The 72,089-nt window shown below is 45.0% G+C and overlaps 4 protein-coding genes across 4 annotated transcripts; all 4 read right to left on the bottom strand.

Annotated features, from left to right (window-relative positions):
• Positions 1 to 18,344: 18,344 nt before the first annotated feature.
• Positions 18,345 to 20,537, bottom strand: LOC124680670 (protein NRT1/ PTR FAMILY 5.6-like). Its single transcript, XM_047215733.1, has 2 exons — positions 20,229 to 20,537; positions 18,345 to 20,149 (listed from the first exon to the last, which is right to left on the bottom strand). Exons 1-2 carry the CDS (start codon positions 20,383 to 20,385, stop codon positions 18,543 to 18,545), a joined length of 1,764 nt encoding a protein of 587 aa, XP_047071689.1. The 5' UTR covers positions 20,386 to 20,537; the 3' UTR covers positions 18,345 to 18,542.
• Positions 20,538 to 31,171: 10,634 nt separating this feature from the next.
• Positions 31,172 to 34,952, bottom strand: LOC124680666 (ras-related protein Rab11C). The gene is made up of 3 exons (XM_047215729.1): positions 34,852 to 34,952; positions 34,532 to 34,720; positions 31,172 to 31,903 (listed from the first exon to the last, which is right to left on the bottom strand). Exons 2-3 carry the CDS (start codon positions 34,694 to 34,696, stop codon positions 31,421 to 31,423), a joined length of 648 nt encoding a protein of 215 aa, XP_047071685.1. The 5' UTR covers positions 34,697 to 34,720; positions 34,852 to 34,952; the 3' UTR covers positions 31,172 to 31,420.
• A 6,278-nt stretch (positions 34,953 to 41,230) lies between these two features.
• On the bottom strand, positions 41,231 to 41,605 carry LOC124680669 (AP2/ERF and B3 domain-containing transcription factor ARF14-like; the record flags this gene model as incomplete). The annotated part of the gene is made up of 1 exon (XM_047215732.1): positions 41,231 to 41,605. A coding segment is annotated over exon 1 (375 nt), but the record flags the coding sequence as incomplete, so codon positions are not given.
• A 4,807-nt stretch (positions 41,606 to 46,412) lies between these two features.
• Positions 46,413 to 53,401, bottom strand: LOC124680664. The gene is made up of 3 exons (XM_047215727.1): positions 53,277 to 53,401; positions 49,406 to 49,776; positions 46,413 to 46,677 (listed from the first exon to the last, which is right to left on the bottom strand). Exons 1-3 carry the CDS (start codon positions 53,399 to 53,401, stop codon positions 46,586 to 46,588), a joined length of 588 nt encoding a protein of 195 aa, XP_047071683.1. The 3' UTR covers positions 46,413 to 46,585.
• Between the last annotated feature and the right edge of the window lie 18,688 nt (positions 53,402 to 72,089).

Below are 72,089 nucleotides of genomic sequence, written 5' to 3'. Positions count from 1 at the left end.
TAAAACTAGTCTCTTCTGAGGAAGTTCCTAGTCAGTTTATATCGATAGGTTGTGTCTATGGTTGGAAACAAGCACACTGTACGCTATGTGGACTCGGAGAAACAAAACTGACACACTATGATAAACTAGATGATAGAGAAAACACAAACCCTAACAATTCTACTAGATGAAAGATAAACATACGCAAAAACAACTACGAAAAGCAACTAAAACTCGAAATTAGTGCAATCTAAAGCTATGGCAAACCCTAACCCTAATTTTTTTTTGGCTTTTTCTGGATAGGAAAACACTCACAACTCAACTATGGGGTGGATTGTGGATGGCTTACCGAGGAAAACTGGAAATCTGATACCAAGATGATAAGGGGTGGCCCGATCTTCTCGATAAGCAACGGTGGTGATGATGATCACGGGGTGATGGCAGCGGAGAAATACGACGATGAAGTGGATGATAACTTGTATGACGCAACGAGATCTCTCGATTGGTCCCCGTCGCTAATGCAACAGCTCTCAACCCCGCAAGATATTCGCAACTCCACACACTTGCGCACGTAGCCGCCGACCACGAAGCGGTAAGTTGCAACCGTCTAATTTCCAATGGAACAACGAGATCACACAAGACTTTTTCGGGATCTACACAATATCAAGCAATATGGTGTAGGGATTCACTAGTTTTGCTAGAGCAAACAACTAAGAACTAGGGTTTATCTTAAACATGGTCTAAAGCAGCTAGGGGGGCGTCCCGGGCACTTATATAGGTGTCCGGGACGAGTTCGGTCGAAAAGATACAAGAATAACCGACCCGGAATAGATCTGGTCGAGACGGACTCGGACCGGTCCGGTCCGGAATCCGGTCAACCGGGCTGTGGACCGGGCGGGCCGGTCTGTGGTCCGGTCAACCGGGCGGCAACCGGGAAACTGCGAAGTTTCCGGTTTCTGCCCGGTACGATGCACTCCCTCCGGTTGGCGGCCGGTTGACCGGGCCAGGGACCGGGCGTGGGGGCCGGTCTGACCGGGCGCTGGACCGGCCTGGACTTCTTCTTCTCCTCTCGCGCATTCCTCCCGCTCCTCCCTCGCGCGTCCATGAGATATCTTCATGTCCAGCTCCTTGTCCAGCTTCACGTCCATCTTCACGTCCAGCTGCTCCTCTCCTCCTCGTGCGATGCTTGTCTCCTCTTCATACCCTATGATACATAAGTAATAGGATTTAGGTAGTATAAAGTTCTCATCAATCAAGGTATCGTTTAGGAACAAGTTCACCTGTTGTTTAAGTAGCTTCGCACGAGCTCGTGTCATTGGTCCAATCCTGACTTCATTGGACTTGAGCTTCACAGCAGGTTCATCTTCAGTTGGTAATGACGGAGGTAGTAGTGAGGTAGGGATGTCCTCATCACATTCTCTATGCAATTGAATGAAAAAGTGTAAGTTATACTTTTTTCAATAAGGTGCACATTTTAGTGTTGACTTGCACATTAAAATTTCCTGAGTGACTTAGATTTGGAAGGACCTGTTTTTTCTTTACATAGAAACTAGTTGTCCTTGTATCTTTTTTATAGATACACAAACCCATTTTAGTATTTTAATATTTATTATACACTCCTCTATGACACGGATGGAGGTGACATGTAGCCTTGATGTGCCTAGCATCAATAGCAGATCCCTACTCATCCCCGTCGTTCCAAGCATAATGCACCGGGAAACGAAGCCTCTTGTCCCCATCCACCACCCCGCCTCGCCGAGATATGCAAGCTCAACATGACGAACTTGGTTCATATGGAAACCATTGTTGAAGATATCAGTCATCCTAGTGTTGTTAATCTGTGGTTGATGGTTATTAAGTATTTATACTGAATATTTTTTACTTATATATAATTATGATCCAATCTCTCGGCATAACATGTTCAATATTACAAATGTATGTTATAATTAATAAAATTAACCATGTAATAATGCAACAGAGATGCACTTCCACTAACTTCAGAGAATACAATCTCCAGCAAAGTGGCATTTTTTGTTTAGTTCTCGAGAAACAATAGGACCTCCTCTTACAAATGATTCGTTGAACCAATTTTCTGGATTCGGATAGAAAAAAAAAATCCCATGTACTTATAGATTCCTTTGGGCACATGTTTACATTACCATATACATATGTCACAGTGTATGTTTTACTCTCCTTAAATATCATTATTATGGAGAGCCCTAAAGTTGAGAGAGGTTTGTATTGCTAGAAGATTGTACCACTTTCGAGAATGTATGAATTTTTTTATGTATAAGGTGATTTGCATGGAGATGAAGTGGTGTACTCCCTCCGATTCATATTAATTAACTTCAATATGGATGTATCTAGAACTAAAATGTGTCTAGATACATCCATATTAGAGTCAATTAATATGAACCGGAGGGAGTAGTATAATTTTTTGGTTTGCTAATTCTAAGATGATTGACCTTTTTTATGTATAACTCCACTTTGAATAAAGTACATTTAAATTTAACTAAAGTGTGTAACTTTTCAAAAGGTGGAAGTTACACTGTTGACTAAACTGAAGTTGCAGTCTTTGAGCCAAATAAGATGAACGATTCTTAGCTGACTTGCATTTAGGAATATTTCTATGAAAAGAAACAACCAATGAACATACTAAAGCTGGTTATAGTGGTTAGTATCATATAATATAATAGTATTTCGTATACGATATTAGTGTTTATACTATCTCTATAATACATCGTACTACCTCCATCTCAATTTAGGATGCATTTTAGTCTAGGTCAACGATGAACTTTATAAACTCGATAAAAGAATCTCAGCTGACTTCGATGTAGGCAGATTTAATAAAAGGAAAAACCAATGGAGTAGTTGCCATGGTTGCCCTGCCTAATCACGAATTCACGATAACAGGAGGTGGTACGAGGCAAAAAAAAAAAAAAAAAAAGGAAAAAGCGCCCTGGAGAGGATAACGGACGATGCGTTGGCCCTGCGGCGGCCATTTCACGGCGGCATGAGTCACCGGATTTTTGCATTAACGAAGTATAATAAGTCACGGGATAAGATCGACAAGCCCACAACCCTCATGGACCCCCCCGCAAAAAAAAAAAAAAAAAACCCCTCATGGACCCACAGATGACCGGATCCTCTGCGCCAGCTTGGCCCTCTTTTATAGGGGCATAATAGGCGCTATGTCACAGAAGATCACGCGAGTGGTGCGGTGTGGACGTTGGGAGACGATGTGTTCCGTTCCTGCGACCACTGATACTTTTTCCTCGTGGCTTAGAGCATCCCCACTCGTTGGCGCTCCCCACGCCCAAATCCGGCGAAATTTTCGTCCGGATTGGATGAAGATTTGCGTGGGGAGCGCCGAAGTTCCAGCCGTCCCCCCGGCAGGAAACCCCCAACCTCGACCATTTGACATATTTCAAACAAATTCAACATAAAATTTAACAAGTTCGGCAAACAAGAGGACGAGAATTGCTGAAACAAATTCGGCGATAACGGTACAATGTTTAACAAGTGCTCGAAACAAATGAAGCACACAATTTCACAATTTTTCAAACAAATTAAGACAGACTAGTTGGCGTCGGCGTTGGCGTTGCCTCGGAGCCTCCATATGTGCTCCACCGGATCATCTTGCAGCAGCTGGTGCATTGTAGAGTCTCGAATCTCCCGGCGCATAGCAATGAAGGCGGCCCATGATGGAGGCACCTGGTGATTAGGCTGTGCAAGAGGACCATCTCTCTCATATGGTGCTTCTTGCTCGGTCGGAGGAACCGGATGCTTTCGCTCATCTTCAATAATCATGTTGTGTAGGCACACACAGCAGTTCATCACCTCCCACATCCGATCTTTGGACCAAGTCATAGCGGGGAACCGGACGACGAGCAAATCTCTGCCGTAGGACACCAAATGCTCGCTCGACGTCTTTTCGGCAAGCTTCTTGTTTCTTGACAAACTCGCAAAGTTTGGGGGTGCTAGGATTGGAGATCATCTTCACAAATGTTGCCCACTTTGGATAGATACCGTCTGCAAGGTAGTATCCTTTGTTGTAGTGCCGACCATTGATCACATAGTCCACCGGGGGAGCATGACCCTCAACAAGCTTGGAAAAGACCGGGGAGCAGTTTCGGCTTGCACTTCCGGCGACCTCGTGCCGACCCACCACGCCGACGAGTTGCCAGTCCGCCGTACATGCTTGCCAAGCAACCAAGGATCATCATGTGCTCCTCGTCTTGGGCGGCTGCCGCCATCTCTTCTTGCATAAGCTCGACGAACATCTGCTCCTCCTCTTCGTCCGAGTCCATGGCCGGCGAGGCAAATGGACGAACACCGACGGGCGTGGTCGAGGCAACCCGAGCCGCGAGCGACGACGAGCAAGCAGGCCGGAAAACAGGCCGGCGGAAGAGCAGCCGGATAGACCGTCGTCCAAACACGGCGGAATATAGGCGAGTGGGGAAGGAGTGGAGGCGCAATCCGGGCAACAAGCCGGCGGGGTGGTGCCGGCGGCGAGAGAGATACGAGGGGTGGGGGAGATTTTGAGCGACGTGGCGGTGGGGTTCGTGCGTCGAGTCACCGACAGATCGGGCCCTTCCCCGCTTTTCACTCGTCCGGAGTCCCCGAGCGCTCCCGGGGGCCGGGGATGGCGTGGGATCGCCGGATGGATTTAGGCCCAAATCCGGACGAAAACGAGGAACCGGGGGCGCGACTGGGCCGAATTACGCCGTCCGGATGGAAAAAACGCTCGCCGGGGGCCTCGTCGGGGGACGAGTGGAGATGCTCTTATCTCTACCGCCGCTCGGCTTTGCTTTACCGGATTTTTTTTTAGTTATAACCCACTTGGCCTGACGGGTGACGGCCACCGGAGCGGCGTATAAAATTCGGGATCGCCGGGAGGGACATTCGCGGCGCGGCTCCACGGCGTCGCGCGGCGCGGCCTCTACCGGCATGTGGGTGACTAGGTGTACACTGTTGGAAACACGGCTGCAAGTGGTGTGTGCATCGTGCATGACCCACGTGTGTACCTGGTCGTTCCCTTGTTCCATTTTCTGTTGAGTTCCTGCCGGTTCTTCGCCACGGCCTCAAGCCGCGCTTAGTTTTTTCGAAAAACTATTCTGCCAAGTTTTGCCTAGCTGCACTTATATGCTTACGCATCCAGAGTTTTTTCTTTATCGTGATCATTTGCGGTTGCAAGATCCAGACTCTTGTTGTACTTGCGTGTCATGAGGAACGTACAAAAATTGTTCATGTTGTTATCTTTCATTTGAAAAAAAAGTAAGTTTGTGTTGATTCTTTGTGATGTATCATGTACCAAGATGATGCAAAGAAATAGCGTGGCAAAATGTCAAATCCCCCAATTATAAGGAGTGAAAAGATCGAACGGTTGAAAAAGTTACAAATCATGCCAAATTTGGAAATTTTAAACCTCAAGATGACCAGAATACACGAGGATAACAACTTAGAAACTACACCAAAATAGATACAGTAGAGACGATCTTGTTAACTGAATACGACAGAAAGACCTCTACTGGCCACACTACGAGCGAAGTCATTGCGATTGCTGACGGAATGACAAGACTGTTGAGCAACATATTGAATTCAAAATAGTTCATATGTACTTATTAGGCCCATGCCCTAAAGGGGATGCATATCATAGTTCATACTTAACATTTTTACTTAATTCATACACTCCACATGTAGTCTTAAGCCATTGATCTTCTATTGTATTTAACAAAGACAATACTAATATAATGATGCACAAGAGACTGTGATAATATTTTTAATTATTTAACTTTAAACGTTGACCATAAATGTGATCGAACTAATTTGACAACATATTTGGAAGGAAATGTCGTTAATTATGTATGTTGCTAGTTATTTTATTTCTTAGAAACCCTTTCTCTTTCTCTAAATGACATACTTGATTAGACCTTGTTACTTCCAATTCTCTTAAATATCATGGCAATGAGCTCAGAAACTACAGGAGTTTTCTAGAGTGAATGTTCATCTATTTAGGTGTTAGTAAATAGAAAGGCTAATTATCAAAGTGTTAGATTGAAAATTCTACTCCCTCCGTTCACTATTATAAGATGTTTTAGATTTTTTAAATGCATATACCTACACGTGTTTCAGTGTATAAGTCGGTCATTTCAGCATGTATCTAGTCCATATCAAGATATTTAAAACATTTTATAATAGTGAACATATGGAGTAGAATATAAGTAATATCAAGGATGATTTTTGATCCGTCCAAAACGTTTTCTACTTTTCTCACAATTTCTCTTCAAACACTTGCCATAATGAAAATATATTTTGATCTGTTTGCTAATTTTTAAGGTTTTTCCATCATTTTCCTATTCTGAATGGTTTTACCATCACTTTCCTTTCTTTTTTTACTTTTGTATCTTGCTTTTTCTTCATTAATATATATTATTTGAGACTTATAATATATCATTTCATTTTTCTTTACCCTTTTTGCCCTTTTCCCGCATGCTAATTCACTCCTACTATTTTATTTGCCACTACTAACATTCTAAACTATTTCATTGAGTTTTGTTCTGTTTTCCACGATAGTTTTCTACTAGATGAATATAAAAAAAATTCAATACAAATTATTTGTCTATTTACATGACAACATAAGATAAACCCAAGGTTGCAATAGACTTTGATGGTACATACTCTCATAGTATTATTTTCTTTAGGAAAACGTCCATTTTAAACCCTGAACTCGTAGAGGTCAGGCAATTTGAACCCTGAACTTTGAATCCCGGTCGTTTGAACCCTGAACTTTCTAATCCTGGTCTAAATCGAACCTGGACATGTTTGGCGCACCGGGAAAAAGAGCATCCCGACCAGGAATACCAATTGTCTCACTGACTAGTGGGGCCCGCATGTCATATTCATCACCTACCCCAATCACCTTCTCTCCTCCCCTCAAATCTAGCAGCATGCGGCCAGGGGCGTGCGGGCATGCGGGCACGGTGGCCAGGGACGCGACGGGCACGGCTGCCGGGGACGCGACGGGCGTGCGGGCATGGTGGCCAGGGACGCGACGGGCACGGCGGTCGGGGACGCGACGGGCGTGCGGGCATGGTGGCCAGGGACGCGACGGGCACGACGGTCGGGGACGCGACGGGCGTGCGGGCATGGTGGCCAGGGGCACAGCGGCCGGTGGAGCAGGAGGCATGGGGCGTTCAAGTTGGTACAGGGTTGCCGACACGCGCGGATGGACGCATCGGCATCGGCATCGGTGGTTTCGGGTCGCACGTTCGCGGTTGCTTGGACGGGGATGGCGCGCAGGCGGGTGCCGGGGGCGGGCGCCAGTTGACCCGAGCATGCTTGATGCGTCCTTGAGGCACTGCGGCAGCATGCAGGAGCTGAGGGGAGACGCCGACGGCGGCGCGATGGTGGGCGTGGGTGTCCTGCGCCGACCGACCGCATGGAGCTGTGGACCGAATAGTAGAAAGAGATAGAAGATGTATATGACATGTGGGCCATCTTAGTCAGTGACATTAGCAAATTATTCAGTTTAAGTTTATTTTTTCTCTGTGGGGGAAAACATGTCCAGGGTTCGATTTAGACCGGGATTGCAAAGTTCAGGGTTCAAACGACCGGGATTCAAAGTTCAGGATTCAAATCATCCGACCTCTATGAGTTCAGGGTTTAAAATGGACTTTTTCCTTTTCTTTATATAGCAAGACACTTTGCTCTGAGCAACAAAACAATTTTCATAAGTGAGGTAAATATTTTGCACGAGCATTTTTTTTTTGCATAGAAGACAAATGTTTTGCATGGATGGTGAAACATATTTCTTAACGAACATTACAAATTATCGGAACAATTATTTTTATATATGCGAACATGGTCATCACTTTTCTTGTGTAATTGCGATGAACAACTCACACTTCATACTGTATATACTATCAAATGGAACTTTTCAAATATTCTAGTGCCACGGTGATAATTATGTTCATACTTCAGTGAAAATATGCTTATGTTTCCATGGAAACATGTCCATGCTCACTCCAAAATGTGTTCTAGCTTAATCCCCAACTTGATTATTCCAGAGGTATAAATAAAACACCCCCTTCATCTTTAAAAAAAAGCTGCTTAACTTTTTATAGATTCAGATTATTTTAAAAAAAATGTCTACATTCGTATCTAGATAAAGTTTAGCATCTTTTTTAAGAGATAGAGGGAGTATCGTCTTCTTGTCTTAACAAGTTTCAACTGCTATCTTTTGAGAAATCAACAACCGTCCTGTTAGAGAAATAGGGAATTTCACATGCACATGTACACCATCGAATGCTACGCAAAGATAACCACGATTTAGTTTTTGACAGGATAAAACGATACTGACACATGCAGGGAAAGAATCTACTCCTAGGAGAACAGTTGGATACTCAGATACACTGCTTATTTTTTTCGTTAGGCATACTCGATCTGCTTCTTCTATTTTTCTGAGGGTAACAACGGCCGACACTTGATTCATCAATAAAATTCATGGGTGTGCAAAATTCATCCGGCGTTTGAATTAGCCAGATATGGCGAGTTGGCGACGGGTATCACGAGATCCAGATGTACGAGTATTTGAATTTTGAAGCTCTTCGCTCATGTACAAAGGCACCACTGCGCAGGCCGATGGTCTTGACTTGATCTTCCTGAATGATAACTGAAAAAAGCCCAGCACTTTAACAGGCTAAGATGCTGCTTTACACCGATCTGGTCGGTACCGATCGACGAGCCGCACACCCCCTGGTCTTTGTTGGGCCCGGCCCACAATTCTCCTCGGCAACGAGCTGAGACTGGTTGGTAACAGCTGAGTTCGAATCTCCTCGATAGCAAATTTAAATCTCGTCGGTAACGAGCTGAGACTACTTCTTAACGAGGCGAGTTCGAACCTACTCACTAGCAAAAAAAAAATATTTTCCATAATCCAAGTATTTTCGGAAAAATTATATTTTTTCACAAACATTAACTTTTTTAAAAAATTACGAATGTTCTTAAAAATATAATTTAAAAAAATTAGAACAGTTCCCAATTTAAACGATTTTTAAGTTCGAACGATTTTCATGTTTGAACGATTTTTAAGTTCGAACGATTTTCATGTTTGAACGATTTTTAAGTTTGAACGATTTTTATGTTTGAACGATTTTTATGTTTGAACGATTTTTAAATTTGAACGATTTTTATGTTTGATAGATTTTTAAGTTTGAACAATTTTTATATTTAAACAATTTTTAAATTTGAACGATTTTTAAGTTAGTACGATTTTCAAACTTGAACATTTTTAAAAAATTGAAGTTTATTTAAGTTAAATATTTCCGAATCTGAACATTTTTTAAAAAGTTAAACATTTTTTCATTTTTGATCATTTTTTAATTTTTTAAGAAAAGAAAAAAGTAACAGAAAAAAGAAACTAGAAAACAGAAAACAGAAAAAAATCGCATAACAGGCCGACCAGGCCGGCCCGACCTGGTCGGTGTATAGGGGACTGCTATACGTCGACCTGGTGGGCTCGTGCGGGCGCCTCGGCCCATTAGCCTCAGGTACAATTTTATTTTTATTTTTTTTCTGTTTCTTTTTTGTTACTAATATTTTCTATTTCATAATCTAACATTTTTTAGAAAAATAAAATTTCGAGATTTTTTAGAAATATGAACAGTTTTAAAATTTAAATAATTTTTAAATCTGAAAAGTTTTAAAATTTGAACGGATTTTCAGAATCTGAATAATTCAGAAAAACATAATTTAAATAGTTATTAAAGCTGAATATTTTTATTGAACAAATCAAATTTCAAATTTGAACATTTTTGATTCGAACAATTTTAAAATTTTAAATTTTTTAGATATGAACAATTTTCAGATTTGTACATTTTTCAAATTTTAACAAATTTTGGATTTGAACAATTTTCAATTTAAACATTTTTTAAATTCAAAAAATTGAAATTATATTTTTATCATTTGTTTGAATTTTAACATTTTTAAATCCTATAAGGAAAAACAGAAAAGAAAAAAAAACCGAAATGAAAAATACAGAACAGAAAAAAAACTCAACAAAGAAAACGGCCAACTGGCCCAACACCCGAACTGGGCCGGCCCATACCACACGCGGGGGTGTGCGGCGCGCGGTACGCGCCGACCTGGTCGGTGTATAGGAAATCCGGGCTAAGATAACATGGGCTGTTTTCATTCTCACAGCGCGGTGGGCTAAGAAGTTGCTTCCTAGACATTCCCTCTGGCACACTCTTTTGGATGGCCTAAACACTCAGGATGTAAGTGGCAGCGGCATCAAATGGGACCACATACGCCGCCCGCTAAAAATCGATCAAACGACGTATATGGACATCCGCAAAACTTACGTGGCGTATGTGGCCGAGCCACCAACGCCAGCGGCGCCAGCGGCTGCTCGTACACCGCCTGTCACCGAGCTCGCGCCGATGCTCTCCTCCCGCGCCTCCTGCAGTTCTTGCCGAGCCCGATCCCGAGCTCGCGCCGGCGCGCCTCCTCTGGCCTCTGGCCGCCGTCTCCCTTAGCCGCCGCCGCTGCTCGACAGCCCGCCACCGCCGACGAGCAGGCACCCAGGCCGGTCCTCCTCCCGCCCTTCTCCTCTCCCGCTAGCCGAGGAAAAGCAGGGGACGTCCGGAAGATGCAGGAGCTCACGCAGGAGCTCACGCCGGGAAGATGCAGGAGCTCGGCCGCCGCCCCACGGCCCGCCACGGCCGGCCAGAGAGCTCCCAGCACGGTGTGGTGCAGAGAGGACCCATTGCTTTTTAATTGTTTAGTTTAGGGGCCTTTATGGAAAAGTGTGGACCTCTCTGTTATTTCTAGTTTTTGGACGAGAGACGTCTGCAGATTGATTTAATGATACGTACTCCGTACGTGCGATGAGGGGCAGCATAGGAACCCGAGGGATGCGCGTCTCCTTTCGCCTGTTGCGGCTTTGGCGGCGCTAATGACTCGCACGAAACCACCAAACTAAATAAATGGCTGCCGCAAAATCCACGAAATTAATATATGGCTAAAGTGGCGTATGCCATTTATCCAGCGGACGGACCATTTACATCCTGACTAAACACGCCCGTTAGAGCAAGTACAATAGAGTCTAGTCAGCTGACTATAAGACATTAAATAATATATTTTAGATGAGTTGGAGGAGAGAGAAGAGGAGAGAGAAGGGAGGTGGACTACTATGCAATAGCCAGCTCTTGCACGTGCTGCTAGGCACCTTGTGAGAGTGAAAGGTGGGCCATATATTAGTAAAGTACTACATTCTTATAGCCAACTATTGTACATGTTAGCTATATAATGACTATAAATGATATAACATCTTGTTATAGCCAACAGTTGGCTATACTACTGAAATTGCTCTTAGCACCTCTAGCTTCAAGACCTGGTACGTACCTGGGCTGGAGCTTGGAATTCCTCATTACCAGTTTGCTTGAATGACAGGGACCGATGATATGGAGCCCAAGAACTATTTGTTCAACCTTTTCGAAAAACATATCAGAAAGTTTCAAATTCCAATTTTTTCATTTATACATATACATAAGGATCATCTTTATTTATGTGTAGAATTTTAATGAAAAAATACATTGTATTTGGCTACACGAAAATCACAAAAATGTGGCTCAAGATAGGCATGAAAATAATTCGTTTTGGTATTAACTTTTTTTAAAAAAATTGTAGTGCACGTGAAAACATTTTTTGTACAAATCCACACATACATACTATACATCATTGTGTGCTTGGATATATTTTCAGTTTTTCTGAAAATGAAAAGAATGAAGTTTCTTGATTTTTTCTTTTTTGAAACGGAGGCAAAAGCTTTGCCTCATCCATTAATTAAGAAGAAGTTGTCCGGTTTTTAGGAGAAAACCGGGTGAAAATCTACAGTAACCGGACCAAACCCACATAGACCACAAAGCGACACTAGCTAACACTTAAACACGACACTCCAATGCCGCGCCAAAACATGCAACTCTTACAAACGCAAACTCTCGACCCATCGATCACAACACCGCAAAGAAAACACCAACTGAAAAGCGACGGCCCAAAAGGACAAGCTGAGAAGGTGGAAACCATCCATCAAGGAACCGTAGACTCCATCGTTGAGACGCCACTCTTCTTTCTCTTTTTTCTTAGATACTCTTTCACCTTCTGAATTTTGCCACCCGAAGTTTTCTCCGTCAGGAGGCAAGCAATCTCCTTGCTAGAGCCAGGGATAGCCACTTCCAAACCGGCAACTAAGTCACGAAGCTCTCTAGAGATGGCCTCAGAATTCACGAAGTTTCTTGATTTATCAAATCTAGTCGCCCTAGAGCCCGAGCTTCTTCGCGAATTTCTGATGAATGATTCTTCTTTGTTTCATCACCGAGTCACAAATATTCTAATACATCATTAGTCTCCCTTCTACAAAAAAAATTAATGACCTAAGAGTCTTAGTTTTTACAAAAGAAAATATACAGATACATGATAATAATTCATAGTAGTACAAAGAACCCAAAAGGTAATAAAAATTACAAATTGATCATTGGAACACCTAGCGACGACTACAGAAACTAGCGGAAGCTGGAGGTTCGCCATCCTTCCATCGTAGGAGTTGCAAACTTGTCGTAGTACAACTCGTTGGAATAGATAAACGGAAAGTCATTATGAAGAGACCATATGACCAACGCACCATAGAAGCAACCATCGCTGAAGTTGAGGTCCGTAGACCGGAATAGCCAGACCTGAAACCACACCAAATAACACGAAAACCGACTGGATCCTAGAAGACCTGTGGGACCCACAACTCCAAACGCCTTCCGCCGGCGCTAGACGCAACACAAGAGTGAGGATAGAGCAGGGAGAACCTTATTATAACTTCAAAATGTAGTCGCAGCCTCACCATCTCGAAGAAGACACTGAAAAGTAAGGTAAACAAAGAACGGAAACCCCCTACCGATGAGGGGTCGTGGTCCGCCACGCCTTTAGGGCCTCGGCCACTCAGGACCGGCAGCACTGCCGACGAGGGGGGTAGAACCCTAGAATGGTACTACGATTGCCTCATGATCACCCGTGTCTCTCCTGCCTCATGACTGATTCGGAAAACAAATATATTTGATAGTTGGGGGACTGCAGAGTTAGTTTAACCTAGAGTCTTAGCTAATGAGCCACAACAAAAACCAGCGTCTTCATCAGGATGGCATCACTACTCGGAATAACCTTACCGCTGGCACATAGATTTGGCTATCACCAGTGCTTTTGTACTCGCCGGCGATCACCTCGCCGGTGGTAATGGGCTACCCCGGCCTTTTTGTATTCGCCAGCAGTAAGATGAAAATACCCCTGGCGCTATGCCCTACTCCCATAGTTATTCGACGGGGGTATAAATTTTTGCAAAAAAAAAAAGCAGGGCGAGCGGCGCATCTGCAGCGCTAGGCTGTGTACAAGTTACAAAAAAGTCCAGAAGTAAAAAATAATACAACCAGGAACTATAAGTTTACATCAAGGAACCTAAATATAAAAACAAAAGCGATCAAGTATGATCTGGATGAAGGCGACAACGGCACGCCACCATCCCGCTCGACGACGACAACGGCCATCTCATGGCTCCCGATCTAGATGGAGGTGCAGAGGGGCAGTAGGAGGGAGCTGCGGCCTTGGAGAGTCGCGCGCGGGCGAGCTTGCGGATGCGGGTGGTGGTGACCTTGACCTTGTTGTTGTCATCGTCGAAGCGGTTCTCGTTGGGGCCGATGACGATGCAGGGCGGGAGCGGGAAGTCGAGGTTTCCGCTGTCGTCCTCCTTGAGCTCCCCCCCCCGCCGGATCTTGCCCGCCACCATGGTTGTCGCTGGGGCGCTAGGGTTTGGGGTGCGGTAGTGTGAGCGGAGAGGAGGGGAGCTTGGGCGTGATGCAGAAGAAGGACACCGGGCGTCGTCCCTGCCGGTAGTGAGAGCCACGCCGGTGGCAGGGTGGTCCGTTCGCCGGAGTTGGGTAGCCCAAATCGAGCACCCGGGCTATGGTTCGCCTTGGGAATGAGGGGGAGGGGCAGCAGCAATGAGAGCGAGTGAGGTTGGGGTGCGGGGGAGAGGTTGGGGTGCGGGAGAGAGAAGAGGGCGGGGATTGGGGAGGAGACGGAGTGGGGATAGGTGGGGGTGGAAGGGGCCAGTGGCATAGGGCCAAATACCCCCGCCATTTTCAGTCCAGACTCGCCAGCGATATTAAAGTTAACCCTGGCGTTTCCGGGGCCAAATCGTCGGCGGTAATGGGAGGTCCATCTGGGTGCTCTCGGCACAACTTACCCCTGGCGGTTTCAGTCCCGACTCGTCGGCGGTAAGGGGCCTATCCCCAGCAACTAGTCTTGGCCCATGTGGCAACCCCCGAGGAGCTTCAAATGCATGCTACAAATACACGGGAGGAGGCATCACTAAAATTATCCTGTTGGATCATGGCGAAACTGTGGCTTCCTATTTTCCACCCAAGGCTCTCTTCCTCAGATCCCCTTCTTGCTTCTCTTTGTATGGAAATCAACTCACTCCTCACATCTATTGCACCTTTCACTATGTGCTCCATCAAAATCAATCCCAAGATCCTAGAGATTGTAGAAAAATAAGAAGGAATTGCTTATGGAATAAGAAGTCGGAGGATAGAGAGAAATGTAATTCCCTAGCTGCTTGGGATATGGTGTGTAAACCAAAGTAAAAAAGGAGGTCTAGGTGTGCTCAATCTAAAAATACAAAACCAGGGGCTACTACTTAAATACTTGCACAAATTCTATAACAAGTTAGATACTCCATGGGTAAAGCTAGTTTGGCATACATATTACAGAGAACATATACCACATAGTCTTGCTCCCTATGGATCATTCTGGTGGAGAGATGTTTTCAAAAGTTAACACCCATTTTCAGAGGTATTGCGTCTAGTATTGTTGGTGATGGCACTTCTACTCTCTTCTGGAAAGATAATTGGCTTCAGGAAATAATTTCAGAAAAGTTCTCTAGGGCATTTTATTTTGCTTCCAAGGAAGATGTCTCTGTCCAAGAATTTCTTACTTCTATTAGATTTTCTGAGAATTTCTTTCTACCCTTATCACCTGAAGCCATGACTGAACTCAGAATGATTCAATCACAAGTTGCTGATATACAACTCACAAAAGATACTCATGATTCATGGACTTATGCTTGGGGATCAAAATTTACATCTCAAGCTTTTTACCAGTTTTGTTTCAGAAACTTGGAACCAAATATAACTTTCTCCTGGATATAGAAATCCAAATGCACGCCAAAACTCAAATTCTTTGCTTGGTTAGTGCTTTGTGACACGTTGAACACAAGGAATATGCTGAGACATCTACACTACAATGTAACCTCCACCTTTGATTGTCTTATGTGTGATCAATCTCTAGAAGAAACAATCGAGCACATGTTGTTTCATTGTTCCTTCAGCAAAGCCTGCTGGGAAAGCCTGGATCTTCATTGGCAAAGTAATGGTACAAGAATAGAGATTATAGAACAAGGGATAAAACAATGGAACATACACATGTATATGGAAGCATTTATCGTTGGGACCTGGTGCATATGGAAAGCAAGGAATGATAAGCTCTTCAACAACATAGTTCCAACAGTAGATTCGTGGAAAAGAAGATTCAGAGAGATTTCTCTCTGTTGGTCCATAGAACTAGAGAAGAGTTACACTCTTTTATTTGTAATCTGGTAGCTTCCATTTAGACCCAACTTCTGAGCAATTTGCCCTGTCTGGAGGTCTTTACCTCCTTTGTAAATATGTAACTTGGTTCTTGAGTAATATACAAAGGCAGTAGGTATCTTACCGACTGTCATAATTTTCAAAAAAAAACCCCCAATCCATGTAATCTTTAATATGTAACATGGTACTATTGATGATGTCGAATGATTACTGAAGTGAGGTGCTAACACTATGTGTTATGAGGAACCTGCCCATTATTTATACTTTTTGTTGGGTACTTCACTTTGTATCGTTTAGGTGTGATTTACAATGAATTTTACACATTGTACCGTTGAATGATTATTGAAGTGAGGTGCGGAGTGATGTTTTGGCACATGGGAGCATATGCTCCCTTTATTTTGAAATACATGTTAGACACATTTTAAAATGTCAAAAAAATTAAAACAAAAATTTCACACATACATCTTCATGTGCTACGCGCTCACAAAGTCATTTCATGAAAAATCGACATGTCATGTGGCGTGTGTAAAAAAGACAAAATTCGGTGCTGAAACAAAGATTTGTCACAAGATAAATTTTCTCTTTTTCGCTTAGACTACAAAAAATATCATTTTTTCGTGAAACTTGACGAATACACATATATTATGGAGATGTACATGTAAATTTTTTTGTCAAATTTTTTTAACACTAGGAAATATGTTTTTATGGTAGAGGGATCATACGCACCCAGGAGCCGAATTGAGTTTCTGGGTGCTGGCACTTTCTACTTTTTGTTGGGTACTTCACTTTACACATTTAAGAAAATGTGTCACAATTTACTCCTTAGATATGAGCATGTGAACTTGCAACGAATTGTTAAAATTGAGCAGAAGAATGAGCACTTCGTTCTTTAGGAGCAAAGGGAATAATATGGAGTTTCTTAATTTTATCAAATATGGTATCCCTCGAGCCTGAGTTCCTTCCAAAATTTCCCATGAATGATTCTCCTATGTTAGGGCCTCATTCTTCTCCCACATTCTCTCTCCTCTGAACAGTACATGAGAACCTCTCGCTCAGATCCGGGCCAAACCGAGGTCTTCCTCGGTTGCTATGCCGCCTGGGGATGGCTGAGGGGAGGTGCCGGCCCTAGTCTTGTGAATAGTAGAGCTAGGTTTAATTGTTACTAGTCCAGTATGGCGTCTGGGAGTAGGTTGCTGGAGCTCGTCGGTTGGCTCTGGTGCGGCCTGGGGCTTCTTCTCCTTGTGGTATGGCTCTGGTGGCAAGAGTCATCGCCAGCGAGGGAGCGGTTCCCGGGGATCTCCGACAATAAAGCCGTATTCTGGAGCACACCCCTCTGGTGGTCTTGCACGCCGCCGATAGGTCGTCCATGACCTTTTCCAACAAGCCTACATGGCCGAGGATGAAGGAGGAGGCCATATGGACGAGCTCCTTCAATAAGTGCGTTCATCTTTAGATCTCCGGTGTTCTTGTTGGTTTCCTCCTCTTGGCCGGCCATGCAGGCGAGGGAGAGTTAGACTCTGGCTCGGTGCGACCTGGATCTGGACGATGGTGGGGAAGTTCTCAAGCTGCAGAGGTGAGCTATCCTACAATGGCATGTTGAGGGCCATTGATCTATGCCATGGATCGGCATCGAGCGACGCCGTCGAAGTGACTTTTTCTTCGAAGAGTTCCTCAACAGGGGACATATGCCGGTGATGACTGCCCTGCCCCTACCACTTATGGTCGAAAGACGTCTCTCTTCGCCATGGGAGTATCATGGAGGCGCCTGTCCAACCTCCGATTGTGGAGGCCCTACTCTGGCTCCTCGGCGGCAGCTCACGTTGTCCACACCCCAAGTGGCATGTTCCCCGGTGGTGAGGACGACGGCCGTCGGTGGAGGCTTTGCATCGGCGGAGACTTAGGGCTTGATCGCGTTTCCTCTTTTATTTTCAGGGTCCTTTGTGCTTATGTTCAAGACTGGTTTCAACTGTTGTATTTTTTCTTGGTCCTAGTTGTAAAACAGTCTGTAACCACCCTAAATTAATGCAGCTTCTCGGCCTTTCGAGGCCTTACCCGTTCAAAAAAATTCTCCTATGTTTCTTTTGAGTCACAACTATTCTAATAACCAATGCGTCATCCTCCTATAAAAAAAACAACTAATAACCAATGAGTCATCCTCCTATAAAAAAAAGTGGAATTCTTTTGTGCTTTATGTTGTGGATGTCCTTGTGTGTTAGAAGGAACCCGCCTCTCATCTTTTGTTTGGTTATATTTTTCTTTTTATCCCTTTTTTGAGATTTTTCGGCAACTTCTAGCGTATTTGAGAAATCGTCTTAGATTTACTCTTTATAAGTCTGTGACCTTGCAATGGATTTTACTTCATTTTATTAGTTTTTATCTAAGATAGTAAACATGATTAACATGTGTGAAATGCATAATGACGGAGAACATGGCCATGGTATTTACTTACGTCGATGAAGAACAAAACTATTGAAAAATAACCCACCCCACCTCTATGCTTATAATTATACACAATCAATGGTTCAACGCACCGGTGTCCGGCGGGATCCCTATGTTCACAATTGCACACGTGAGGTTGGTAAAATCATGCGAACGAATGAGCATGTTGTGCACTAGGAGCAAGGAAAATAATGCTCATGTAACTGTACACTTGTTTGGGGGTCAGATGACACTGTATTGGTGTAAAACTTTACGACATGCATCTGATGCATTCAACCACAGGACATGAACAATCTACTACCACACAACCATCACAAGTAAACACATACATCTTAACCCCTTAATTTGTAACGATCGAAGATGCCATTGTCATCGTCTATGATCCTTCCCCTAGCTAGCCCATGTCCAAATATACTTATCTACTACAGTACACCATTAAGCAGCCACGGCGGTGCCACACTCGATGTCGCCGCCGACATTCTTCTCGGCGCCGACTCTGGTAGCCTTGACGACGTGCTTCTGCTTGTAGGAGTACCGGGTGGCGACTAGCACGTAGAATACCAGGTTGGCGGCGCAAATGCCGGCGAGTAGCCAATAGAAGAGGTCCAGCCTGCTCCTGCTGAGGTCTTTTCCGAACCACCCGTCCCTCCGGCCACCGTGCGAGCTCACGTGGTCCGCCGCTGCAATCACCAGGCTGCTCAGGAAGCTCCCGGCCCCGATCACGCTCAGGTACAGCCCGATGCCGAGGCTGCGCATGCTGTCCGGCACCTGGTCGTAGAAGTACTCCTGCAGCCCCACCAGCGCGAACCCATCAGCCACGCCCATCAGCGCGAACTGCGGCACCAGCCAGAACACCGACATGGTGGTGGCGTAGTCGAGGCGGCGCCGCTCGACGACGGCTGCCACGGCCATGGCCAGAACGGCGATCGCCATGCCGATGCCAATGCGCCTCAGGACGCTGATCCCGCGCTCGGCACCCGTCGCGCGCCGCAGGCACGGCTCGAGTACCTTGTCGTAGATGGCGACGGTGGCGATCATGGCCACGGCGGCGAGTGCGAAGATGGACGCCGGCGGGAGCACGAAGTGCGGGCCGAGGCGGCGGTCCATGACGCTGCCTTGCTTGATGAAGAAGGTGGACACCTGCGCCGCGGTGATGCCGAACGGGAGCGTGGCCAGCCAGATGGGCACCATGGACACCACCAGCTTCGTCTCCTCCACGTGCGTCACCGTTGCTAGCCGCCACGCCCCGCGCTCACCGCCGTGCTCCACGATGGCCGCCTTGTCTAGACAACGGAGCTGGTCCGTGTGGCAGAGCTGCCTCTTCTTGCCGCCGCCCTGCGCCGTCCCAGCGACCTCGTACAGCTCACTGGCGTCCGCTGGCAGCTGGAGACGTCGCTTCCTGGCGGCGGCCACGGCGACCCGCACGAGTGGCGTGAGAGGGCTGCCCCCGGGAACCCTGTACCGGTACGTGCGCCATCCGGAGAGGAACACCACGAGGGAGACGCCCATGACGGCGGCGACCAGGACGGTGGCGGCGCCCCAGCCGACCCGCTCCTGGACGTAGACGACGACGGTGACCCCGAGCAGCACCCCGGAGCAGAGCGCGCAGTTCCACCAGTTGAAGTAGGACATCTTCTTGCGCCGCTCGCCGGCGTGTCCATCGTCGAACTGGTCGGCGCCGAAGCTCTCGAGTGCCGGCTTGTGCCCGCCCGTGCCGACCGACACGAGGTAGATGCCCACAAAGAAGAGCGTCCCGTGGACTCCCGGCGCGACCGTCGGGCTCAGGCGCGGCGCCAGCTGCGCCGTGGCCAGCAGGACGAGGCCGAGGAGGTAGACGGCGGTGGAGAGGATCACGGTGGCGAACCGGCCGAGGTATGCGTCGGCGAGGAAGCCGCCGACGAGGGGCATGAGCGTGGTGACGCTCATCCAGTACTGCGCGTTCTCGGCGGCCACCTTCATGTCCTGGTGGAGCACCTTGGTGAGGTAGATCATGAGGCTCGTCGCGATCCCGAAGTAGCTCAGCCGCTCGCTGAACTCGATCACTGAATCCATGCAAGAAAGGAAACGTTTACACACTGACCAAACGAATCAGAAACAGATGGTGTGGCAGTCTGAGCTTACTGATGATGAACATGGCGGCCTTCCAGGAGCCAGTGGCGGCGCGGAGAGGAGGCCGGCCGTGGTGGTCGACGGAGGTGTCGTCCACCCACTTCTCCCCCTCCGTCTCCACCTCCTCGACACCATGGCCGCTTAAACCCTGCTGCTGCTGCTTTGCCATATCCACCTAAATCTCCAAACCGAATCACCTGTTTCTGTATATAATTCGCCGCAAGCTAGGCAGGACCCTGTTACACTTTCTACGGTGTGAGGCTGAGAAGAAAAGGGGGTCCTCGCCTCGCGTTATATAGCCGCGCGGCGTGGGGCAGTTGACATGGACGGAGGGAGGGCGGCAGGGGCGAATGGGGAAGAAAGGGGCCGTCGCTGTTGGGAAGATATATAGCCATAGCCGTTTCCAGTGTGCGCACGCGTGAACCGAATCCAGGAAAGGAGACCCTCGTTTTTTCTAAGTTGCGGTGAGACGGCGAGCGAATCGATTGGAAGGAGTTGATTAGAAATTATACTAGTGTGATTTCTGCTTATTTCTTTCCAAAAGTGTGTTACTCAAAGCAAATGGGTAGTGATTTCTCAGATACTTTCACCCATAAACGAGTTGAGTAAATATTTGGACATGATCTGCAGTCATCAAGACGTTACTCTGACCATTTGTCAAAATTCTAAATTTCTAGTTTCTAAAAAAAGTTGAAAAAATATGTGAGTGTTCACAACATGTGTGTTTATAATCCCTATAATTTTAAGAACAAAAATCAAAACACACATTGAGAAACAAAAAAAAAGATAAATTGACATGCGAATAGTGTTATTTGTCTTTTTTGACACTATTTATGTTGGATTTGTCATTTTTGTTTCTCTGTTTGCGTTTCGAATTAGGTTCTGATAATTTTAGGAGTTATAAATACACATATTATGAACGCACTCGCAATTAGTTTCGGATCTTTGAGAAACTTGAAATTTTAATTTTGAAAACTGGTACCATGGTATCATTTAGTGGCTAGTATAAGTAGATATGTTCCCGCTAGTATGCTTCCTGGGCATGTACTCTCTCTGTTCGTAAATACAAAAAAATGGATGGGCTTTTAGACATTGGATTTTGTAGAGACAAGCTGAATATTTTTCACTACATTTGATTAGTTTTGTTCGAAGCCATTATTATTTGTTTTTTCTACAGTAGAACTTTCAATCCATAATAATTACACAATTTGAAAATGTGCAACAACTGAATTTGTAAGGTGCAACAGTATTTTTTTTATTCAATTAGTCGCACCTTTTGGGTTTCTTAAGTTGGTCTTTGTAAGGTGCAGCGTGTGTAGTGCGAATTTAACTTTTTGTACTGCTAAATACGTTTGCAAATTTTATTTTCGTTTTAGAACATCATATATCTGGTTGCACTTCATTTGGCTAGTTGATAAACAGATTGGTTTTTTGTGAAGTGCAAATAATTTTGTATGTTATTAAATATGTTTTCATAGTTCTCCTTGCATTCTATTTTCCACTTTTAAATTTTAGTCAATTGAAACTTTTCATTTTGTGTGTTTTATTGTGTTAGCCTATTTTTGTTTATTTCCACCGGTGAGTACAACAAATTCTAGTTGAATAGTTTGAATAAAAAAGCTTTTCTATTTCTTTCCTCTAGTGCCTAAGAACAATCTTGTTTTCTGGTTTGTAAAACAATATCTAGTCGACTTATGAGTAGTTTATCCTTTTGGAGATTGACATGTATGTATGTGCCTAATATGAAACCAATTTTAGTTGAAAGTTACAATTTCTACATCTTGTAACAAAATATTCCTGACAAATCTAACGTTTAGTTTTGTCTTATCAATCTAAATTTAATTTTAGAAACGAATTTAAATTTAATATGATGATCTAGGTTATACTCCTTCCTTTACAAATTAAGTGTCGTAAATTTATCTAGATTCATATGTATCTACCACTAAAACAAGTTTAGATACATGTGAATTTAGACAAACCTACGACACTTATTTTTACAACGGAGGCAGTATATTTCACTAACCACGTACTACTATTCAAATTTGTAGAGCACGGGGCCTAAGGAAATTGGAACCTACTTTCACATTTAGCATTATCTCTAAGGTCCAAAATAATTCAATAAATATGCGTCGAAATCTTACGCTTGTAATTTTTGTGGTTTTAGCTTAAACTATAGCATTATCATTTTCTCATTTTTAAAATGGGTCACAAGTAATCAGATTGTTTGACGAAAACTTACATGGATAAGGTTCAAGTCAATATATATGTGTGTTTGATTGTTCCCATATAATTTCTGAAACTTACAAATATTAGTAAGTTCTAGGAAATTATTTCAGATGTGATGTACCCATGTTTGTTCTAGCAATGCAGCATTATGTATGCTACTCCGCATGAAACGTATCAGTTTCCGCAGAATTGGGACGAAACCGTACGTCGTATATGCTTGCTTTGCCGTTAGCCATTTAACCTGGTTGTTGACTTCTGTATGTGATCATGGTAATACACCTGGAGTACACTACCACTTCTGTAGTGATGTATACGTTCCGGAAAACAAGAGTAACGTACATGTATTATTAATTCATTCCCAGTACTCGTACACCACACTGCCCATCGTATGCTGAAATTAATGTATGTATCCCGGCGCGCGTATTATACGCGCCTCTCCCTCTGCCCATCTGGAACACGTTTTTTCTATATAAAAAATCCTTTCAAGATACGCATGCAGGAGAGAAATTAATTTCGAAATTGATCAGGAAGGTATCTCCTGAGCTCAGTATCGATCTATAGCAGCGCTGGCACTGACTTTTGCATCAGCGGACGCGCTGTGCGGCGGAGCACGTGTTCCACGGGCGCCTGCTGTGCTCAATTCGGCGGGTCCCCTACGCCACATCAACGGTCGGTATGGTCTCTCGCACGATCGAGGGCTAGGATTGCACAGGCGTACGCCCAAGTCTCCGAGTGCCATCAGCTACCGCCTACCGGCGATGGATCGCCGGTGCGTCCTCTTGCAGCTGCAGGTGTACGTATACTCTCCACTTGCCTGACGAGAAGATGTGATGGAGCTGTACGTGATGCGAATGCAGTTCAGATGGCCGTTTGCGCCGAATGGTGCATTTTTTTCCTTATCTTGTTTGGCCGATGGAGCCAGCACCGTTTCATATGTTGTGGTCAACTAGAGGCCATCCTCGTCCGAAGCTAGACGTGGAAGTTTTGGACGATGGGAGGTGAGTTAAGCATCGGCTTCCCTAGGCGCTAAGAGAACACCCTAGGCCATGTTACAATGCAAGGTGTTTAGTGGGATGCTTATAATATAAACCAAATTTTCTGTTAATTACTGGTGCTTATTTGTATAGGAGAGGTGTCTAGTTAGGCATCTGCCTAGTGTAAATAAGTACCAATGCTTAGATAAATTTTTTTTATTTTGCTAACCATCTCTCTAAGCACCGAAAATTTAGAAAATTTCTATAGAGATTGAGTGCATGTAATACTTGTCATAGAAACATAGAATTTTCTCAAGAGGTTCTAACTTCTTGCTAGAAATGCTCTAGGATTGTAGTATAGGAAAGCAATCTATAGGTATTTTGGAGGGTTCAATCCCTTGAATCAAATGGCCTCTATAGGAAAAATTCCTATATGTAAGAAGTCCTACAAAATTATTTTAAAAATCCTCTAAATAAAATAAGCCCAAATAGGAAAAATAAATAAAGCTAACACCAATGCTAAGTAACATAAAGGGTATATGTTAAAATAGAACCACTAAGATTAGCATTCAATACTAAGCTAAGTAATTACTTTTTGGTTTGTCCATGTGCATCAACTTTTAGTTAAACGAGAAATTTAACTTATCATCTCTATACATGCGCATGGTGCTAATAAAGGAATATGGAACAACTTAGAAAGAGAATATATAGACATGTATAATGTTTTCACCCTAGCATCTAATTTAAGTTCAAATGGCGTGGATGCTCTTAGAAAACCTTATTTTTATCTCTGATCTTCATTGTGCCATTATGAAGATCGAACTTCTAATTTAGATGTATTGGGTTGAGTTGATTGTGCGGTTTGTTCGAAGATGTAGTGTGTGAACAATGATATTGACTATTATTTTCAAAATTGATAATAACTGACACAATTTGATTCATTGCCTCTAATGTTCTTTAGTCCAAATCTCAAAGCACAATTGACGGTGATGGAAACATCCACACCCATGCGTGTAAGTACAAAAGTATTTCCCTGTTTTTTAATATTGTTGTCATAATGTGCTAGGGAAAGGTACACGAATAAGAGAAAACCCTTAACATGGAACTAATTATGTGCACCTTTGAGTAACTATATATCTAGTCTCAATATTAATTTTCATAAGAGCGAGATTTGAAAGCACAAAATAAGACGAGAACCAATACAAATAACTTTTTTCGAGTGAATTTAGTTCTTTTCCTTTTAGGTACCTTGGGGCGTAGCAATTCATTATAGAAAACTTTCTAAGAAAGAGGAAAGCCTTTGGAGGACAGCTTCGAGCGGAACTTAGTATGTTGGCAATGCAAAATGCTCTCATAGGAGATCAAGTTCTCCTTATTAATTATGTCCTGACTACCTTGTCAATGTTTATGTTATCTTTTCTAGAAATACCCAAAGGGTTATGTAAATGATTTGACTTAATAGATCTAGATTTTTCTATCAAAGTGATGAGCATACACACTAATATAGGTTAACATAATGAAATATAATATGCAGACCTAAAATAAAGGAGGGTTTGGACATTGAGGTACTAGATAGGAGAAAACAAATGTTTACTTAGCAAGTGATTGTTTAAATTACTAAATGAATTCCTTCAAACCAAAATTTTATCTCAAATTCAAGCTAAGCCTATCAACCCTCCCCTTTGTAAAGGTCAAAGGTCGTATGATTGTTGCAAATATTTTTCTAGTAGAGACTCTTTCCAATTAGGACTTAGACCAGGTACCTACAGAAAACATTTTTCCATAGGTTATGTTCTATTGTAAGCACCACTAAATATTTGTTTATGAAAGGCCATAACTGTCAATAAGTGAAATGCATGGTCGCACTTGTGTCAATGTTTGATGACGGTTTAATCAGTAGATGAGCCATTCTCATGAAAACTGAATTCTCGAGTAATTTCTCTATAAAACAGATGTACACCACTACAGTGAATTGTCATACTAGATTTCTTCGTAAGTACATATTGAAGTTAATAATTTCTATGAAGGTCAATATTCTTATTTGGTTCTTAAATTTTTTTTTTTTTTTGCTTAGTAAGGATATGTAACCTAACTAAGAGAAATTGAAATTGGAGTAAGAAATGTTGTTTTTGTGTTGCTGAGCAAACTACTCAACATTTATTCCTATCATTTCCTTATACACATGTTGAACATATTACTTTCAAATTTATATCCACCAACCAATATCAAAGATATGTTTGGGAGTTGGTTGAATGGGATCGACGAACACACTCAGGCTAGAGTACTGATATGTGTTTCAAATTTATGTTGGTCAATATGGAATTGTCAAAACAATATTGTGTTTGACAAGACTGAAACTTTTCACTTCCTGCAGGTTTCAATGTGACTATGCATTGGATTAGCTTTGGTATTATCTCCTCCCTTTGGAATAGCGGGAGGCTATGTTTTTTTTATTGCAACCGCTTGGTGATGGTCACACATAGTAGCTTCAACCATGGTGGATGATAGTCCACTAATTGATTCCATAATGCATAGGTTCTATGTTAGATCTATTCAATTGGTTGATGTTCATTTCAACACTTTGTAATCCTTAAAACTCAATACTTTGAGTTATTATCTAGGCAATAAAGATGGTTGAAATGCACCATTGGAAGCGTTAATTTTTCTAAGAATTATCGTTTTGGACATAGACAAAGTCGAAATTTGGAAAATTTATATAAAAAATATTCTAAAATTGTTTGAACTACATACACAAAAGTTCAAATGCCTAAATTTAACTTTATAAATACTTTTCCACGATATATAGTTTTATTGGATTTTTTACATACATTAATTTGCAATCCATACTATAAGAAATAAATTTAAATTAGTGGTTATATTTGAATAAGGTATGCTTACGACTAAAAAAACCTACTATTAGACTACATTTTACATGACGACGAGGTGGTCAAACCTCGTGGGACTATGGTATAAAAGGGTTAGCCATGGGGAACATAGTGGCGTAGTGATTATATATAATAGTTTAAAGCAAGCACCTGATCGAATCATCAAGAGCATGTCTTCAAAAAAAAATCGTCAAGAGCAACTGCTAGTCTTATTCCAGGAATAGATGTCCTAGGTAGCCCATATCTGCCTATCTGGGGTAAAATAATTGTTGGTTTTACTGTTTTACGACAAGTGCCACCACCTGAATACTATTTTGTGGTTGGTATTAATTTGACCAGGAGATGATAATCGGTTCTGTAATGGATGTAATCATCAGGGTAGAGTGGGTAAAGTAATGGTGCTGAAATTGTCCCATTATTCTATTGCCAAGAACAGTAGAATCACTGTGCTACAACTGTGGCCCCGATTTGGCATTTTTGTTAAGGCTGCTCATAGTGGGGAGTAACTTAGACTAGTGACATATGACATGTTACTAGTCTAGGTTACTACCTTCATAGTGGGTAGTAACTTATAGGTGGTGTCATGCATTGTGTCATTTATTATGTTGTAGACTCATTTTGCCTTGGGGTGTGTGATGTTATGGTAACATAGCTAGTTACCACCTCACTCTCTTTCTTTATTTATTCGCATGCCATGTCACCAAAATGCCTAAAGATGTGTGATGTTACTAGCTATGTTACTCCCACTATGAGCAGTCTAAGCAAAGGGAGCTGATCGCCTAATTAAGCTGACAACTTTCCAGGTTGCCTTTCTTCTATGACGCGGATTTCGATATGTGGTTGAGAGCCAAAGTGCATAACTGGGATTTACTGACTAATCAAGAGTTTAAGATTGGTCAATGTCTCTCACTGAATCACTGATGGCAGTAGATATAACCAAGGATCAAGCATGCATTGCAATTTTGCATGTGATCCGACAGCATCAAGTTGGACACGATCGTTTGATGGTCTGATGGATGGAGGCCACAACTTTAGATTTTGCTTTAAGGTGTAGTGCTTCCAACTAACCAAATTTGGCACATGGAAGAAACTGGCAGAAAATTTTCACGCTTAATATAGCTCGTACTGAGCTAGCACCAGCACTTACAATTAGTGCGTGACAGTGGAACAATGCATGCAGACCTTCGGCTGCTACAAGTGCTTCAGGTGCTCACAAAATAGGTAAAATACATCACTCACGTGTAGACATGGTCGAAATTGCAGGCGCCGCCGTTGATAAGATCTGCCGATCGATGGGCACTGATCAATCAAACCCCACACTGTTACACCTAGCAGAGCTTTTGGACTTGCTGCATCTAGAATTATCTAAAATGTAATGAAATAAGGTTGACCCTGCAAGTGGGCAGACGCCCCCACCAAGGTCCAATGTTCAAACCCTAGGAAAAGCTAGTTAGTGCATGAGAAATGCAATTTTGTTTTTGGATTCACGAGAAATCAACTACATGGTAACTTAATTTATGGTCTATTTGCCTCTTACAAATATTCAAAATTGTCAAAGGACTATAAATACTTTAAATTATACTAGTTACCTTTAACACGAGTTATGTAACTAATTGCTCGTTAACATGTTTTATTTATCTTCAGCTCGTAAATTATTATACTTGTAACCAAGTTTTACATATATGTGCGTCTAGCTACTTGTCCTCTATATGTCTGAATCTTTATTTTTTCTAAATTTACAGGTATGCTTTCGCCACGATCGATCTGACTGTACATTTGGTTAGTGCACAAACACCTCCCCAGAGATATGCTTTGTTTCTAAACTAAAATAAAATTATGAAAAACCTTTTGAAGGATTGACCCAAGGTTTGTGGGAGCTAGACATGCTAGTTGGTGGGCGTTGTAATCCAACCAAAGATTGCGTGCACTCACATCATGCCACACACTCGAACTACTGTCACTGTGACATGGATACGCGTTTGACTACTAGATCTGCAGTGACGCGGATTGTGATGGCTCCTCACTAATCCCTCTGTAGATATAACTAGATAAAGAGGTGTAGATCCACGTGTTGACCGTCGGCGTGGTCTAGTTTCGTTAGCTCTCTCCCATAGTCCCATGACTTAAAGCAGAAAAAAATATCTCGACAAAGGAAGTTTTTATGACTCATAATTGTCATACCGAGATGATATTATGTATCGAACTGAATTTACATCCGGACTATGCATGTAAGATGCAAATAATATTAGGAAATTACCATGTTTCATGTTGAAGATCGAACAGACAAAGACCCCCAACCGCATGATCTGACGACTTATGAGGATGTGATGTTAAGACGAAGAGATTGCTCTTACTTAATATTTTTCATGCTTATCTGCAAAAGGTATATCCGTGGTAGGTCATGTCATATGTCAATGCTACACCTCAGGTAGGTCTAGATCCCCTGCGTCAAATTCATGGATACTGTTGCTGGATTTGGATTGGCATTCCGGCATAAGACAACGTGCTGAAGATACGCTGTATGATGGATGGGGAATGCAATGCCGCTCAAAATGCAGAGCAGGTACAGATGGTGTCCATACCGAATTCCACTAGTTCAGTCGACCAAGATCATGACAAAATCATGTTTTTATTCTTTGGACAGAAAAGATGTTTTTGCAAATTATTTCAATATTGAGGCGAGCCAGAAGAGGAGAATTTGTCAGTGCTGCTACCACCCTGAAATGTTCATGTTTGTGAGTTTTGTACATTATTTATGTTTTTTGTTGAAGAAAGAGGAAACATGTTTTGTTTTTCTTCTGCAACACTAGTTTAGTGCAGCTTTGAGTATAAAGTAGGTGAATACTGATAGGTTTGGATCTTCTGGTGCTAGAAGTAGAAGATTATGCTAATTGCATATGATTATGTTAAAAGGAATCAGTTCCTTGTGTTTTCAGTTTTGTGGCATGTGGCTGTGGGTAGCATGGAATTTCCAGCCACAGCTTCATGAAGGGACATAGAATGATTAGCTCTAAATTTAGTGGGTAATCTCCTGTTCGATGCAGCCTACAATTATTTATTTTTAAACCTGAATCTGAATCTAGAGACAATTGAACACTAACTAGTAGTACAAGTACTTTTTTCCTTCTGAGCTGACACTGGCTAGTAATAGTAATACTTAATTACCCTAACTGGTACTAGCTGGCGTACTTAGCCACATGTTTTCTATTAGCCATTATTCCAGCATTAGCCAGGCTCTACTCTGATTGGGACAGGCATATAAATTGTGGGATGAACCTTCTTTTCCATGATAGGCAAGGTAGTGCCTAGACACAATATGGGAATATTTAACATTCAACAACATCCAATTAATATACTCACAGTTGGAGTACTAATTAGCTAACCTTGATAGCAGAGGAAGAGCACATATTGCTTTGGGTATCTCACACTCAAATTGTTCCCCAAAGGCCAAAGTGCGCATGCCATCACGAGGGGTAAACTTTAGCTTTGGTTAATGTTCTACTTTAGCATTGGTTAATGTTCTACTTGTCTTGTTGATAACAAACTACTAATAATTTACTGCAGCGCACAAGAGAATAAACCCTGTTTTTCTTGTACTTGCATAATCCCCTTTTGACATAATTTGAATGGAAGCATCTGTACTTGCCTAGCCACGAAATGCAGGACTATGCACCAAAATAAAGGAGACAGAACATATACGATACAAAAGTTGAATTGCACCTTACCATGAGAGATCGTCCAATGTCCTCTTGTGAGGCTCATCTGTGATGTTATTTTTTCTTCTTGCACTTGAATTTTATTTTCGCAAGGGTATGCTTTGTACATCTTCGCGATGGTACCAAGATATTTTTTACCAAATTCAGAACACATGGCTGACAATCATACGCAAAGGGCATATCATCATGGGACATTGAGAGATGTGCACTAGATTTTGATCGGAGAACAGATTTTGCCTGACAAAGTAAGAAAGGTATAGGTAGTAGCTGGCGACCGGCACAGATTCTTGGAAGTGAACGGAACAGGATTCGGCAAACGTTGTGTCGACTGATGGGGGTATCCTTCAGATTCGGAGGAGACTCTGCAGTTGACAAAGTTACTTGAGAGCATCTGGCGTAACCACCATCCCGGCTGAAGGTATTTGACTGAAATTGGTGATTTGGTGCCGATGAAGAACATATTCTTCTTCCAGATGAAAAGGCCGAGATGGCGAAATCTTGGCAAATTGAATCGACTGATAATTGCTGGTAAGCCTTGTTTCTGAAGGTTCCCCAAATAATTCTGTTCAAATTTTGCAGCGGTTATGAGGCTGATGTCTGAAAGACTGGGCATCTGAATAAACTTTTGCATTCTGAAAAAGGCGATAAACTGTCGTGGAATGAACCAGCCGATAATGAAAAGATGGCATAAAGGCAGAAATGAATGGACTGAAACTTTAAAGGAGATTAAGGTTGAATAGAAGCACGAGCTTTGCATGGCCTCAGTACGTGTACTGACAGTGCAAAGTAGATCATATGCTAAAGCAGAACAGGACCAGTTTCCATCAGAATGCAAGGAACTGAAATCAAGATACATTACACGAACAAAACTGAAGATGACACGTAAACGAACCCATACAATCAGAATGCAACCGTGTAGTTCAAGTAACCAGAGAATGTGCCAGCACGGTCATCGAAAAGGCGAAAAAAAACATGCAAAGAGGAAAAGATGAGCTGCTTCTCCGTTTGCAAGAACCAATGTTAGGGGCATGGAGATGCTTTAGTTTCCGGCACAAAGATGTTAGATAACACCACCAATTCGCATAAGATACAAGAGATACAACACATTCCTGCTGTTCCGGTGATTCGGGGCATAGAATGTTTGAGGACAAGAATACACTGAAAGGAAATATGATATTGCACTGAAGCCTGTTGTAAGTCTGCCAAACAATGGTCTCTACCAAAAATTTGCAACTACACATGGTATCTACCAAGAAAAATTTCTTTCTAGCAGTATAAATTGTGATTACAATCCCACCAGAATTACATGGCAAAAGGAGTCAAAAGCGACCTAAGTAACACCTATAGTGTCGTAAGATCCATGTGAACATCCTTCTGCAGATTCACCAACTCTGTGTTCGCGCCTAGGTAGAGCAGCACCCTCTCTTCGTGTTACCAGATGAATCAGCAACGTTGATGGTAGTTCCTTGAATCGGAGGTCCACTGCCTGCTGCCTCTTGGGCAGCAAGCGCCTTCTTGCTTATGATCTGATGAATGTCAGAAAGAATGGTCTGAAATGCCTTCTCAACATTCAATGCTTCCAGTGCTGAGGTCTCAAGGAAGGACAACCCTTCCGTCTCTGCTAATGACTGACCCTCTTCCTCTTGGACTGACCTCAGGTGGTTCAGGTCAGATTTGTTACCAACCATCATGATGACGATGTTGGAGTCAGCATGGTCACGAAGTTCACGAAGCCACCTATTTATGTTTTCAAATGTCTGTTTCTTTGTTATGTCATAGACAAGAAGTGCTCCCACAGCTCCTCTGTAGTAAGCACTTGTGATTGCACGGTACCTCTCTTGACCAGCAGTATCCCATATCTGAGCTTTAATCGTCTTTCCTTCTATCTGTAGTAAGAATTTCAAACTCGATCAGTAAATCTAACATGACTATAATAATATCATCTCGATGAAATTAACTCAGAAATTCGCTGCCTAAAATAGAACTTGTCAAAGACAAAGACATGCAAATAGAGTAACAAGCAAATGATATATGACTTATCACGGAAAAAATCAGTGCAACATCTCGGAGCTCTCTGCCAGTACAGAAAAAATTAAAGTGCTAAACTTCACAAGTCAATGTGCTCTCTGACCTAAACCAGGAATGTGGTTGCAATAAATTGATCCAGGAATCCATCTAGGGGTACATAAGGAGACCATGTTTACAGACATGAACATTAGAATGTCTGATCCACAAAATGATGGCAAATACAGTTCCTACCATAAACATCATTTAAGTGATAGTTGGCATTAAATGGGATGCAGAAGAATAAAAAAATTATGCCAGTTTATAAACGTTTGTTCCACTGAAACTGAACTCATAAAACAGTACAAATGAGTTATGGACAACCAGCAACCAAATGTAAAAAATCAAAATAAATATTATAGGTATATAAAAAAATGATACACATAAATCACATTTCAAGGTATAATAAAAACAAAAAAGTAGAAACCAAACAGCTAATGTCTAGAGGCAAACAGAATAAAGAAGTGCTGTGTAGGATAAGATACATGTGTGGGTGGACCGATAAGAGTTTGAAAAGACTAGCGACTTACCGAAAGACACAAAAGAGGTGATTGTTACTTTACACTATCTATATTATTAGTACTTATATGAAGCATTACAAAATTAGGATACCCTTTATAAATTAACAGGACTAGCCTAACTCGGTAGCATCTTCAAGGTCAGCAATTGTCAGTTTGTCACACTAAAGCTTTAGTGAAGTACCCCCTCTGTTCCATAATGTTAGACGTTTGGTGAACAATTTTAGTTTGCCAAAACATCTTAGATTATGGAATAGAGTGATAGCTGAATAATAAGAGAGAATAGCCAAAATACCACTAGGCAAAACCAAAAGTGCCAAAATACCACTAGTGAAAACCGAAGAGCCAAAATACCACTCAACTTAGTTTTTTCATGCCAAAATACCACTAGCGGCTAACTGACACTAACATTTTCAAAGAAAGACATAAATGACCACGCCTCTTCCACATAGAGCAACTTCTATGAAAAGAATGTTTTGCTAGTTTAATGTTGATTAAGAGGTTGTGGAGGTGCTACGAGCTGCAACCTGCAATCAACATGCTCCAAGAGACCAAGAACGAATGCATCCATGCATCGGGCTAGAAGAACAAGCAGCGGCGACATAGTTACGAACCCAGACGAGCAGTAGCAGCAGACCACGTTCAATCCATCAGGTACGATGGCGACGGCCTGGCTGGATGCACGAGCATACTATGTAGAGTAGCAACCACCAAAGCACCTTGCCTCTGGCGGATCTTGTCGGGGAGAAACCCTGTGCGGCATAGCAATATAGGCCTGGTCCTCGGTGCTAGCGTAGCTGGTTGGAGGAGTGCCTGTGAAGCGTGGGACTAGCTGCAGGGGCGGCGAGTCATGGGGGATTGATGCACCGGCACCGGTACCGGCGCCGGTGAGTGTTCCCTTTTTTTCAGTTAGATGAAGTCAAGGGTATTTTTGTCAAGTCAAGAAAAAATAACGGTTTGACTAGCGGAATCTGTTTGACATCACACAGTAGTGGTAATTTGGCATGAAAAAACCTAAGATGAGTGCTATTTTGGCACTTTGGTTTTTACTAGTGGTATTTTGGCACTTTCGGTTTCAACTAGTGGTATTTTGGCTATTCACTCGAATAATAACTAAACTGACTTATGAAGGAAAAGGCACAAATCTTTCTGCAAGGAACTCATCATATTTATAATAGATACTCTGTTATAACTCAAGTTGCATAAGATCCAACAGAGGAAGAATTTTTAATTGCGGCCATTGCAAAAAAAAAGCATTACTGGATACTTAATCTCCCTGAGAACTAGCAACATTATTCGTAAAATCTCAGTACCCCATTAATCAACTAAATATGGATCTTATTTGCATTGAAGATTAACAAGACTAGTAAAACTTGCATCTTAAAGGTCAACAACTTTCGCTTCTAAGCCTTATTATAGTAAATGGATAATAACTAAACTGACCAATAATGAAGTAAAAGACACAAATGTTTCTGCAATGAACTCATCATATTTGTATAACTGCTCTCTGTTACAGCTCAAGTTGCAGAAAACCAAGATTGAAAGAATATTTCGACTTGTGGCTTGTGGGCAACTGGGTATTGCATAAAAGTACGGCATCAATGGGTGGTTTGTTCTCCCTAAGAACTAACTTCATAACAAATTTCAGTACCTATTGATCAATTAAATATGCACATGACAGATGAGTATGGATCTGATATACATTTATACCAAACACAGCAGTTTATGAACTTGGCACATTTTTCGCACAACTTAGATGGCACATGCAAACGCAACATGATCAACCCCATCTCATTCTCCACAGTAATTAGCTGGGAAATGAACGATCCAGATGAAAACAGGTCTATCGAGAACCTACACCACAGCATGCATAAGGCATCGCAGGGGGGCTTCCTAGATCGTAATCACGCGAAGTGGACGTGCGGGGGGTACCTGGAGGGTGCGGGTGGCGAACTCGACGCCGATGGTGGACTTGGACTCGAGGCAGAACTCGTTGCGGGTGAAGCGGGAGAGGATGTTGGACTTGCCGACGCCGGAGTCGCCGATGAGCACGATCTTGAAGAGGTAGTCGTACTCGTTGTCCACCCGGTGCGCCATGCGTGGCCTCCTCCGCCGCGGATCCTGCACCAACCACGCGGCCGAGATCCGGCCGAGACGGAGATCAGTCGGTAGGTGAGGGAACGGAAGAGAAGCGGATCGATCGAAGCGCGGGATCGGGGCCGGAGGATCGCCGCGGACGGAATTGGGCGTACCTCGGATTCGATTTGGCGCTCGTGGATTCGTCGGCGGAAGGGGCGCGACGGAGAGGGAGGAGATGGGGAGAGATTTTTGGGAGGAAACCGAAACGAAACGAGAGGGCGTAGTGGGGGTGGTGGGTATACAGCTAGTACAGCTAGGCAGGCAAGAGGAATTATTGATTTTTTTAGTATTGTTTATTTTTAATTATCATTCCTGTTATTATTGGGGCGAGTTAAATCACCCCTTATCCAGTTATCCTCCTCTAATCACTTTTAAGTTTTAATTGATTCAAATTTAGTAGAAATTCATTACTCCCTCCTGTCCATGTTATTTTCCACTAATTATCTAGATATATTTTTGTTCTACATATATTCATACTTGTGGCAAATAATATAAATCAGAGGTAGTATCTAATTTATTAAAATTTATTAATCTAGTACCTTTTTCCCACCTCCGCGGAAGGATAACAATGCCGGTACCATAAACTTTTCGAATTTTCGACAAACTATGAGTGCTCTGGTGGTTAGGTCCCTTGTGGTGGAACCAGCCCACCCAGGTTCAAGTCCTAGACTTGACATGGGTGTTTGCATTTTCCTGGATTTATTCCAGGATTTAACCGGCGCTATGCTTTCAGTGGTAGGTGACGTGCCCGTCAATAGCGAGGCGCCAGTGGTGACTTCGTCAACCTCAAGATATGCCGACTCAGTCCCTCGGAGGTGCTCATAGGGGTAGGGTGTGCGTGCGTGCGTTCATAGGGGTGTTTGTACGTGCGTGTTTGTGAGCGTCTGCGTTGTACTGTATTCTCAAAAAAAAAAATAGATTACGATGATACTCTTGTTCAAATGGCCATAAAAATTTATTAGGACCCTGATTGGTTGCTCGCATCTATTTTTCCTCTTCTGTGCTCTCGCATGCAACTTAGCCCGTTAGCTACCGTATGAGTAGAAACATGACTTAGACTAGCTTTGGCACTACAATTGCATGCTAGCAATTTGATTTAGGCTCGGCTGGAGAAAGGAGTGGCACTACGATTGGTACGCTGCATGTTGAGGAGGATTTCGTGTTCCTTTTTTAAGCTCTTTTTGAATGAGTTTTGTCAACTTTTCGCACATGGTTGACCATTTTATAATTCCTTCGAGTAGTACATCCACCTCACTATTTTCACACTACTTTCGTGTTTAAAGTTTTCGATTTCGACCTTTGTAAATGAGTAGATCTACAATGTACTATGAAGACATAGATGTACTCGTATATGAATGTTAAAATGGAAAACCATGAACACAAAACTCATGCGCGACAATGAGATGAAGCTACTCCTCGATTTTTTTTGATAAATTTTATTGATAAAAATATATAACTTTCATAGTTAAAAGGAAAAAATACATGGAATTTAAAAGACAAGCCTCCAACACCTCCAGACCCTAGCCCACTACTCATCGTCGCCAGGAAGCTAGGTCATTTCGACAATCACCGGCATCTCCCATGGCCAGTTGGACTCCGACGTGTCCATGGGGATCACCGGTGGCAGTGGCAAAGGAGGAGGAGGAGGAGGAGGAGGAGGAGGAGCCCAATGATCCCACGGCGAGGCTCGTGCGGTTGAAGCATGCAAGGCCAGCCTGACTGCCTCCTCCTTGGAGACGCCTGCCGACATATGCACACTGGAATACCGGGGCTGCGGCCAGGGCGGCTCCCCCTCACTGGGAGATCAAGATATGGCGAGCCTCATCGCCTCCTCTTCCTCTAGATCGTGGCTAGGCGGGGAGCTGGTCCAGCGTGCCCTCCGCATTGGCCTTTTTCCGCCATGTAGGGGAGGTAGCATAGGTAGTCATCAGTGTCATCCCGGGGTTCCTCGCTCGGGATGTCCTCATCGTAGAAGAGCTCACTCTCAGGATCTGGCGGCTCCTCCACGACCTCCATCTTCACGTCCGCTACCAGCGGAGGGTTGTAGATGAACTGGTCATCGCCGAGGAAGCCCGAGCGGCACCTCGGGTCGAACTCGATGAGGGAGAAGTTGTTCCACATGTGTGAGTTCACATTGAATGTTGTGTCAGCAAGGATGTCTGGAGGAAGATGGGACCGCCAGCGCATGATCTCCCCACGTTGCTCCTGGCCCTGTCGTGGCATGCATCGACATCTTGTGTACCCTCTGATGGCTGAGGAGCAAGCCCTCGGGCAGGAGAACATCGTCCTTGCCCGCACATGAGGTCCTGCTCGCATATAGTGCCCGCGCCACAGGGACAAGGAAAAATGCGCGGTAGCATGACTTCCTTTGCTTCGTCGACTACAAGCCGACCTCGTCGTCCTGCTTCTTTGGCTTCCTCCATGGAAACGTCTTATTACCCATGGCGTCTTCTCGAAGTTGCCGACATGATGGAAAATAGGTTAGGCTGGATGTGGCATTGGGTGTGAGGCAATGGCAGGGCGTTGTCAGTGCCCTTCAAAGGACATGGGACTTCTGGCCTTCAATTGCAACGCGGGAGTCGAAGCGTGTGCTATTGATGGCGTAGCAGAAACCCATCCGCTACCTGCCAGGCGCGGCCTCTGAAGTCGAGGCATATCATCATTGGCCTACAGCGGGGTAGCAACACAACTTCCATAGGGTTGGAAGCGATGTAGGTCGCTCAGACGCTCACCCACCGATAGGCGGGCCCGAGGCGAGAGGGGATGGACACACGATGCGTCTGCGTCGCGTCCGAGCTGACGCATTTGCGATTCAAATTTAGACCGGTAATGCGTCGAGATATATAGGTTGGTCACTTTGCTTCGGGCTACTAGGCTAGAGTTTACTCATTTCCTATCCACACAGATCGAAACAAACTTGTTTGATCCATTTGCGTAGATATCCTTACTTCCTCCCTTCCATAATTGTTGTCTGTGAGTTGCAGTTGGTAGATAGAGTAGTTTTTTCAGAGCAAGCTGACAGTTTATGCCATGTGAGTGCGGTTATCGTAGATAAAAACGCATTTATTGTTTTGCAGCACCGTAGGAGGCAAAACCAGTTGTAGCCTTGCCAGGTTAGATTTTTTCAAAGGAAATTTTACATGCATACAGTTTACTCGAGCGCTATCATGTACTCCTACATGGTATGCTTATTTGACATGTCAAACGTGTTATTTTTTTTTGAAATGCAAACGTGTTTTAGTTGAATTTTCTTCAGCGGTAAGAGCGGGTGATTGTGCTGCGTCCGATGGACATGTTACATGGGCTTGAAACGTGGCGACCGGGCGTTGCATAGGCGGGTGCAGAGATAAGGGGCTATGTGTATGCACTAAAGCCCAACAGACAGCCCAGCTAGGCCAGCTATGGAGAAAGATAAGAAATATTTTGTCAAAAAACATGCTGACAAAAGGTGACGATAGAGGCTTTTCAAAAATACTTTAAAGATAAAAATATTTATGTGCAAAACGAATAATAAGAAGTATTGTAGGAAAATTTGAAATAAGGAACAACACAATATTTTAAAACTAAAACTAAAATCTAAAAACTCCAATTATTCAGAAATAATTTTAAAATAGAAAATGACAAAGAAATGTAAAAATATGCATTTGTCTAGATTTTTTAAAATAATATTTCCCTCATGTTACTATAAGAACTCCATAAATATGAAAATATTACAAACACTGCAAAATAACAAGATCAAATCATATTTCCTTCTTAATATATCTATGTTATTTTATTCATATATTTAATATATCTACCAAAATCACCATGGTTTTAGTTGAGGGGTAAACAAAGAGTGGGTGTACACTGGAGCTCACTGGAGCATTTTTCATGAAATTATATCTCGAGCTCATTGGAGCCATTTATTTTGAACATTCGAGAAAATACTTATAAAGTTTCAAATATTATCAAAACAATATGTATATATAAATACTTCAAGTGTGCACAGTCTTAGTCTGATATACGGAGTATATTGTATTCTATGCTACAGAAAAAAATAGATTTGAGTGTGTAAATAGTGCACCTTCAAACCATGTGAAATTTTGTATTTCTTATGTTGCCTAGAATAAAATGTATTTTTGATTGGGATATTGCATTATTGAAATATACACTATTACATATATGCACATTTTCTAGGAATTTTGAAACTTCAAAAATTATTTTCCGATTTTTTTAGAAAGGGCACCAGGGAGCTCGTGCTCCAATAGCATTTTCCAGAAGTTTCGAGAGTTCACTCACTTCCCATAATTAGTTTTACTGGTTTTACAATCATAGGTTGATACTAAAACCGTCCTCCAATTCATGGTGTAATAATGAGGGTTGATATTAAACCTGCCCCATAGTTCATGGTGTGATATGTACCTATCTCTTTAGTTCGCAAATTTCTCATAAAACAACACAAAATGTGTCCTAGGAGAGGAGTGTTGGGAATATGTGATAGTTGTGGAGGGAATAAAGAAGCACATGAGTAAGAGCATCTCCATCAACATTTGTAGACTCATCCAATCCCCAAAAGACCCGCACAATCCTTAAGAAGGCCCCAAATTACGCTCAAGCGGAGACCAAAAATGCTTTTGGTGCCTAACTTTTTTGGGAGGACCCAAAACACCACCCTGACCCCTCCAAAAAGTGTATCCTAAACCCAATTCCCACACGAGGTAATTACTAACTGCTAGCCATGAGTTTTTCCGCTGCCTCCGCCCCGCCTTGGCCTTGGGCCTACGCCCGACCGCCTTCACGCATCCACGTCACTACTCCTCTCCCAAAATCCATATCGGCACGTCGCATCCGTCGCCGCATCACTATTGTCACCGACTAGAGCATTTGGCGAGCTCTGGCACCTCGTAACGCTACCACGAGCCCCCGCCGACTTGTAGAATGCGCTGTGGCGGATGTCTTCCACACTCACGAGCTCTGGCCCCTCTCGCATCCCGAGAGCTGCCACTCTTCTACCATAGGCGCACGACCGTCACCCCAGCCTCCTGAGACAATGGATTTCACACTCTTAAACCTAACTAACTCGTCACCGGGTGGGTATACAAATACATATTATGAGGTTTTAAATCCGAATTTTGGTTGTTTGACATTAGAAAATAATTATTTCTTTACTTATTTGTTTTTCTTTATTCAGTTTCATCACCACATCTATTGAGTTGGTCTTGTACAAAATAGTTAAAAGCATGATATTGTATCGTGTGATGTTTATCGTGTTTGAGTTCAGAGCGTGGGCGCTGCAAGATGCGAACAGAGAAGACCGTGTTTTGCATGTGGATCGTGTGGTTGATGGATGGATTATTTGTTGGAGCAAGTTGATACTACTTGTGAGGGAGGACTGACGAGGTTTTGTGTGCTCTTACAGAAAACGCATCCGAGAGAGAGCGAGTGGAGCCATTGGACGCAACAAGGTTAAAGAAGCATTGCTACCATCTGCCACGTCTGAATAGCGTCTCACTCCAATGGGACCCTCGAGCGCACCGGAGGGTCCAACGTACGTAAGCACGACCGGTGCATCGGCAAGAGTAACTTTGTACTGTAGTTATGTGCCGCATCGCTTGGACGCTTGCGGGCGCCGTGCGTGTTCCCGGCCGGCACGATCTCTTCTTTTCCCGAGAATTCTCTTGTACGAAAAGCGCCGCCAAAACGTGGTGTGGAGTGCCCGCCGAAGAATCAATCGGGTCAGGAACACATGCCACCGTCAGGTTTAGCATAGCATGCAAAGCCTCCCTGCTAACGTCTATCCTCCATGCCGCCAGACCGGGGTTGTGGACTGGTCGTCACAAAGTCCAAGCCTGTGTCCAACGGATCAGGGCTAGTCATTAGTGCAAACCTCCACAGTCGAAATTAACCTGGCTACTGCACTAGCCTATAAGAGCATCTCCAACAGGCGCTGTAAAATCTCGCGCGCTATACCGGCGATTGGGCGCGCTGTATACCGCTCGCGCGCGGCATAGCGAATTTGCCCCCGGCAGAGGCTGTATTTTGCAGCGCGCGTTGGTGTGCGAAAAACGCACCTCCACCAGAGGCGCTATTTTGCACAGCGCGCGCGTCACAAACTGCTAATCCGACCGGTTTTTTTTTTTGAAAATTCATCAAACAAACTATGAAATTTGATCGAAAATACGAATATATTTAAAGTGCGACGATACAATGCGACATTTAAATGAAAATACTAAAATAAAACTACTACTCGGACTGGTCGTTGGACTCCCAGTCGAAGTCGGAGCTGCTCAGTGTCGTGTCCGACACCGGCGTCGACGTTGTCGTGTACTGGAAGTCGGAGGAGGACGAGAGGACGACGGTCGACGGCCCTGCGGCGTTCTTCCTTTCCTCCTTCCTCCTCGCCGCCGCGTCGGCCCTCGCCTTCTTCCTCGCCGCGGACTCGGCGCGGCGCTTCTCGCGGCTCGCCTTCTTCTTCGCTTTCATCGCCGCCTTCTCCTCCTCATTCTGCGCGTAGAAGGCCTCCGTGGCGGCGACGTCTTCGGGGAAGCGCCGCGCCCATTCGATGCGCATCGCCTCGTCGCGCTCGGCGATGAGGAGGCGCTGCTCCAGCTCCCGATGGCAGCGCTGCTGTTCGCGCGTGATCATCCGCGACGGCGGCGCCAGCATCTCCGCCTGCTCGCGCGTGAAGACGTCGTGGAAGTTCATCGTCCGGCGCGAGCGGCCGAGCCGCCACGCGACGGCGTCGTACGCACGCGCCGCCTCGTGCGCGGTGTCGAACGTGCCGAGGCGGATCCGCTCCTCGCCGGAGCGGATTTCCGCGTCGAACCGGCCGCTCGGCCGCGCGCGGACGCCGTGGTAGCCGGAGGAGGGGCGGCGGCGCGGAGGCATCTCGCGGATGGAGGTGGAGCGGCGCGGGAGGAGGCGGAGCGGCCGGAGGTGGAGCGGCGCGGGAGGGAGAGAGGCGAGGATGGAGAGAGACGCGTGGAGGAAGTGGCAGTTGGCCGCGCTCGCGCGTGGCGTGTTTATACCGCGCGCGGCATCGCACGCGGCAAGTTTCCCGCGTGGGATAGCGCGAAAGCGCGCGGGCGGCAAATTTTTTAGCGCGTCTGTTGGAGATGCTCTAAAAAACTTGCAGTTACTACCATTTCACCAAAGACTCAGTAAGAATTTCATGTTCATCAGCACTACTCCATAATGTGGATTTTTTATTATTATATTGAGTATATATCTCGAAGAGGATTATAATGAGCATATATCTTTTATTATAGGGGTACGTAATTGCATTACTGGTTGTATAAAACTTTGTCCTACAGGTTCGTGCTACTCCATAAAGTGGAAAATACAATTTAGTACAGCAGTAATCTACAAACTTGGTTGGTGGGCTTATTTTTGTCCAAACATAGGCATCTCAAGCTAATCACATCTTCTTAGAAAGCAAGCGCCGGACAGAGCACATGATATTTGTTTACCATGTCTAGCTAGTACTCGTACATAGGGGAGGGTTAAGTGCTGGGAACTGATCATTCACATTAGTTGATCTTGTATTAGCCTACTACTACTGGTGATAGACGAGATGGAATATGGTGCTACTCTGCCAGCGGTGGTGTAGGCGCTTCACCGTGTACTCTAGTACGACGTACGGTGTATGTATTTGTTTATTCAGGCGTTCTATGTGCTGATGATGAGACAGCAAGCTGCGCTAGGCCCAGACTTCTCTGCAGATAAATAATGGTGGGTCGTCGAACCAGACAAAAGTGAGTACAGTAGAAAGCAGGATACGATCGATACTAGTACTACATCCCAGAACGAAACAGATCTTTGGCTGTCCAAGGCTGATACGTCCGTCAAAGGACCAAGGAGAGGAGACAGCTTTGGGAAGGAATCATGTGGGGTTGGGTGGGAATGGGTGAGTTTGCCGTTGTGGTGTATGGGAGGAGATCGAGGCCGCCCACGACGGGGACGCATGCGTGTGGGGCAAGTATAATGAGGGAACGGTGTCACCGTCTCTGCTCGGGGCTGCAGACAAAACTACCCTCTCCTAGCTCTGGTCAGGCAGGGCGCCAGGTGAAAAAAGCAAACGGAAAAGAAAAGAGGCACAATGACGTTTGGGAGCGGCCAGACTGCCAGAGGCACCATCACCGCGCCAGCCAGCTGCGTGGTTCGCGTTCCTTGTACGCGCGCGGCTCTCTCCTTTCATCTGCCGGCCGGACGGTGCCAAGAAATTTCCTCCAGAACACTCTGTTCAAATTACGCTACTGTAGCAGTTCTGTTTTACATGCATGCGTGCTGGCGTTGTACAAAGAACACCAAGAAATGGCTAACGCTAAACATTCATAGTTTTACCACATGTCACATATGCATGGTCTACTATGTATCCGAAACCTTAATTGTGCAATTTTAAAAGTTCTAGAAAATTTTAGTGAAAACATGGGAATCACAATGTGCACAGTCAAATCAAACTCAAATCACATAAAATGGAACAACAAGGCTGTTTGCGCAACTAAATAATTAAATCTTGTATTACATGGATATGCATGCATTCTAGTAGGAGGTCCAAAGACATTGTATAATTCTAGTTATTTTACTTTGGAGTTCACACAAATATATTGAATATATGGACGATAAAAAAGTAGACGTGTATCATAATTGTAATACAATTTTAAAAGTTCAAGATAATGTTAGTGAAAACACGGGAATCATAATGTACACGGTCCCTCTTGCCGACGAAGCTGCCGATCTGCTCCGCCTCCGGTGGCATTAGTGGCCTTGGAGGTGTGGAGGACAACAACCTCATGCCAGGGGGAAGGACTTTTTTTTTGCTTAGCTTATTTTCAAGGTCTTCTTTGGGATGGTGAGGCGACGGCTACGTCCTCAAGTCAAAATAAGGTACTCCCCGCCCTACTCTCGCTCCGATGGTGCGTCTAGCATCGGCATAGGACTCATGGAGCAGTGTGCCCTACGGATCTTCTGGTATCCTGTCAGTTTTTTGTGTTTGTTGGTGTGATTTTGGACCGGTCTCTTCCGATGTACAATTGTCATTATGGACGATGGTTGCTGCTCTGGTGCGCTGGTCCTTTGAAACCTTAGCATGACGACTTTTCGTATGTCTACTACAACAAGCTCTACTACGATAAGCTTTGTCTGGCTTCGGTAATGGAGGGACGAGGATGGTGGCACACCTTTGGCCCGCGCTAGTGTTTGCAGTCACCGCTAGGTGGTTCAGTGACATCTTTATAATTTTTATTACTTTTAGCCCTCTTTGTACTACTCTTAGATTATTAATACATCGGTGGAATTTTCACAACGATAATATGCACTATCAAATCAAACTCAGATCACATAAAATTGAACGACTAGGCTTTTGGCGGAACTAAATAGTTCGATCTCACATGCACATGCATTCTAATATGAGGTCCAAATAGATGTATAATTCTACTTTTTTACTTTGGAAATTTTCAATGTATGTGCGAAACTACTGCCAGCCCTTGTTGTTTTCATGAAATTTTCAATCCTCAATCACCCTGTCAGCATATGCAAAAGGAAATGGGCGGTCCAGCTTTTTTCTAATCGCGTAACATGCAAAAAAAAAGGACGCGTCTAGGTAGCAATCGGGGCCAATTAGTCCTACCTAGCCTCCACCTCTAATATGGAAAGTATCCAACCCACCGAACCGGAAAAGGAAAGGGCCTAGCACCTATTTGCCCAACGTACAAATAAGGAAAATTTTGAAGCCCACACGAGCGTAATTAATTTTCATATAGGAAAATTTCAAAAAGCCATAACTTTTAGAAAGTTTGTCAAAAGTGTGATCTATTTTCACCGCTGACCTCCTGGCGACAAGATCTTCAAAACTATATCTCATTTGTATATGTTTTAGCAAACTTTTATTTTTAAAACAACTCTAATATTGTGGCAAAACAACTTTGTACACATAGTTGCTTACACTGTTTTTCTGAATATTTTATAGTCAACTTAGTTTGATATTACTCACTTAACAACAAGAGTCAGCAACATCATAGTACCAAGAATCACAACTTTTACTACTAGTTTTTCAGGTAAACAACTTTGTAGCAACAAAAAACAACTCCACGACAAACAATGCACAACTTAGGCCCAACGGTAAACATTCACGACAATGGCTCGCAGCTCTACAACAATGATGTTACCCGACTTAGTGCTACTAGTAGGCAACTTAGGCACGACAATAAGCAAGTTCGCCATGATGGTGCACAACTTCGATGGATAGGAAAACTCACGTTTCATACAACAGGAAAACACCTTTTGAAGCAAACTTAGTTGCATGTCCAATAAATCCCGCATGCCACTACAGCAGCTGAAGCCGCAGCTAACTTATAACATTTTATGTTGCTTCAAGCTGACACCAACACACTGGTACTGCTTCCCCCTTTTGATGCACAAACCTGATATTTTTTGTGAATAAGCACAAATTAGAATGAGTGCAACAATTAAAATATTCAAAAAATAGCTTACTTATGGTGAAAATACAATAACTTATGGAGAAAAAGGAAACTGCAAAAGCAAAATAACTCCCCCTACAATCAGTGATAAAAATCAGACTAGTCTATATATTAAACTGAATTGAATAATGCAAGAAACTTAACTATGTTGCCAGAAAAAATTATCTATGTTGCAAAAGCAACTTCATTCAACGTAAAATGAACTTAATTGACTACGGCAAAATTAAAGTTAATAGAATGGGAAGGAAAACTTAACTATGTTGCCAGAAACAACTTATCTATGTTCCGCAAGCAACTTAAATCTACGTAAGATGAACTTAATTAACTGTTGCTAAATTAAAGTTAATAGTATGGAAGAGCAACTTAACTATGTTCTGAAAGCAACTTAAAACTACGTAAAATAAATTTAATTAACTACTGCACAAGCAAAGTTAATAGTATGGGAATGCAACTTAATTATTTTTGCCATAAACAACTTATCTACGTTGCAAAAGCAATTTCAATATGTTCACCAAAAGCAACTTATGCATGTTGTTGTGCTAGAACATTTAGACATATAAGGTTAAAAAATGAGTTGTTTGCTCCTAGGTGGAGATGGCCAATGGATTTAACTAGCTAAGTTGTGATCAAAGCAAGAAAGGGGAAGCTAGCTCCTAGCTAGTAGTGGACATAGAGGAGTTGGAGGTGGGCGTATTGGATGAGAGTGCAGGTATGCTCGTTGGAGCCGTCCCCAATGCACAACTTCCGCATCTACTTCTCACATCTCTCCACCCGCCATTCATGTCACTAGTCTCCGAGAAGAGGACTAAGGTAGAATTGGTAAGAAAGAGTACGGAACCTTAGGACCGGAGTTATCATGTCGACGCAGATGTGTTGGGTGTGTTCCTCCGTCTCTGCCGAATACCTCGGGGTTCCGACTCTGCCACCACTGGGACGCGGATACCCTCCCGTTCCATCTCTACCCTTGCTCATCCATAGGACGATGCGTGGTCGAACTCATACGCTCGGCATAGGGAGATTTTGAGACAATCTAAGTTTGCAGGAATAGGAAATGGCAGGTTATTTGTTAAGTGGAACATGACAAAATGCAGTAACTTAAATTAGATCTATGAGTGAAACAAATAGAAAAGGATATTCGTTGGAGAAACAAACACAAAAAGCATGCACAACAACTTAGTGTGTATTGGATAGAACAAACACAAGGTGAATCCTGTGACAATAAAATATTCTTAGTTAGGTTACCCCATGTGTGCTCAAGCAGAAAAACAAGTAACCCCTTTGAACAACTTAGTAATCCAATCACTCAATCAAAATTGGTTTGTATCCTAGGAAATGCACGTGTAAAAATAAGAGGAAAAACAAACCTGAAACCTGGTACAACTTAGGGGTGCTATACATGTATGGAAAATCCTGAACCATTGTTATCGAAGAGAAATTTCCAGTCTCTTGCAGCAGCTAAGTTAGGCTCGGTTCGCATGTTATCTGGTGAAGCAAAGATCACCATGGGAAAAGTAGAATGACAAAGATGGCTTCCCAGGTTCAACATATTAAAAGGATGGTTTACTGATATTTGTGGGGGCAAAAGTATCACAGTTTATGCAGAAACTTCTACTGAACTTAAGTTTGCCAGAAACTTCAATCTACATATATGAACAGAAATAACTAGTGCAAAAGCAAAGCTAATAGCGTGAGAAAGCAACTTAATTATGTTGCCAGTAGCAACTTATCTATGCTGCAAAAACAACTTCAATCAAAATAAATTCAATTAACTACTGCAAAATCAAAGTTAATAGCATGGAAAAGCAACTTAACTATGTTGCCAGAAATAACTTATCAAAGGTTTACAAGCAACTTAAATCTATGCAAAGTTAATATCATGAAAAAGCAAACCTAACTATGTTAACAGATATTTGCAAAGCAACTTAATATATCTAGTAAAATGTAATTAACTACAACTAAGGCTAGAGAAAAATACAGCTAGATAGAAAATCATGTACCCAAACTTGGTTGCACGGATTTTTGTTAAAAAAGCAACTAATCATACACCATCATACAACTCTTACATGATATATGCTACAACTTAGGCTAGAGTAAAACCTACTGGATAAAATCATGTACCCAAATTTGGTCACAGGGATTTCAAAAATAAAGCAACTAATAAGACAGGATCATACAAGTCAGCATGATCTCTGCTGCAACTTAGGGGAGCAATAAAAATAAATAGATAAAAAACATGTACCGAGTTGCAGGAATTTATTAAAAAGAACAAGTAATCATAAATCACGATACAACTCTACATCGTCTCTACTGCAACTAAGGTTGGAGCAAAATACAACTAGATAGAAAATCATGTACCCAAACTTGGTTGCACGGATTTTTGTTAAAAAGCAACTAATCATCCGAAAACTCAAAACTGATCCATGTACAAAATATATTTCAGAAAGTCAAAAAAAATTAGGAATTTTTTATTTGCATGTAGAGGGACATGTGCTATGTGAACGCGTAAAATTTCACATAAACCCGACAATTTTGGTGCCATTCTTAAATATGTTTAAAATGCATTTTAAATACAGGGTGCATATGCACCCGGGTGCAAAAACACCCTATCCCTAATCATCCACCATCATACAACTCTTACACGATATATGCTGCAACTTCGGCTAGAGTAAAATCTACTGGATAAAATCATCTACCCAAACTTGGTCGCAAGAACTTAAAAAAAGCAACTAATGAGACAGGATCATACAACTCAACATGATCTCTGCTGCAACTTAGGGGTGCAATAAAAAAACTAGATAAAAAACATGTACCGAATTGAGTTGCCTAGCGGTGCCCGACCCACCACTGAGCCAAGCCGAATGGTGGCGGGTCAGAGCCCCACTGCATCCATGGATATGTCGAAAACCCAAAACTTACATGAGGGATCAGTATGCAACTTAGGCTAAAACACATAATCAATTTAATTAAGTGGTAGACACAACTTTAGAATGTTAGCCGAACAACTTAATTGAGGCAAAAGAGATGATAAAACAGAACAACTCGACTGCATTCATGGATATTAAAAAAATCGACTCAAAAGAGGATCAGTATGCATGTTTAACTAATATGTCTAATCAGCTTAACTAAGTGGCCTAAGCAACTTAATTATGTTGGCAATTCAACTTAATTAAAAAGAACGATAGATTCTTCCTAATAGAGCCTTCAAATATAAGGATTTTACTCCAGACAAATAAGAATCTAGCCTATTAGTAGAGCTTTGAAAGGTATGAACGAACTTCACAACAATCACCATAGTGTAGGCAACTAACCAATAGGTGTAGGCAAGTAGGGATAGCCAATTCAGCGGTAGAAAAATTTATAGGATCATCAAAATAAGCAACTGGTGTTGTGAAATTGTGCGGCCTGACACTGAAGTTGCTTTTCAAAGATAACTGCAATATGCCAGCATATTAGCAACTTAGCAGTAATCAATGAACAACTTAAAACGCCATATATGGAACTTTACAATTAAGTTGGACACGATTAGATGTTCCATCAGGTTTCAGCTCACTGGTTCACCAAACAGAAAAAAAACGAAAGTTGTAAATAACACATGCGGAATGATGGGACAAATTAGCACATCTAGAAGCCAAGCGAGAGCCTCCTCTCCCTGAAGTGAATGAGAACAGACCTGAGCTCAAGATCACCCAGGTGGCACTCGATGTGACCTTTTGGTCGTTCTTCCGAAGTAAAAGCGGCACTGCTCCTGAGCCCTGAATCCCTAATGCATACTAGTCCCTAGGGTCATTGGGTCGTTGGAACTTTGCAAGAAAAAGAATTGAGCAGCACAGACATATCAAGAAAAAAATCTGAGGAAATGGTCAGTATATGACATCGTCAGGTGGATGGCATTGGCATGTGAGAAGCTAGATAAATTAAAGAACCTGTAGATGGTATCTCAAAGGTAGATCACATCACCAACTAATCTGAGCATAGTAACGAGCTGGTGATACAGAAAATTAATCAACTAGTACCATGAAAATCCGCTATCATAGCCCAATCCATCACGCATCTATGCCATTAAATTGCAAACGTATGCAATGCGGTTAATTTATCCACGAATTCTTGGAGACTAATCAGTGGATGAACCCAACTTGCCAATCAATTCACTGAATCGCTGCCCTAGGTTGCCGGAAAAACATAGCATTTGAGGAGCCCCTGGACTACTTACCGGCAGAAGACGACCTTGTACCTCGCATCCTCCTTGCGTACCCAAGCATGGCGTAGGCGAGTAACCGCCCATTACTGAGCTTGACCTTCGGCGCTATCACGGGCCATCCGCCGGGCATCCCGCAGATCCGCGAGCGGGCCGGACTATGCGAGTAGGGAAAGGGCGCGAGGGTCGCGCCCCCGGTGAGAAGAAGAGAGGGTTGTGAGGGGCAGGCCGTGTAGTGCGCCCTGGCGCTGAAGGACAAGGTGTGGAGGTTGGGTACTCTAGCGGCGCCTGGTGGAGGTGTGTTGTAGCCGGCGGTTCCGCGCTCCGCCGACGATGGGGAAGGAAGGCCGGTGCCGGTGTATAGCTCGAGGTAGGGTGGGGAGGACCTGCGCCGGCGACGGAAGATCTCGCGGGGAGGGACATGAGGGTTGGGAGGGGTGCCAGAGGTGCGTGCTACCGGGGAGGGTCGCCGGGGGTGTGCGGTATGCCGCCGGTGCGGGGAAGGTGGAGTGTGGGCGGCGGCTTGCGGTGGCGAGTAGTGAGTGGGTGGGGATCTAGGGATGTCAGGTGACGGGATCGGTCGACTCGATGGCTCGATCGGACGGCCACAGATTGAGGGCTCGGGACGACAAACCAGCCACCGTGCGCTTTTTAGCATTTGGGAAAAAAATACTAAACTGGTCATTATTACTGTAATTAGAAGGTAAAAAATAAGGTGTAAAAAGTGGAATCCTCAATACTAAATCAAAACAAATTTAAACAGGTACAGGCGTGTGGGTGGCCTTCCGATCGATGCGTGTTGGTGCATGCATGGCGCACACGTAGGCAAAGGCAACCAAAAACATCTCCGATCCTGATCCCATCCACATGGCTACTGCTGCTTTCTCTTGGTCCGTCTCCCATGCACACGCCGCCCGACGCGTTCCGGCTTGATTCGTGCAAGCTGCAGGGACGTGAGATCGATGTCAATCGATCACTCAATCCGTATGAGAGCGGTCGAGAGGGTAACAGTAGCGGACCCTGACACGCAACAAAGAACGGGTCAATGGTCATACGATGGATGCCAAGCAACCAGTAGGTTGGCTGGAATGAATTAGAGAGACCACTTTTAGGGAAAGAACAGGGAGCCTTTTTAAGTGCAAGACCTAGGGGCGCCAGGCATGTCTAGACGGCTACGTACGCCAGGGCTGGCGCAGCAAGGAAAACACGCCCAATTTAACAACTGTATTCCATCCCTCCATATGTAAATTTATCAACATTTGAATGTATCTAAACACTAATTAGTGTATGGATACGATAAAATTCAAAAAAAATCTAAGACATGCTTTTGTAGATGGAGGAACTAGTATAAACTATAGACTCTCCAATATGTGTTAATCAACACTCTGCATTTTGTAAGACTGGGCCCGGAGCCCAGTATGATCTCCAAGAGGCTCCATCAGTGCATATAAAACTTTTTGTTTCACTTCTGTAAACGGAAACGACACTATAATCCATTTCGAAATGAGGCAGCCTAGCCCCGGCATCAATCGATGCATACGGTTTTCATTGCATATTATTGAAACGTACCACAATGAAACGGATAAAGAACATACATCACACAACCCGAAGCCACCACTCAACACCTACAAACTCAAATAGAACCGGGAACAATCACATATCCCGAAACGCACTCTAGGCAAAACGAGAGCGTAGATCCGGATAAGTAGACTCTTTAGCGAGCACATCTTGCACAACACCATAGAAGTCGCCACCGCCATCGAACCTCTGAGCAATCTTCAAGGTTAAGATCCGTATAAACTTCGCCGATCTTGCCGATGACGCCACCAAGATGCCAGACAACGCCCCCTCCTGCGCGAACCCATCAACGCGCGGCCATCGCCGAGACCCTACTGCTCCACGCTGCAAAGACTCGTCGGGTCGATGCGAAAGATGCAATCCAGCTCACCCGCCACCGAAAACGTCCATTGGTCTATGTGGCCATGCACAACTCCATGAATGATGCCCTCAGGAGGGAAACGACGTGGCACTGTATTCCATTAACAATCGGTAATGATAACTTAATGGGAAATTCTCATCTCTGTTTTTGTTTATATAGGTAACAGAAAGGGGTCCCTGCAAAACAGTCGAAAAGGGGTTCACAACTTCCTTTCATATCCTCGGATCATGAGCACCATGAATTCCCAAAAAAACTGAGGCACATATGGATTAGTAATTAGAAATTGCAACAGATTTGAGGTGGACAAGGCAGCCATCACGGGTGCGGGCCTAGGGAAGAAGCACTGCATCAAGCAGGTGATGGAGGACCTCATCTCCTGTTGCTACCATGGCCTCTCTACCGGCACCAGCGGCAGAACTTGGCGAGGGAGAATTGGGACTCTAGGGATCGAGACATGAGGATTCTCTTTACGCATGGCTCGACGGTGGAGAGGTGAGGGAGGAGATTTGGGTACGCTCGGGAGGAATCGCATGACGCAAACACTAGAGGTAATGTGATTCATTTACGCTGGGTAGGGGGCGGTAACGGTTTCGACTTGCGGCGGGATCTGTTTACACGACACTTCATTATATGTCGAGAGAAACAAACGCGGTATTAAATAGCGGCGTAATCAGCGAACCAAATACGCCCATAGATGTATGCATGGGCGATGTAGTACGTATCACCTACTGTAGTACGTACGTGCAGGTATGAAGTGTTACGGTTAAATTTACTGTTAGATGGACGTGATCGTTGTTCATGGTGGCGACAAGGTTGGAGTCAAACAAATAAAGCTAGGGAGAGGAAGAAGGGAGCAAGCCAAGCAGGAGGCATCGGTGGCTCGGTGCAAAGAAAGAAAAGGAAAGGTGGGCACGCAGAAAGCGATCAATGGAAGAAAAAACCCCAGTACTTCCTGCACTGTCTCTTGTAGCGTAGCAGCGCACTGTACACAAATCACGCAAGTAGTATGGTCAGTTGCGCCTTTGATTCCATACACCACAATGGCAAAGACTGTCTTTCTTGGGTGGGCTACGTCTGAGAGGAGAGGATGTGTCGCGTCGTGTGGGTCAAACCCGCGATCAAACGATTTCAAATACACACGACGTACGTACCAGCCCGTTGGAGTATTGGACAAACTACTATGTCAGCCAACACACGCAATCGAGAAAAACAAGTGCATGGCAAGTGGGTCCTGAAACCGGCAATCCCTATTTATCACCCAGTCTATCTTGCCACAATCTTGCCAAGGGTTAGGGTATGTGATCAGGTTTTCTGGTTTTGTAAACTAGAAGGTTCTGGTTGTTTTTTCCTTCATTTTTTCTACTTCTTAGGTTTTTATTTTTCTATTGAAAAATCTAAACATTTTTTGAAATATGAACATTTGTATTTTATGAACATTTTAAAATTTTGAACATTTTTTTGGAGCAACTGTCAGGAGTACTGTCTATATATTAAGCAAGAGGGAAAATCCGACCAAAATGTATAGAAAGAGCATATTTGGATTAAGGTGGTAATATGCTAGAAACCACCATAGCAACCTAGAAAAAAGAAAATGTCTAATCTGGGATGGCCGGCCCAAAGTCGGTAAAAGCACGTTCACGCTGGAGGATGTCTTCCCTAGCGATGTCCGCCACCTCGGGGTAAGTGAGGCGATATCCAGTGAAGATGCGGTGGTTCCTTTCCTTCCATGCGTTCTAGAGGACGTATAGGAAACTCCCACTGATGCGTCTTTGGTCCTTCTTCGACTTTCCGGCGGTCATATTGTCCCACCACGTAGAAATAGAGGAAAAGTTGAGGTGATTCTTGGCGGAGTCGTCGTTGTCCCAGGATTTCGCCAAGTTCCAGATGGCCGCAGTAAATGGACAATCTTTGCAAATATGCTCAGCCGTCTAAGGCGCACAAAGGCACACTGGGCACAAAGGGTCGTGGGGCCATCCCTTGATGGCGAGCATGTCCGCCGTCAGAAGCTTCCCGTGGAGGGCAAGCTGGCCAAACAACTTGCACTTGGGCTTTGTTGGCATCGAACCTGGCATGGCTTCCGAAGAACTTAGGTTTGTAAGCATAACTGAATTTTGAACATTTTTTCAAATTTGAATATTGTCAAATTGGAACATTTTTTTGTTGCTGAACAATTTTCAATTTCGAACAATTTCTAAATCTGAACGGTTTTTTTATGTAGACAACTTTTTTTTCCAAAAAAAACATAAATTTTTTCAAATTAATTTGTTCTCTTTCCAATAAACAACTAAAACGAAAAATTAGAAATAAAAAATCTGTGGAAGAGAAGTTAGCTGGGCCGGCCTACCAGGGAAGAGGACGCCCGAAACCAAATTTGGATGAGATGAGATGCCGGGGCCGTGCGACAGGTGTGTGCGCGGCGGGGGCGGGGCACACCGCGCCAACGCTTTATAACCCTTTCTCTCGTCCCACACACACTTCAGCTTCAGCCGCCACCTCCCTCTCTCTCCCCCGGCCCTAACTCCAAACCCTCCACATCCATGGCTTTCGTGGTACTTCCCGGCATGGCGCCCGTCTGCGGTGTGCTTAAGCTGGCCGCCCTGGGGCCTGCTCCCGGCTGCGAGCTCGCCGTCGTCGGCATGGGAACCGACGGGGGCGGCGGCATGATCGTGGCATGCAAGCCTCCGCCGGGCGGCTGGGGCGAGGGGCTCTCCGGCCAGACAACGGCCGGACGCCTATTCCTGCCAGGAGAGGGATCCAGTGGCCGGACGGTGAGTGTGGCCTGCAAGGCGACGGCTTTCCACACCACCGGCGACCGCGACTTCACCACGCCCGGCGACTTCCGCTCCGGCGAGACGGACGCCGTACCGACAGGCAGACGCAGCAGGAGCTTCACCACCACCAAGGAGGCCGCGTTCCACGGCGACTTCCTCACGCTCGACGGGCTGGCCGGCTTCACGGGCGACGGCCTCTCCTTCGACCGCAAAAGCGACGGCGTCCCGGCCTTCCGCTCCGGCGACTTCGGTACGCCCGGCGCCTTCCACTCCGGAGAGGCGGACGCCGTCCCGACAGGAAGCCGCCGCAGCAGCTTCACCATCAGCAAGGAGGCCGAGTTCCACGGTGACTTCCTCACGCTCGACGGGCTGGCCGGCTTCACGGGCGACGTGTTAGAGTATATCATATACCGGTTATTGTACTGGTTCCTATACGTATACGGTCGTATTGTAAACTCTTTGTACACTATATATATTACAAGATCCCTACCCGACGAGGTACGTCGGGACGGCCCAATTCTTTGTTCCGCTTTCATGGTATCAGAGCGATCGCTCCTAACCTAATCGGCCGACGCCGTTTCTGTCTTCCGTGCGCCGTCTTCGTCCTCGCCGCTGCAGCGGTTGTGCCCCTGCCGCCGGACCAGATGGTCTCTGCTCCGATGTCCTCAGGGTCCGTGACCCTCTCGTCTGCCTCGCTGCCGATCTCGTCCGCGAGTCCGACGCTGCCTCCGCCCGCCCCGACGCTGATCTCGTCCGCCCCGATGCTGCCTTCATCCGCCTCGAGCGCGGGTGCTGCGGTTGCTGCCGCCGATCCTCCTCCGGCGGAATTGCTTCTGGGCGACCGGACGACGGGATTCCCACCCGCGATTTACACGGACGCCGCCAGAATCTCTGCATCTCTGGCCGGTTTCGTACCTGGGATGGGCTTCTCTCCGCCCATGGCAAACTTCCCGGGGTATTACCCTGGATACCCATACCCTATGTCATCTATGCTGGGGTACGGAGCAGCAGCATATGGCGCTGGATCCTCTTCGACGCCGCAGCCTCCGCAGACTACAACATCGCCCCTAATGCTAGGGTACGGGACAGCACCGCCATCAACACCGGCTTATGGCTCTACTCCAACACAGCCACATATGCCGATGCAAGGGTTTCAAGGACCTTTCGCGGCTCATGGTTTGCCGCCGGTTGTCACCATCTCCTCGTCGATCTCTATAAAATTGACTAGCGAGAACTATTTGTTTTGGCGTGCACAGGTTGGACCGCTTCTTCGCAGCCACCTACTCATGGGATATGTGGATGGCACGGTTCCATGTCCGAGTGCTCACATTGCCGTTTCTCATGCTGGCAGCATGCACCATGCTCCTAATCCAGCACATCAACATTGGGTCCAACAGGATCAGGCTATACTCTCAGGATTTGTTTCTTCGATGACTGAAGGGGTTCTTGGGATGATCATGTTTTCTGGCACCTCTCGTGAAGCCTGGGAGACGTTGAGTGGAGCTTTTGCCTCCACCTCCATTGCTCGCTCCTCTGCTATTCGCCAGGAGATGGCTGAGTTGAAGAAAGGGAACAAGACAATTAATGTCTACTTCCACCAGATGAAGGCTCTTTCAGATTCCCTGACCAGTATTGGCGAGCCCTTGCGTGATGCAGAATTTGTATCATACATACTTGCTGGACTTGATGAAGAATATGATGCTCTCTATGAAGTGGTCACAAATCGAACCACTCCCATACCAATCCGCGATTTGTTCTCCCAGCTCCAGAGTACAGAACAGCGCAAGTTGGCTCAGCGCCGCACCAGTGGTTCTTCACATTATCCCGCTGCTCATGTGGCTGCGCCTGCTGCACCTGTCGCCGCTTTTGGGGCCTCTCGTGGTGGATCACGGCCTCCAGCTCCGCTCTCCTCACCATCGCCCAAGCCACCGGCCACCTCTACCACGTCCAAGACCAACAATGGACGTGGACCGGTGATATGTCAGCTGTGTGGGATCCCACGCCATACAGCCTCTAGATGCTACAAGCGTTTCAATCGTGATTTTCTGGGTGTTGGCAATGATGGCAGTAATACGGAGAAGCAAATTGCCATGGCGATGTCAGCTTCTCATGGTCCTCAGGGCTCTCAGCCTGTAGACCCGGCGTGGTATGCAGATTCTGGCGCGACGCATCACATCACGCATGAGCTGGACAAGCTCACCTCGCGCGAGCCTTATCATGGCACCGACCAGGTTCACACAGCTAATGGATCAGGTATGCAAATTCATAATGTTGGTCAGGCTGTTTTATCCACTCCATCATCTAGGTCTCTAGCTCTCAATAATGTCCTTCATGTTCCTAAAGCCACACGTAATTTGTTGTCTATGAGTAAACTTTCCCATGATAACAATGTCTTTATTGAACTTCATCCTCATGATCTTTTTGTAAAGGACCTGGACACGAGAGCACCCATCCTTAGAGGTCGATGCAGTGGAGGTCTCTATGAGATTAAAGCACCTGTCATCAAGCAAGCCCTTTCCAGTGTCAAGGTGTCGCGTGATATGTGGCATCGTCGCCTAGGTCATCCAGCCATACAAGTCGTTCAACATGTTCTTCGTAGTCATGAGTTACCATCTACATATGAGTCCAATAAAATTGAGTCTGTCTGTGATGCTTGTCAGCAAGGGAAGAGTCATCAGTTGCCCTTTTCCTTGTCTACTCGTGTAACAAAGTATCCCCTAGAGATTATTTATTCGGATGTGTGGGGTCCTGCTCAAACTTCTGTTAGTGGACATCGTTTTTATGTAAGTTTTGTTGATGCCTTCAGTCGCTTTACCTGGCTTTACTTACTTAAGCATAAATCTGATGTCTATGATGTGTTTATCCAATTTCAAAAACATGTTGAACGCCTCCTAGATCGCAAGATTATTCATGTACAAACAGATTGGGGTGGTGAATATGAAAAACTCCACCCTTTCTTTCACAATCTTGGTGTCTCACACCGTGTGTCGTGCCCTCACACTCACCAACAAAATGGCACTGCTGAACGTAAGCACCGTCACATCGTTGAAACCGGTCTTACCCTTCTTGCACAGGCATCTGTACCTCTATGTTATTGGAATGATGCTTTTGCTACAGCTTGTTTTCTTATTAACAGGCTTCCTAGTCGCACCATTGATATGAAGACTCCTCTTCAAAAACTTTTACATGAAACACCTGACTACACCTTTTTTAAGGTCTTTGGGTGCGCTTGCTGGCCTCACCTTCGACCCTATAATAATCACAAGCTTGATTTTCGGTCGAAGAAGTGTGTGTTTCTGGGCTATAGCTCTCTTCACAAGGGATATAAATGTCTTCATGTTCCGTCTAATCGTGTCTATATTTCTAGGGACGTTATTTTTGACGAGAATGTCTTTCCCTTTGCCAACATGCCAAACTCACATACTCTGCCGCCTGTTTCTGAGTCTTCTTTATTAACAGCTGACCACTTTATGGATGTTGCACACTCTTTGCATTTGCTTGCTGACCATGGTGCAGGTAATGGACGCGGAAGCCGCCTGGAAATTTTAATTCCTCCGTCATCCACTACGTACGTCGATCAAGCCCCTGCTCTGCATGGCACTACCTCGGGTCTTGTGCAGCCATGCAGCAGCACAGCTGAGCCGGTCTTCACCGTGGCTGAGCCATGCACTGCCTCGGGCTGCGTGCAGCAAGGAATACTCCATGTTTCTTGCCCTGCAGCTGATCGCACTGGAGACTCTTCTCCTGCTGTGCATGTCCCTGCACATCCTGCTGTGCCTTTCCGTGCTGCACATGCACGCGATGCTCACGACGGAGGCCAGCTGCTGTCTCCCGAGCGTGTGCGCGACAGCGGTGCGCGCGCTGTTGCCGTATTTTCTCCCGAGCATGCGGCGTCCACGCGGGACAGCGATGCGCGCGACGTCGACGTCAGCGACAGCGACGTCTCCTCGCCAGCGACCGTGCGTCCCGTCTCTCCGACAGCTACTTCGCCGGTCTCTCCTGCTGCAACATCATCGCCAGCATCCCCAGCTCAGCGTGTACCGCCACCACCGCCACCTCCTCCAGCTGGCCCTGTTACTCGTCATCGCCTTGGTATTCATCAGCCAAAACGACGCACTGATGGTACAGTTGCCTGGAGTTGTGTTCTGGAAGCTCATGCAGCTCTCAAGCATACTCATGAACCTCGTGACTATAAGGAAGCGCTTCGTACTCCTCACTGGCGTGATGCTATGGAGGCCGAATTTTCTGCTCTTCAAGCTAATGACACTTGGCGTTTGGTACCTCCTGTTCCTGGGGTTAATCTCATTGACTCTCGTTGGGTATTCAAGGTGAAGCTTCATGCTGATGGCTCTATTGAGAGATACAAGGCGCGTCTTGTTGCCAAAGGATATAAACAGCGACATGGTTTGGACTATTATGAGACTTTCAGTCCTGTGGTTAAGCCAGCTACCATTCGTTTACTTCTTGCAATGGCTGTCTCTCGCCGTTGGCATCTTCGGCAGCTTGATATTCAGAATGCGTTCCTTAATGGTTTTCTGGATGAGGAGGTGTATATGCGCCAACCCCCTGGTTTCGTTGATTCTGACAAGCCTGGTCACTATTGCAAACTTGTCAGATCACTCTATGGACTGAAGCAGGCTCCCCGTGCTTGGCATGCTCGTCTCAGTTCCGTTCTGGGTTCCTTGGGATTTTCTCCGTTTGTGGCTGATACGTCCTTGTTCATTCTTCGACGTCCAGATATTACAGTTTATCTTCTGGTCTATGTTGATGACATCATTGTTCTCAGCTCCACCGCCGTTGCTATTCCCAGGTTGATTGATCAGCTTCGGGCTGAGTTTTCTGTTAAGGATCTTGGCGTTTTGCACTATTTTTTGGGTATAGAGGTTTCAGTGCCTGCATCTGGCACTCTTCTTCTTCGACAGCGCAAGTATGCTCTTGATCTTCTTGCGCGTGCTAATATGCTGAAGTGTACTCCTGTGACTACACCCATGGCGTCTTCTGAACGTCTGTGCAGTGTTGATGGTGATCCTCTCTCGGCTGATGAAGCTACTCAGTACAGGAGTATTGTTGGTGGTCTTCAGTATCTGACTGTCACACGTCCTGACTTGTCCTTTGTGGTGAACAAGGTCTGTCAGTATCTTCATGAGCCGCGTACGCCTCATTGGTCAGCCGTCAAGCGCATTCTACGCTATGTGCGTCACACAGTTGATACTGGGCTGCGCCTTTGGTCCTCTCCTTCTACACTGCTCTCGGCATTCTCTGATGCAGACTGTGCTGGCAGTATGGATGACAGACGTTCTACGGGGGGCTATGCTATCTTTTATGGAGGAAATTTGATCGCTTGGAGTGCTCGTAAGCAGTCAACAGTCTCTCGTTCGAGTACTGAGTCCGAGTACAAAGCTCTTGCTAATGCTACAGCTGAACTTGTGTGGGTACAGTCGCTGTTGAAGGAACTTGGTGTTGCTCAAGTTCGGCCTCCAGTCTTATGGTGTGACAATATTGGTGCTACATATTTGTCATCCAACCCGGTTTTTCATGCAAGGACAAAGCATATTGAAGTTGATTTTCACTTTGTTCGTGAGCGGGTTTCTCGGAAGCAACTGCAGATTCGATTCATATCTTCCAAGGATCAAGTTGCTGATATTTTTACTAAGCCTCTCCCTTTACCATTATATGAGCATTGTAAACGCAATCTCAATCTTTCCCTAGTTGAGATTGAGGGAGGGTGTTAGAGTATATCATATACCGGTTATTGTACTGGTTCCTATACGTATACGGTCGTATTGTAAACTCTTTGTACACTATATATATTACAAGATCCCTACCCGACGAGGTACGTCGGGACGGCCCAATTCTTTGTTCCGCTTTCACGACGGTCTCTCCTGCGACTGCAAAACCGGCGGCGTCCGGGACTTCCGCTCCGGCGACTTCGCCACGCACGGCGCCTTCCACTCCTCCGAGGCGGACGCCGTCCTGACAGGCAGCCGCAGCAGCAGCTTCACCATCACCAAGGAGAGCGCGTTCCACGGCGACTTCAACACGCTCGACGGGCTGGCCGGCTTCACGGGCGACGGCCTCTCCTTCGACCGCAAAAGCGACGGCGTCCCGGCCTTCCGCTCCGGCAACTTCGCCACGCCCGGCGCCTTCCACTCCGCCGAGGCGGACGCCGTCCCGGCAGGCAGCCGCAGCAGCAGCTTCACCATCACCAAGGAGGCTGCGTACAACGGCGACGGCGACTTCCTCGCGCGCGGCGGTCTGGCCAGCTTCACTTCTGCGAACGGCCTCTCCGGTGCCCTGGGCATCCGCTCCGGCGACATGATCTACAAAGCGAAAGGGTTCCATGGCGACGGCGACTTCGTCATGGGCGGCGGGCTGGCCTTCTTCACTTCGGGCGACGGCCTCTCCAGCGGCCGCGACGGCGCCCTGGGCATCCACTCCAACGAGGGCATCTCCGGCGGCCGCAGGCCGACAGCGTTCCGCAGCGACAGCAACTACATCACGCGCGGCGGCATGGGCCCTTCAGGTGAGGGCCTGGGCGGCGGCCGAAACGCCCTTGGTTTTCGCTCCGGCCAGAGCCTGTGCGGCGGACGGAAGATGGACAAGCTCTGCAAGGCGAGAGCTTTTGGCGGCCGCATGATCGGCGTTGCCGTGGGTTTCCGCTCCGGCGAGGCACTCTCCATCGGCCCCAAGAAGGACGTGAGCTGCAGAGCTGCTGGCCCAAAGGCCAGCGACTCCCCATTGGACCCGGAGCATGTAAGCTTTTGTCCCGGCCTTAAACTCTGGAGGTTAAATTGGCAAGCGATCCGTCTGTTCTAACATGCTTTTTTCTGCAGTTCTCGCATAGTGAGCTGCTAGACTTTCTCGCCAAGAAGACGGTACTCGTACTGGAGCAGGTGCATCTCTCCAAGACGGAGGGTGCACCATTCGACGAGATGGAAGAGCTCCGCGGCGAGTGCGAGGTCTTCGTCAAGGAGGTGATCCATGGCCGGCTTTCTCTCCATGCCGCCGACATCAAATTAATGGCTTTACATAGTCGTATTAGGCTCATATTGAGCTGGTGTCTGGCGGAAGAAGCGGGGCAGTTCCGTGGCCCAATCAGGGATACTGGCTTCCCCACAAACGAGACGCTGGAGAAGGCGAAGAGGAGCAAGCTACTTCTCGTCATGTTCGTCACCGAGGCTGACCTCGACTCGTGTCTGAAGGAGCCGTCCCAGAAGGATCTGTTTGGACCAAGGGGGCCTGGGATTAACAGCCATGCGTCTCTTGCCGAGCTTCTGCACATGTTCATCAGGAAAACCGCGCTCATCCTCGACAATCTCCCGGATCTTGTTCTGCAGCCACAAGACGGTGGCGCTCCGGTGACCCTGGGTCAGCTTCTCTACTTCTCACTGGAGCTGCAGGAAATGCAGAACCGATGCCATATCCTCGAGGCAGAGGCTGGGGATGGACAGATATCTAGCAATGTGGCGTATGGGACTCTGCTGGGGATTCATGAGCGGCTGCGCACAATCCTCATCATTCTTCGCGACTGTTTCTATGGGGAGTTGGTGGTGGACGGCGGGCGTCGGTTTCCAGCAGTACTCACCAAACTTCTCAAGCACTGTCTGATCTACTCCATGTCGCGGATGGAGGAGAGCGTCAAGGAGTACATCAGCAAGGATTAGCTCTAGGTTCTGTTGGTAGCTTAATTTGTGACCATGTATGCTATGCAAACCGTGACGAGCACTAGCTTATTTGCATTCAGAACTCGATCTTTGCTTATTGACCCGGTTTGTTCCGGCGCCTTCCTTTAATTTGCTCAACTGCTAATGAATCTTGTGTTTTCATCAAGTTGCTTCTCAGTGCTTTTCTATGGCATATCTTAAAACTTGCTTGGTTCGACATTACCAACACAAAATCATTCTTTCACGTCCACACGCAAACTCTACTGTTGAATAATGCAGCCTTTAAATATATGGCAGGAGCAATAGTACACGGTGTTGCTTACCCATGGCTGTGATGTGAGACAAACCTAAGGTTCACAATGCATAGGGCAAAACCCTGCTCAGCTTGTGCGTGTGTATCAACACAATTGTCGAGTTGTACACCTCTAGCTTGAAACCTCAGGCCCGCGTAGAAGCAAACCGTGATCAATGTAGAATAGTTTGTTAGTTGTTAGTCGACGCGGAAACGCGGAGATAGCCTCGCTTAACATTTATACACAGTTGACAACACAAAATTTCAGTTACAGCCCATGTCCCGCTAGATTTTTTTGAAACTCATGTGCAGCTCTCAACTTTTTTTTTGACCATGGTGCAGCTCTCAATTTGTGCCATATTTCCCGTCCCCGCGTCCCTCTCTGCGTCGACACAGGGAAACCCTAGCCTCCCCCGTTGCCGGTCCCCTTCTCTTCCCTTCCCTACTCCGCCATTGTCGAAGGAGGCCGTCAGACACCGGCAATCACAGTTAGAAACATCCTCTTAGACTTCACTTTATGGTCTCACCGCTTCAAAAGGCGGAACTAAGAGTGGACTCCGATCTGTGGAGGAACCACCTCTCCCATTGTAACCTATAAACTCTCTTTTGATGCAATATATTCAGGTGGGGATCCTCTCCCCCCCCCCCCCCCCGGTGAAAACTTAAAAAAATAGCGGCAGGGTGTCCTCTCCTCCCTTTGCCTAGCGTATTCTTCTGCTCTCCTGTCTAATCTAACCCACTAGCTGTTATAAGCAATCCTAGCAAAGATCTCGCCACTATCGAATTTTCTGGCGCAGTTCCCGGCATGGACTGCGGAGTTCGGCCACAACTTCCAGTGACCCACGCCCTCCTCTAGATGTGCATGTCCATGTCATCGATGGTGTGGGCCTTGGCTTGTGCATGCGTTAGAGATGTTAGCGTGTGTGTTCCTCATATGGCACCGTCACGCTAACTTCAAGGCAGACCAACATCGTACCAACGGTGGTGCTCTGTGATACGGCTCAAATGTATCTATAATTTTTGATGCTCATGCTTGTTTTACACCAATTTCTACATGTGTTGCTCATACTTCGTTGCACTTTTATACATTTTCCGGCACTAACTTATTAACAAGATGCCACAATGCCAGTTCCCTGTTTTCTGTTGTTTTGTATTTCAGAAAAGTTGTATAGGAAATATTCTCGGAATTGGACGAAACAAAAGCCGAAGTTAATATTTTACCGTAACGAAGACGAAGTCCGAAGGGGAGACGAAGAGGAGCCACGGGAGGGCCAAGCCACCCCTTGGCGCGGCCAGGCCTGGGCCCACGCAAAGGCATGGTATGGCCCACCCAGGTGGCCACCGACATCGCCCCTCAGCCTATTTATTCAGGATCTCGGGAAAACTCTGAATACCCGAGCGTCGAGCCTCCATCCACGAAAAGTTCCGTCGCGGCCGCTGTCATTGCCTATTCGACGGTGCCTCGGAGGAGGGATCCTCATGAGGGGGAGAAGAAGTAGGGGTCATAGGGCGGAGTGCACACGGGACGGTGGTACGCGATTTACCCAGCTTCGGAACACCTGCACGATGACAGGGCCTACTGCTGCTTGTCTGGAATTATCTGGGCGCTTTCGCGTTGTTACAATGAGTTTTGGTTGTGCCTCTAGGGCTCCCGGGATCCGGCTTATAAAGGCGCACGGATCTAGGGTTTACATGGAGAGTCCTAGCCGGATTACAGGTTGCCTAACTACAGATCTATGTCTTGCCATGTATGTCAAGGATCCGCCTTCCCTTCTACATCGTACTGGATCAGGGTTCCATATGGGCCTCCACGGATCCGGCTTCCTCCGAAGGTCGGTTGGGATCCGGCTTCCCTATCCTGGGCTGGACTTCATCCTTCAGGATCAACAGCAACTGGGCCGCCCGATGGGCCACATGCCACATCACCATCTATGGGCCACCCGGGCTTGCCGGATCTAGGCACTGTCGATGGTACACCCATGAAGTATACCCACAACAGCCGCCATTGCAAAACCCATCTCAGGAGGGTTCTAAAGCTCTTCCCGTCACCCTGCCGGAGGGGGAAATCATCGTCGGAGGCATCTACATCGCCATGCCTGCCTCCAAAGTGATGTGCGAGTATTTCATCCCTGGACTATGGGTCCATAGCAGTAGCTAGATGGTTGTCTTCTCCAATTTTTGCCTCATGTTTAGATCTTGTGAGCTGCCCTACATGATCAAGATCATCCTTATGTAATGCTACATGTTGTGTTTGCTGAGATCCGATGAATATTGTATACTATATGATAAGGGGTTGCCCGATCTTCTCAGTAAGCACGGTGATGGTGATGAACACATGATGAACACAACGGAGATAACACGACGAGGAGGTGGAGATAACTTGTATGACGCCGACGAAGTCTCTCGATTGATTCCTATCGCCAATGCAACAACTCTCAACCCTGCAACCTATTCGCAACTCCACACACTTGCTCACGTGGCGGCCGACCACGAAGCGGTAAATTGCAACCATCTATTTCCCAATGGAATAGCAGATCACACAAAACTTTCAGTAGCAAAACACCAGATCGATGCAAATTGGTGTATAGATTCGATAGAGTTGCAAATCAATCAACTATGAACTAGGATTTATCTTAAACGTGGTCTAAGGTTGTTTTGGAGGCGTCCTGGGAACTTATATAGGGGTTCAGGACGATCAGAAGTCGAAAAATACGATTACAAACCGACCTAGATCGGGATCTGGTCGAGACTGACTCGGACACGACCGGCGTAGGGGCCGGTCAACCGGGCCAGGGGCCGGACGGGCCGGCTGGGACCGGGCCTGGCACCGGGCTGGCACCAGGCGGAGGCGCCAGACTCCCTGGAACGGTGCCCGGTGTGCACAGGTGCAGGAGCCGGCAGGCGCCGGGTCACCCGGTGTGTGGGCCGGTGGTGCCGGGTGTGGTGCTGGGTTGGCCGGCGTGGCGGCCGGTGTCGCCGAGTGTGGCGCCGGCATGGACTTCTTCTCCTCCCTCCTTCGTGCATGCCTCCCTCTCCTCCCTCCCGCGTCCATGGGGTATCTTCTCGTCCAGCACCATGTCCAGTTGCTTCTCTTCTCCTCGTGCGATGCTTCCTCCATCCTCGTACCAGATCATACACAAGTCAAAGGACTTAGGCAGTATAAAATTCACATCAATCAAAAATCATTTAATAAAAAGCTCACCTGTTGTTTTAGTAGCTTCGCACGAGCCCTTGTCATAGGTCCAATCCTGACTTCATCGGACTTGAGCTTCACAGCAACATCTTCTTCATCTTGCAATGACAGAGGTAGTAGTTCGGTAGGGATGTCCTCATCATCTCCCCCCTTCAAAAGGCTTCGACCTCGACGCTCCAAGGTCTTCTCCGTCATACGGTGTCAAATCAACCACATTGAAAGAATTGCTGACACCAAACTCATCAGTTGGAAGATCTATAGAGTATGCATTATCATTGATCTTGGCAAGCACTTTGTAAGGACCAGCACCACGAGGAAGCAACTTAGACTTCCGTAGCTTCGGGATCCCGTCCTTGCGAAAATGAACCCATACCATATCACCAGGCTTGAACAACATCTCCTTGCGCTTTTTGTTCACCCTTGCAACATTGTTCTTGCCTTTCTTCTCAATCAGCTCTTTAGTCTTCTCATGCATCTTTCGTACAAATTCCGCCCTCTTTGATGCCTCCATATTGACTCTCTCATGGATGGGTAGAGGCAACAAGTCAAGTGGTGGAGTAATGGGTTTGAAACCAAACACCACCTCAAATGGACACAGCTATGTGGTAGAATGTACCGCCCTGTTGTAAGCAAACTCCACATGCGGCAAACAATCTTCCCACTCCTTCAAGTTCTTCTTGATCATGGACCTCAATAGTTGTGACAATGTTCGGTTCACCATCTCAGTTTGAACATCAGTTTGGGGATGACAAGTAGTACTGAAAAGTAGCTTTGTCCCAAACTTTCCCCAACGTGTCTTCCAGAAGTAGCTCATAAACTTCACGTCACGATCAGAAATAATAGTCTTCGGGACTCCATGTAGACGTACAATCTCCCTGAAAAACAGGTTAGCAGTATGCGACGCATCGTCGCTCTTGTGGCAAGCAATAAAGTGTGACATCTTAGAAAATCTACCCACTACCACAAATATAGAATCATGGCCTCTTTTAGTACGCGGTAAACCCAACACAAAATCCATACTTATATCTTCCCACGGTGTAGTAGGTGCCGGTAAAGGAGTATACAAACCGTGAGGCTTCAGCTTGGGCTTAGACTTGTTGCAAGTAATGCATCTCTTCACATACCTGTTCACATCCCGCCTCATATTTGGCCAATAAAAGTGATCAGCGAGCATGAGTAGCGTCTTCTCACGCCCAAAGTGACCCATCAAACCTCCAGCATGTGATTCCTGCAATAAGAGAAAACGCACAGACGATTCTGAAACAAATAATTTGTTAGCTCTAAACAAGAACCGATCATGTATGTGATATTTTTCCCATGCTGTACCAATAGCACACAAGCGATATGGTTCAGCAACATCATGATCAGTCGCATACAAATCACATAGAATCTCTAATCCAGGAATCTTAACATCAAGTTGAGTTAATAGCATGATCTTCCTAGATAGAGCATCAACAACAATATTATCTTTTCCTTTCTTATGCTTAATAATGTATGGAAAAGACTTAGTGAACTCAACCCACTTAGCAAAACGCCTATGCAAGTTAGATTGAGCTTTCAGATATTCTAAATCTTCATGATCAGAATGTATGATAAATTCTTTTGGCCACAAATAATGTTGCGAAACCTCAAGAACTATAATTAAAGCATACAATTCTTTATCATAGGTAGGATAGTTCAACTTATCACTAGAAAGTTTCTCATAAAAATATGCAACTCGGCGACCCTTTTGCATCAACACACCACCAATTCCAATACCACTAGCATCACATTCAATCTCAAATTGCTTATTGAAATCAAGAATTGCAAGCAACGGTGCATAAATTAACAATCTTTTTAGTTCATCAAAAGCATTATCTTGGGCTGCGCCCCACTCAAATGCAACACCCTTTTTAGTCAATTCATTCAAAGGTGCAGCAATAGTACTAAATTTGGGCACAAATCTTCTATAAAACCTAGCAAGACCATGAAAACTTCTTACTTGACTCACATTCATGGGATTAGGTCAATTTTAAATTGCTTCAATTTTAGATGAATCTACTTCTGCTCCATGCTTAGAGACAACATAACCCAGAAATATGACCTTATCTTTGCAAAATGTGCACTTCTCAAGATTATCATAGAGCTTATTATCACGCAACACTTGCAAAACATGTCGAATATGCATAGTATGATCAGATTCATTGCGGCTGTAAATTAATATGTCATTGAAGTACACAACCACAAACTTGCCAATAAAGTCACGTAAAACATGGTTCATCAGTCTCATAAAAGTACTAGGTGCATTAGTTAAACCAAAAGACATTACTAAACACTCATATAAACCAAATTTTGTTTTAAAGGTTGTTTTCCATTCACCCCATCTTTCATCCTAATTTGATGATAAGCACTACACAAATCAATCTTTGAGAAAACAACAGCACCACTCAATTCATCTAGCATATCCTCTAAACGGGGGATAGGATCACGATATCGAATAGTAATGTTGTTTATCGATCTACAATCAACACACATGCCCCATGTACCATCTTTCTTAGGTACTAGAATAACAGGAACACCACAAGGACTTAGGCTTATGCGAATATAACCGTTGTCGAGTAGCGCTTGTACTTGCTTCTGTATCTCCTTTGTTTCTTCGGGGTTCGTCCTATTAGGAATTCACGTCGCATCTCATTACGAAGAGCTCCATACTCCCTCCAAGAAACAAGATCAGCTCCATCCTTCTTTTTCTGGTCAACAAGTTTAGCATCACTAGAATACATTGTTAGTAGGTCAGTGCACTAAAACAAATATCTGTGGTGGTACTCTCACAACTCACTCAAAACTGAGAAGAAGGATAAATCTTACCGCTCCAAAGTTAATTAGTATTGGTTACCAATTGGATTAACAAACTAGTGCACGGACGTAGCGAAGCGAATATCAAGGGTATAAGAATAATCACACGACAAAGCAGGATATATGTGGGGTTGTAGCTATGCTACCTATTTGCACCAATAACAAGCTCTAGCGCTGACCGTAGAATAACCAATGATACTCACACAAGGCGATAAATGTGGCAATTCAACTATATGGATGAACATGTTGCAATGCACTAGAGAGACACTAGCAAAACTCAACGAAACAAACACACGCTTACTCAACTACGGGTGCAGAAAAGTAAACAATGCCTTCACTTGATCTTACTAGCACTTCACTTTTTGTTTTCTGATTTTTCTTTTTATCACACACGCAACTATGTAGCTTTTTTTTGCTTCTTTGCTTTTTTTTTTTTTTTGATTTTATGACTCTACTCTGTGTAACACGGCCGACAGAAATTGCAAAGCACCAAAACCCTAATGAGCAGCCTATCGAGCGGTAAAACTAGTCTCTTTTGGAAAAGTTCCTAGTCACGTATATCGAAAGGCTGTGTCTATGGTTGGGAACAAGCAAACTGTATGCTATGTGGACTCGGAGCAATAACAACTAACTACTAGATGATAGCAAAAACACAAACCCTAGACAATATACTAGATGAAAGACAAATATATGCAAAAACAAGACTACGAAAAGCAACTAAAAATCGAAATTGATGCAATCTAAGGCTATGGCAAAACCCTAACCCTAATATTTTTGGCCTTTTCTGGATAGGAAATACTCACAACTCAACTATGGAGTGGATTGTGGATGGTTTACCGAGGAAACGCTGAAATATGATACCAAGATGATAAGGGGTTGCTCGATCTGCTCAGTAAGCACGGTGGTGGTGATGAACACAATGGAGATAACACGATAATGAGGTGAAGATAACTTGTATGACACCGACGAAGTCTCTCGATTGATTCCGGTCGCTAATGCAACAGCTCTCAACCCTGCAAGATATTCACAACTCCACACACTTGCGCACGTAGCCGCCGACCACAAAGCGGTAAATTGTAACCGTCTAATTCTCAATGGAACAGCAGATCACACAAAAAGTTCAGTAGCAAAACACCAGATCGATGCGAATTGGTGTATAGATTCAATAGAGTTGCAAATCAATCAACTATGAACTAGGGTTTATCGTAAAAGTGGTCTAAGGTTGTTTTGGGGGCATGCTGGAAACTTATATAGGGGTTCACGACGACCAGAAGTCGAAAAATATGATTACAAACCGACTCAGATCGTGATCTGATCAAAACTGACTCGGACACGGCTGGCGTAGGGGCCGGTCGACCGGGCCAGTGGCCGGACGTGCCGGTAGGGACCGGGCCTGGCATCGGGCTGGCACCGGACGGAGGCGCCAGACTCCCTGGAACGGTGCCCGGTGTGCACCGATGGAGGAGCCGACAGGCGCCGGGTCACCCAGCGTGTAGGCCGGCGGCGCCGGGTTGGCTGGCGTGGCGGCCGGTGTCGCCGAGCGTGGCGCCGACCTCGACTTCTTCTTCTCCCTCCTTCGCGCATACCTCCTTCTCCTCCCTCGCACGTCCATGTGTATCTTCTCGTTCATCACCATGTCCAACTGCTTCTCTTCTCCTCGTGCGATGCTTCCTCCATCCTCATACCTGATCATACACAAGTCAAAGGACTTCGGGAGTATAAAATTCTCACCAATTAAAGTATCGTTTAAGAACAAGTTCACATGTTGTTTTAGTAGTTTCGCACGAACCCTTGTCATAGGTCGAATCCCGACTTCATTTGACTTAAGCTTCACAACAACGTCTTCTTTATCTTGCAATGACGGTGGTAGTAGTTCGGTAGGGATGTCCTCATCACTATGTTGAGGTGGATTATATATTCATGTCATATGTTATTTGTGATCTTGCATGCTCTCCGTTGCTAGTAGATACTCTGGCCAAGTAGATGCTTGTGACTCCAAGAGGGGGTATTTATGCTTGATAGTAGGTTCATGCCTCTAGTTTTCTGGAAGAGTGACAGTAACTTCTAAGATTGTAGATGTGTTGTTGCTACTAGGGAGAAAACAACAATGTTTTATCTGAAGGTAATTCTATTGTTTACTTTACACACATTGTTTAATGCGATAATCTGTTGCTTGCAACTTAATACTGGAATTGGTTCGGATGATAACCAGAAGGTGGATTATTAGTAATAGACGCAGTTGGATTACGGTCTATGTATTATGTTGTAATGCCCAAAAAAATCTCATAGTAATCATCTTGTCAATGTATGGTCGATATTATGTCAATTTCCCAGCTGTAATTTGTTCACCCAGCATGTTATTTATCTTTATGGAGAGATACCTCTAGTGAACTGTGGACCCCGATCATTTCCTTTACACTATTAAATTCAACCACTGCAATCCTGCTCTGTTTATTTACTGTAAGCTATGTTCTCCTTTATTACTGCAAACATCTCCTTCTACTTGATACATTTAATTCTTTGTGTTCAGCAAAACCGGTGAGATTGACAACCTCACTGTAAGTTGGGGCAAAGTATGTCGGTTGTGTTGTATGCAGGTTCCACGTTGTTGCTAACATCGGTAGTGGGCCCTGCCACTAGTCAGCTAGCAACACCTTCAGAAGTCACGCCTTTCTCCGGTCGATTAAACATTGGTTTCTTACTGAGGGAAAACTTGCTGCTGTGCTCATCATACCTTCCTCTTGGGGTTCCCCAACAGTGTGAAGTCTTCGTATGACAAACACACGCCATCACTATGCCGGTGGAAGATCGCCAGCCCGGATGCGCTACTCGTCAGCATCATCATGCTCAAGAAGCCCGAACCGGTGTGAAGGGACCAATCTCCGAGGCTCCAATATCACCTCCATATGAGCCTGCCGCTGATAGTTTATGTACATTGGTGACTCCAATATCCACCTATGTTGGCTCCTTTGGGCATGTCGAATACGGAAAATTAGCCGCAATTACACCATGGTGGGTATATCAAGGTGGTTCAAAGGCTAGATGATCTCCATACACGCATGCTTAGTTCAAGACCGCTATGTGTTGCAATTGGCTTGAAGAAGACCGGAAAGGATCCGGAGGTTCCCCATATGCAAGTCGAGAAGATACCAGTGAGTCGATGCAGATCAGAAGAAGTATGTATGCATGACGATCGAGTTCTTGCAGCAGTGTTCTCGACAAGTGGGGGCAGACTCCATTCTTGGCGGTGCTCTTTGACCTCCGTGTCTCAGTTTCCGGGGAGAACGCTAGGTTTGACGTTAAGTGGTTGTACCTGGCAATGGTCGCTACCTGGTCATTTTCTTGTTAGAGGTGTTGTCTAGAGCTTGAACCTTCTCTAGGTTGTAAACCCAGGATCTAGACATGCATGCTGGTTGGACCGTGTGACGACGATGTTTGTGCACCGCAGCCCTCCTAGAGGCATCATTTGGAGAAGGAACCATGTTGTTTTCACCACTAGTGGAGTTGTTTCTACTTCTAGTAGACTCTAATTGCTTTGTGTGTGTGTGTGGGGGGGGGGGGGGGGGGTTGCTATGTGCATCCTTAATGTCTAGATTGGCTCTATTCTTTATATTGTTGTAGAGGCGAGGTGTACTTGATATCATCTTGATATTAATATATTCATTTTATCAAAAAAATAATTAATCACGATGCTAATCCATAATTTGTAAAGTTGATCGAGCTCTAAGTTAATTCTAGATCATCCGAGAACAAAAAATTTGTATCTATTAAACAGATACCTGTGTGAAACAAGATGTTCAGTAGATATGCTGGTCTACTTCACATTGGGAGTGATAATGCATTCCTATTAAATGAGGTAAGGCTACTTATAGTGGTGACTAACATAAGGTGGTGTCATGCATAAGTTACTAGTTCATGTTATTATTTTCTTAGTGGAAAGTAGCATAGGGGCGGTATCATGCAAAATCGCATTTATTACTTTGTAGACTCATTTTGTCTTTTGGG

The sequence above is a fragment of the Lolium rigidum genome, unplaced genomic scaffold, assembly GCF_022539505.1.
Source record: "Lolium rigidum isolate FL_2022 unplaced genomic scaffold, APGP_CSIRO_Lrig_0.1 contig_24245_1, whole genome shotgun sequence".
Lineage (NCBI taxonomy): Eukaryota > Viridiplantae > Streptophyta > Magnoliopsida > Poales > Poaceae > Lolium > Lolium rigidum.
This window is presented reverse-complemented; position numbering and strand designations above follow the sequence as displayed.

Bases quoted from the DNA above. Each gene is read 5' to 3' on its own strand.
- LOC124680670 (XM_047215733.1), bottom strand. From the start codon at position 20,385: ATGGCAAAGCAGCAGCAGCAGGGTTTAAGCGGCCATGGTGTCGAGGAG. The intron at 20,150-20,228 runs GTAAGCTCAGAC...GCATGGATTCAG, and splicing joins GGCCGCCATGTTCATCATCA to TGATCGAGTTCAGCGAGCGG.
- LOC124680666 (XM_047215729.1), bottom strand. From the start codon at position 34,696: ATGGCGCACCGGGTGGACAACGAGTACGACTACCTCTTCAAGATCGTG. The intron at 31,904-34,531 runs GTACCCCCCGCA...TTCTTACTACAG, and splicing joins TCGCCACCCGCACCCTCCAG to ATAGAAGGAAAGACGATTAA.
- LOC124680664 (XM_047215727.1), bottom strand. From the start codon at position 53,401: ATGCCAGGTTCGATGCCAACAAAGCCCAAGTGCAAGTTGTTTGGCCAG. The intron at 49,777-53,276 runs GTGCCTTTGTGC...TCGCCGGCGCAG, and splicing joins CACGACCCTTTGTGCCCAGT to GTCCTCCCCACCCTACCTCG. The intron at 46,678-49,405 runs GTAAGTAGTCCA...TTGCTTCACCAG, and splicing joins TACAAGGTCGTCTTCTGCCG to ATAACATGCGAACCGAGCCT.